Source organism: Malaclemys terrapin, chromosome 2, assembly GCF_027887155.1.
Source record: "Malaclemys terrapin pileata isolate rMalTer1 chromosome 2, rMalTer1.hap1, whole genome shotgun sequence".
NCBI classification, from domain to species: domain Eukaryota; kingdom Metazoa; phylum Chordata; order Testudines; family Emydidae; genus Malaclemys; species Malaclemys terrapin.
This window is the reverse complement of record NC_071506.1, coordinates 140260084-140318738: the sequence shown is the minus strand read 5'-3', so window position 1 is coordinate 140318738 and position 58655 is coordinate 140260084. Positions and strand designations below refer to the sequence as shown.

The 58655-nt window shown below is 48.0% G+C and overlaps 2 protein-coding genes across 2 annotated transcripts; both read left to right on the top strand.

Moving 5' to 3' along the window:
* The first annotated feature begins 21953 nt into the window (after nt 1–21953).
* DUSP11 (dual specificity phosphatase 11) lies at nt 21954–31561 on the top strand. The gene is made up of 10 exons (XM_054020073.1): nt 21954–22084; nt 23266–23341; nt 24243–24374; nt 25408–25531; nt 27454–27514; nt 27933–27979; nt 29164–29239; nt 29608–29733; nt 30150–30194; nt 30961–31561. Exons 1-10 carry the CDS (start codon nt 22050–22052, stop codon nt 31226–31228), a joined length of 990 nt encoding a protein of 329 aa, XP_053876048.1. The 5' UTR covers nt 21954–22049; the 3' UTR covers nt 31229–31561.
* Nucleotides 31562–35163: 3602 nt separating this feature from the next.
* Nucleotides 35164–58359, top strand: STAMBP (STAM binding protein). The gene is made up of 11 exons (XM_054020199.1): nt 35164–35252; nt 36581–36648; nt 37606–37821; nt 46140–46215; nt 47600–47695; nt 48499–48874; nt 50217–50341; nt 51816–51953; nt 53732–53844; nt 55087–55186; nt 56194–58359. Exons 3-11 carry the CDS (start codon nt 37619–37621, stop codon nt 56248–56250), a joined length of 1284 nt encoding a protein of 427 aa, XP_053876174.1. The 5' UTR covers nt 35164–35252; nt 36581–36648; nt 37606–37618; the 3' UTR covers nt 56251–58359.
* The last annotated feature ends 296 nt before the right edge of the window (nt 58360–58655 follow it).

Sequence of the window (58655 nt, the reverse complement as noted above, 5' to 3'; positions counted from 1 at the left end):
TTGGACAATCACAATTCCTCATGAGAGATGGGGACTGTGTCATGACTGGCTGGGTCAGATTTGCAAAAAATTAAAAATTGCCATCAGACAACCCACCAAAGTTCTTATTAGAGAAGAATCCATCAGCCATCAAAACACTGTTCTTTCACGTCCAGGACACAGGGACACCAGAATGCCAAGAAAAGCAGGACTTTGTTGACTGGCTTCTGGGTAGCACCTCCTGCTGGTAACTATCAATTACTTGCTACAAGCAAACTGTGAGATGACTCTTTATTAACTCTTTCTACTTGACATCCTCGGGAAGGAAACCCACAGCGATACTGGGAAAGAACCGGATCGGAGCTGTTCATATCATCTCAAGTGAACAACTCCCAAACTGACTTGCATCTTCTACGCATCTACCTCTAGAGACACCATCATCGTGAATTGGTAAATTGATCTGGAAACTCCCATTGTACCAGCTGCCACCGATAAGTAACAAAGAGACTTCTCTCCTATGCATACTATGTTCTGTGTCAGTGACATGGATCTGCATTAATCTAAATACTCATATGGTGTGTACTTGATTTATAAGGTCTGGGAATGTTATCGGAGTGAAATATATTTGTAGTTTGCCAGCAAGAATGCTTGTCAGTAAATATCTAGAAATAATATTCTCACTAAGTGACCGCAATGGGCTGAGACTGAATAACTTGCTACACTAGTTAACTATAGGATGATTCTAACGAGAGGTGTGTTTATCTACAGTACCTGAAGTAATACCTTAATACCTAAAGTAAATGGAGCCTGGACACATGATTTGTGATCATCAGCAAGTGAGACAGTTCCTTAAAGAGATACAGAAACTTGAAGTGATGTTTAGAGTACCAGATTTCCCAGTGTTGGGCCTTTGCCATAGAAATTCAAGTTTTTATAGTATATTAAGAATAGGATTGCAGGTTATCAATATGCTGATACTCGAAGGGTAAGAGAAATTAAAATAACTTTAATTTAGCAGCAGTCTAGGGTGGGTTCAGTGGGTTCTCTCAGAGTGTGATATTAGTACATTTAAGGTGAAGGTTCTGTCCATGACATAATTTCGTTACCTGGCAAGGCCATCTTGAATTAAATTGACACCCTTTCTGTCATTCAGCAATTACACAATTGTCTAATTCTCCACATTGTAATGGGAGCATTATTATGGGGTATACAGTCTCACAAATTGCTGATTGGAACATATTTTGATGGTACTTAATCTAAGTAGTGTTAAAGTTGTGTGGCATATAACTGGGCTGGCAAGTGAAGGATCTATATTGAGGATGAGAACATAAGAACCTAAGAATGGCCATACTAGGTAAGACCAATGGTCCATCTAGTCCTGTATCCTGTCTTTGACAGTGGCCTGTGCCAGATGCTTCAGAGGGAATGAACAGAACAGGGCAATTTCAAGTGATCCATCCTATGTTGTCTAGTCCCACTTTTGGGCAATTGGAGATTTAGGGACATCAAAAGCATGGGATACATCCCTGCCCGTCTTGACTAATAGCCATTGATGGACCTATCCTCCATGAATTTATCTAATTATTTTTGAACCCAATTATACATTTACACTTCACAACATCCTCTGGCAACAAATTCCACAGGCTGACTGTGTGTTGTGTGAAGAAGTACTTCCTTTTGCTTGTTTTAAACCTGCTGCCTATTCATTATATCAGGTGATCTCTAATTCCTATGTTATCTGAAGGGGTAAATAACACTTCCCTATTTACTTTCTTCCTTGGATACATAAGTCTCTGTTGGCACCAAAAATGCCTACTCAGAGAGTAGAGAATTAGTGTAATGCCACTATTGTGTAATTAACTGAGGATGTAATATTAGCATTAAGTTTACCCCGGGGATGACATTTGGTGATAATTTCACCACCATGTGATTAGATTAGAGGAATGAGAGCTTGGTTTGCAGTGACTGGCTCTTTCTTTCCTGAGAAATGTTAACATTCTGTGTTAAACTCAGTCTTTTCAACTTTACTACAGTGTCGTGGAACTGTCTCCATTCAAGTCTCCATAACGTCCTGTTTTCATTTTGAGAAATAAAATGGATCAAATTCCTAAGGAATCTTAAATCTCTAGTTTAGCGCCACAACAGGACATCAAAAGAGCTGGTGAGAGACATCACAAGGGCAATTCATTCATATACTTGCTTGACTGAAATTTAAAAAGGAATGAAGGGGAAGGATGGAAGGTCAGTGGTTGGCAGGGGGCATGGGAATATGGGGGGGAAGAGAACAATGGGAATTGAGTTCGGAGAAGGGGGATCGATGGAAGAGGACTCATGGGGAGGAGGAACCTCGAAAATTTCAATCAGAGTGGGATGCAAGGGAGGTAGCGGGTGGAGAGATGGATGCAAAGGAAGTGGGTGGAGGGAACGGGGAACAGTATAAGGGGGAATTGGTGAGGTGGTAATCCCAACTCTCCTTTATGGCTGTGAGACTTGGGTGACCTACAGAAAACATCTGAAAAATCATCACTTTCTCCGGAAGAGCCTCAACATAGAGCAGGAGGATTGATGCTCTAACGTCAGTGTCCTCCTGGATGACAGTGTTGAGGCCCTGATTACCCAGCACCAGCTGAGGTGGAGCAGGCACTGTGGGCGCATGCCTGATGCATGCCTACCAAAACAACTGCTGTATGCCCAGCTCACCGAAGGAGAAAGGAACGGGGAGGCCAAAGAAATGCTTTAAAGACACTCTCAAGATAAACATCAAGAGATGTGGCATCGATACCACGCACTGGGAGACAGCAGCCCAGTACAGGACTAACTGGCGAAGACTTGTCAGAGAAAGAACGCTCACTTTTGAGGCAAATCGCCTTGCCCTGGTCACAGAAAAATGCCAGAAAAGAAAGGACAGACGACTGTCATGCAGCAATCATGACCCAACCCTGCCTTCCAACATCACCTGCAATGTCTGTCAATGAGTTTGCAGCTCAAGGATCGGACTCCTCAGTCACCAAAGGACCCATAGTTGGCCACCAGCTCCTTGATTCTTATGATGGCTGCATCATGTCGAGGTACCCGTGTCCATACTGCATCTTTGTCCCTCACATCAGGGGTTCTCACACATCTGAGAGGCTTGGAAGAAATTGTCAGGTAGTTTAATCCTAATAGTTTGATAGACTGATCAAGAGATTTAATATATTTAGATGTGACTCATAGACTCATAGACTCATAGACTTTAAGGTCAGAAGGGACCATTATGATCATCTGGTCTGACCCCCTGCATGCTGCAGGCCACAAAGCCGTCCCTACCCTTTCCCTTGACTCTGCTGTTGAAGTCCCCAAATCCTGTGGCTTAGAGACTTCAATTGGCAGAGAATCCTCCTGCTAGCGATCCCTGCCCCATGCTGCGGAGGAAGGCGAAAAACCTCCAGGGCCTCTGCCAATCTACCCTGAAGGAAAATTCCTTCCCGACCCCAAATATGGCGATCAGTAAAACCCCGAGCATGTAGGCAAGAGTCTCCAGCCTGACCCTTGTTAGCCATTATACTATTTACCTGCCATGGCACGGTATTCCTTTGGCTAAAATCATGTTTTTCCATTAAACCATTCCCTCCATAAACTTATCTAGCTTAATCTTAAAACCAGACAGGTCCTTCGCCCCCACCGTTTCCCTCGGAAGGCTGTTCCAATATTTCACCCCTCTGACGGTCAGAAACCTTCGTCTAATTTCAAGCCTAAACTTCCCCACGGCCAGTTTATATCCATTCGTTCTCGTGTCCACATTAGTACTGAGCTGGAATAATTCCTCTCCCTCCCTGGTATTTATCCCTCTGATATATTTAAAGAGAGCAATCATATCCCCCCTCAGCCTTCGTTTGGTGACCATCTTTTGCCTTTTCAGGGTGAGGTCACAGACAATGAGAGGTCATCAAGTTTCCTGTGTATGGTACTGTAGTGCATCACAATTTCATCCTCTTTGTAATTAATTCTAGATTTACTTTCCTGGCCCCTTTCTGGCAGGCAGAGGAGGTTATAGTCATAATCTGCCACAGCTTCCATCATGCTGTCTCCATGTCTGTACACCAGAATGTCTTCAGGGATGATATTGATCCCTGCAAGTCCTGTTAGCACGTCTTGTTGATATTCTTCCACTGCAGGTTTGATCCCAAATGGCATTCTCAGCCATCTGTATCTACCGGCTGGTGCCCAGAATGTGGTGAGGTAAGTGCTTTCCTTATCCAATAACACTTGCCAATAGCCATCTTGGGCATCAAGTACTGAGAATACTTTTGCTTTTGCCAAGTCAGGTAATATTTCTTCAGTTGTAGGCATCGGATACTGAGCTCTTTATACTGCTATGTTTAAGCTGATTGGGTCTACGCAAATGCACAGCTTGCTTGTCTTCTCAATGGCTGTCATGCAGCTTATCCAACTTGTGGACTCTGTCACTTTAACAGCAATTCCGCTCTCTTTCCATTTGCTTTATTGCTCCCATTATTTGTTCTCTTAATGCAGTGGGTACTCTGGGAGCCAGCTGATGTACTGGCTGAATTGTTTTCTCTATTTCTAGGTATAACATGCCTAGAAGACAGCCCGGTCCTTCAAAAATCTCATGGTAATCTTTTAACAGCTTTACTGCAGGAATGCCATAGTGTATTTTGTCTGCTCTGGATATGATTTTTGCATTGCTTGTGTGTCTATTTTATGAATTGTTTGTCTCGGATTTAGTGTCATGCATGCATTTGAGGTTTTTAAGGTTTTAGAGGTTTTTAAGGCCCAGCTTGACAAAGCCCTGGATGGGATGATTTAGTTGGGGATTAGGTCCTGCTTTGAGCAGGGGGTGGGACTAGATACCTCTTGAGGTCCCTTCCAACCCTGATATTCTATGATTCTATGATTTGTTTTAGTAGAAAACAGTAGCTTCTGTTTCGCCTGTACTACCTGAAATTTCAGTTTCAGTACTCTTCCTTGGTATTCTGCTTGTAACTGACATGGTCCGAGTGGTATTCCGAATGTGCCCACTATACAATTTCAGTTTAGCTTTGCTCGGTGACGGTTTCACTTTCTTCTCTCGCATAATGCCGAGGAAGCCGGTATAGCCTGGCACATTCCCTGATAACCCACCGCCTATTTGGCATTCAATTTCCTGTTTGTTTGTGTGCCGCCGCCCTTTCTTTGCTTGTTGGAGTGTTTAAGCCTTCAGTTTTTGCTGTTTTGCTCCTGCGTCTTTCATCCCGACTCCTAATCTGTCATGAGTTAGGTTCATCTTTTAATAATCACTTGCGTCAGCCATTTTGCATATTGATGAATTGTTTTTCCAGATTCTGGATGACGCTTCTTGAAAAGATCCCGTTCATATCGGACATGTTTTGTGGGCTGAAAACGCGTTGGGCGCACATCTAGGATTTTACATGGGTCCTCCAGCTCTGCTGCTGCCATACCCAGATGCTGTTGGTGCAGGTCGCTGCCTTTGTCCATTACAGCTAATAGCCTGGCTGCTCTTATGTTGTTTTCTTTTTTAGCGAGCCCTGTTGCAATTTCACAGCTTTCCCACTGTGATCTAAGGAATGCCCAATTGCTAAACACATCCCGTTTCATGTCCATCTGCTCAGGAACAGGAATCTGGTATAGCGCTAGGATGATGCTTTTCTCTTTGGTTTCACGATATTCTTGGTATCTGATTGTGACGAAGTCGGAATGTTCTTAATGTTTTCTCTGAATACTGTGGGTGCTTCAGTTTCCCCAGGCATTTCTTAAGTATCTAGGTGGGGGGATCAGGGTGTGTGATTGTTGCAGAGCCCAAGAGGGCCAGTGTGATGCTGTCTGAACAGAGAATGGCCGACACCCTGTCTCCTGGCAACTGATGGCCTGGGCCCCTCCTCTGCAAAGGTGCCAACTGAAGATGTTGGAGAACAAAGAGATCAGGTGGCCTCCTGGCTCAGGAAAGAGACAAAGGCAGAGGAGGGGCTGGAGAGTTTCAGTTTGGAGCTGGCTGGAGAAATGGAGGGAGCCCCAGGGATAGGGTCTAAGATCCCTGCCCACCCCCAAGATGGACCTGACTGAGGGGGTCCTGTTGTCTGTACCTACAAGCTCTATTTTGTACTGTGTTCCTGTCATCTAATAAACCTTCTGTTTTACTGGCTGGCTGAGAGTCACGGTGAATCGCAGGAAGTGGGGGTAGGGTGACCAGACGTCCCGATTTTATCAGGACTGTCCCGATATTTGCTTGTTTGTCCCGCGTCCCGACCGATGTTCGGTCGGGACACTGGACAAACAAGCAATTTTGCCCTCGCTCTGGCTCACAGGCTGAGCCCGGAGGGGCTCTGGCCCCCACGCCCGACTCCGCCCCCTCCTCCCCAAATCCCTGCCCTAGCCCTGCCCCCAGCCCTGCCCCCTCACTGCCCCATTGGATCCCTCCCCAAATCCCTGCCCTGGCCCCGCCTCTTCCCCAACCATGCGGCATTCCTCCTCCCTCCCAGGTTTGCACACAAGCCATGGCTGGGGCCAGGAGCACAGCGCGGAGGCTGCTCCAGCCCTGCAGCCCCCAGGGCAGTGCGGTGGGTCCGGGGGCAGCACGGCGCAGGCGGCGGGTGGAGACACGCGTGGGAAGGACACGCTCCTGCTGGGAGGGGCCGGCCCGGCTGCCTGGTTCGCCCCCTGCCCGGGTGGGTCCCCAAGCTCCCCGCAGCCGGAGAGGGGCTGCCCGGAGCTGCGGGGGCGAGGGTCCCAGGTGGGGCGGAGCGGAGCAGCCTCTGCTGCGGGGCCGGAGCAATGGAGCCCGGGAGCAGCTGGGCCGGGAGCTGCAGGAGGGGCCCAGAGCGCGGCTCGGCTGCACAGCTCGGAGCCCAGCGTGGGCTCGGGAGCGAGGGGATGGGGCAGCTGGGGGTGTATTATTGGGGGTTGGAGCCGAGAGTTGGGTGGAGACGGGGCTGTGCCACTGCCGTGTGGCGGCGACAGGGGGGGCCCCCTCCAGCTTTTTTTTTTTTTTTTTGCTCCGCCCTCCCCCCGCTCTGCCCCTGCATCCTGATATTTAATCGTTGTCATCTGGTCACCCTAAATGGGGGGTGCAGGGCCCTGACTTCCCCACACTCCGTGACATTGATTTCACGTCCCCGCAGAGCAGACTCACTTCTGACACCATGTCCTGTGTGCCACCCTCCAAAGCCAGAGTCAAGAGAGTGCAACATTCAGGCTGTATTCCTCCCTCCACGTGTACTGTCCTCTCTCAACTAACACGTCATGAAAGTACAGTTCTCTGCACTCTTAGACACGCTCAGGCTGCAAACTTGTGCTTTGGGCTCTGGAGCCCCCAGGTCCCTCCCCGGTGGGGGTGTCACACACAGGCACGGGGTTCTGAGCAGGACCTGGGGGCAGAGCCTGGTGCAGGGGGCGTGTCCAGAGCAGCCTCACTGTGGGATTTGGATCTCAGGGGCTGGTGGGAGCTGGGAAGGGGGTTCCCCTGGGGATGCCCCTGGAATATCGGGGCCATTGGGAAGCATTTCCAGCCCAGCCAGCTCAAGTTCCCTCTCCCTCCGGGGGGAGACTTGGGATTTCACCGGCCACTCATTGGGAACCTCCATCTCCCAGGGAAACTGAGTCAAACAGGAAGTGGGGTTTAGACACTCTGTCCACAATCACGCCTCATCTCTATGGTCATAGCAGGGCAAAGTTCAGTATATGGCCAAGCTTGTCCACTTGAGAAATTTCATTGATAATCTACAGAATAATTCCACGAGATGTTGCCTCCAGAAGATGCTTTCAAATCTGTCCACCCCTCTCTTAAGGGTTTCATTTTAACAGCTACAAGCGAAGACAGGAGCTTTTTAGCAGTACTGTCACGTCCATGGGGACACTGTACAAATTATCCTTTTTAAAAATCATTTGCTCTGCAGGTCAGATCCTCAGCTAGTATAAATCCTGTTAGCGCTGTTGACTTCAGGGGAGCGGTGCTGATTTACACCTGCTGAGGATTTGGCCCGATGGAGTCAAAATGGTGTTAAACTGGAGTAAAGCAATGGTGAATCAAGCCAAATAACTCTGATTTTGGAGTAACTCCACTGAATGACCAATCTTGTTTGGGGCCTCTAGGAGCTACAGTAATACAGTTAGGAAATGATCATCATAATTAATCGTCCAAGCAAAGCGAGGTCTTAAACTCAACACATTGGCATTTTAGTTGTCCGTCTGTCTGCGACCTGAAAACTTGAAAACTGCATCTGATCAATTCCAAAATGTTAAGGACTTTGCTTGGTCTCAATGGGCCAAACCCTGTTGAATTTGGTGAAAATCAGAGAAGCAGGAAGGCCTGATTTCCACTAATCTAAGCATTATGATTATATAGGCTCTGGATACAGGGGTCAGGCAATGATCTCAGGCTTAGGTCTAGGTTAGGGTTAGGGGTTGGGGATTTGAGTTTGGATGGCAAGAGCTTCCTCTGCCCGCAGCACCCAATGGGCATGGTATGGGCCTGATTTTAATGGAAATGAGGCTGCTGGAAGCATCTCACGCCCTCTCTGGCCAGCCCCCAGACAGGACTCATGCTCTCACTCTGGCCTACCCTCCCAACCTCATCCCTGGGGGAGGGTACTGGCCATAGTGGGTGTGAGGGGTCTGGCTGGTGTACAGCTCGGTCTACATAAGCAACAAAGTATGCAACCCCCTATTGATATTAAAAATAATTAATGATAGGAAAGTCTTTTATTCTGTCAGTGTCCAATGAGTCACTACTATGACAAATGTGGAGCTACCTATAATAATTTATGAATACTAATGTTCTCTATATTTATCTGACTGTCGTAAGGGGAGGTTTACTGTATCTTGCCCGGGATGTCTAGTATATTCATATATAGAGGGAATTCAATAGCAGGATGGTCAGGCAATGCACCCAGGAAGGGTGGAAGGTGGAACGAGACAGACGCTTCCCAGCAAACCCTCAAGAGACAATGCAAGAGCCATTCACTTTGGATGCTTGGGAGCTCACCAGACCGGCTTGGGGCAGCAGGTCCAAGGGTGTGAGCTGAGGAAGCAAAGAACTCGGGCTGGAGCTAAAGACCAGCCCTCGAGGACAGGGGCAGAGAGAGCTAAGGGGAACAGACTGAGACCCTGGGTTTAAGTTAGGCCTGTCTGGAACTCTAGATAGACATAAATGTAAACTTGGTGTTGTTTTAAAAATCCTTTTCTCTTATGCTATGCTTACTTCCTGCTGTTAAGATTAAACAATCCTTTATTTTAAGAAGGCTGCCTGGCCACTGTATTCACTGCTGGCCAGAAGCTCGTGAAGGGAAGAACTGCAGTTATCCAAATCCTGCAGGGTAAGCCTGGTTGATAAACAGGGTCCTGTAGCCTAGGACCTGAGAGAGGGGAAATCGTGGGATTCCACCTGTAGAGGGGTGAAGGCCCAGGGAGCGACACCTGAGGAGGGCACGCTCTGGGTACATCTTCACTGCAGTTGGGGTGCTATTGCAGTTCATGTAGATGTACCTGCACTTGCTTTAATCTCGCGAGCTCGCTAAAAATAACAGTGAGGACGCAGCAGAGCAGGCTGCAGACCGCCTGATCCCCCTGGGCGGGCAATCGCTTGCACAGCCCTGACCGCTGCTGTCTGTTTTTAGGGTACAGCTGATGCGTGTACATCTACACGAGCTGCCATTTGCACTGCCCCACTGCAGTGGAGGTGGATGGACCCGCAGAGAGACCAAGAAAGGGGACAATGGCGCAGCTGGCCCTATAACCATGACAGCGACATTTTAAATGTCCGGCAGTTAAATCGAGTGGCTGTATAACAACTGTTAGAAGCCAAATGATCATGCAACTTTGTAGTTGGAGAAGCAGAAAAAAAGAACGCACAGCAGCATTATGGGATCAATCCCGCGTTCTTTTCAGCAGAAATCCCACTGGACGGGATTCTGATCTCGCTCGGCTTTTATATCAGTGCAGCCGCATTGAGTTCTTCCAGTGGGCTTATTTCTCTCTCATTTACACTGGTGCAAATCACGAGTAACTGCAAAATAAAGGCAACATCAGGGAGATCAGAATCAGGCCCTTGGTCAGTTTTTAATTCGGTGCAAGGCAAGATGGTGTCTGGAAACTGACTCACAAATGAGCTTTGCATCTCTGCGTCAGGGTGAATTACTGCACCACCTGAGTCAATCGGGGTCTTGGTACACCTCTACCCCGCTATAACGCGACGTGATATAACATGAATTCGGATATAACGTGGTAAAGCAGCGCTCCGGAGGGACGGGGCTGCGCACTCCGGCGGATCAAAGCAAGTTCGATATAACGTGGTTTCACCTATAATGTGGTAAGATTTTTTGGCTCCCGAGGACAGCGTTATATCGAGGTAGAGGTGTATCGATTTCAGTGGGGGTGGGGTCACTCTCTTAACCCTTTATGGTCTGATTCTTCTCGCCCCTACATTGGTGTAAATCAGAAGTATCCCCACTCAAGTCAATAGTTGCATTGGTGTAAAACTAGTGGAAATGAGAAGAGAATCCGGTGCTTGAATGTTTAAACAGTGGCCCAGGCACCACTTTACTTCTATCTGGAGAGCTTCCGTAGAACGAAGTGGAGCCTGGGCCTTGAGCTGACTCTTTGCACGGGGGTGGATTTCACCCATAAGGTGCCCATGAATTATGTGGAGCAGACCTGGGTTTAAAATGTGTCTGAAAATGTGAACTCTCTGTCTGACTGAACTGTAGACAGAGAAACAAGAATGACCTAGAATTTTAATACAGGACTATGAATAAATAGAAATATACACCGCAGAGAAATGGCTTCCAGCTCACGGAATAGATTGGGACGCTACAGACACCGAACTCCATGGCTATGGCCATATCTTCCGCTCTCCCTATAGAGAATTTAAGGCCAAGATGAGAGTGGGCAACAACTGAAGAGGGGTCTGGTCGGTATGACTAGCAGGAGGGGAAATCGCAGCGCTATATACAGAGGTCAGATGTAGCCAAACTCCTCCGCTATCGTCAGGTCTCTCTCTCTTTCCACAAAAAATTGTCTCTTCCCCAGGGCCGTGTACTGGGCAGCAAGCTCCCTCTCCTTCTGTGCTCTCCTCTTCATAGCATCCCGCTCCCCTCTCTGCTCCGGGGGGATGGGCAGAGACACTTCCAGCTCCTGGAGGGGCCGGCTCTTCAGAATGGCAGGAGGGGGCTGGGTTCCCCCTCCAGGACGCCAGGCAGGCGTGGAGCTGAGAGAAGGGAGCGGAGTGCGCTCGTGGGGCGGAGGCAGGTCCTTCCCAAAGGAGGGCTTGGTGGGAGGCGCTCGGCTGCTGCCCTGCTTCAGAGCGACACGTCTAGGTGATGCTAAAGCAACTGGCCTTGTGTTTCCTGGGGCACAACAGAGTTTGCCAGTGACTTCCCATGGTCCATCCCTCCTACCACCACAGGTTGACTTTGGGTCCTCAGGAGGCCCCGGGGCTCTCTTGAGACCCAGCAGTGGCTTTGGCCAGGCACTGGAAGAGCTTCCTTCAGCCTTGTTGGACTGCAGAGCTGGAGCGCCACGAGCAGGGCCCAGTGGAATCAGTTTCTTTCCCAATGGGTGGAAAACCTGGATAGACTCCAGCATGTGTAGCCCCAGGTGGCTCCGGGGCATTTTAAAAGGCTCTCGTTCTGTCTGGAAGATTTTCCCACCCTCTTGACTTCCAGGTTGTTTATCGTCCGGTTTTAATTTTCCCCTGCCTTGATTTGTACTTTTCCCCTTATCATTCTCTGAGCTGCTTAGTCTTTTGTGCGGCCGCTCTTCAGGCTTAGAAACATCTGCCTGGTCTACCGGTTTCCATGGAGGCTGCCTATTGAGGTCAGTTGTCCTCTGTTTCGAGTCAGCGCATGGACTCTCTTTCCCGTCCCCTAAGGCGGTTACACTTCTGGTGTCAGTGGTGTTCTCAGCAGGGTGATGGTTCTCCAGATTCCCTTCCCACAGATCTTCAGGGAGATGATCCTCTGATGCTGTCTCCTTCTCATCTCCGAGCCTCTTAGCGCCCATTGTTTGGTCCTCTTCAGAGGGCTGGGCTAGATCAGTAGCTGTTGGCATCTCGGAACGATTTGCTCTTAATTTCTGGGGATCAGCGAGTCCGGGTCCACGCTCAGCAGAAGGCTTGTCAGACCTCACTGGGGGCGCAGTGGCAGGAAGTGCCGAGGGTTCTGCCTGCTTTGAAGCTTTCCTGGGCGATTTGCCCTTCCCAGGTGCGGGACGTGAAGCTCCATCCTGGGATTCAGTGGCGAGTGGAGGTTTGATGATATTCTTTCCCCCAACACTCTCCTGAGAAATGTGTTTCCCTAGAGGCATCTGTTGGAGGGAATCGCCTCCTGGGACCTGCCTGGGACCAACGAGCCTGTCGCTGTGTGACAGAGAGCTAGTTGCCTGAACAGACTCAATGCAAGCCATTAGCTTGTTAATATCAGGGATTTCTAAGGGGAACAGTGGTGGCCCTTGTGATCCCTGAGGCATCTGAGACCCATCCAAGGCCTCAGGAAGCATCTCTGGGCTGATCGCTTTCACTCCGCCTCCTTGCGGAGCTGAGCCTGGTTGTAGGCAGAAGGTCCTGGGCTCATGCAGTGTTCCAGGCAAGGGATCCGCCCCTGAAAGGAAAGAATCAGGAAAAGTCAGCGACACATGAAGCAGAAGCTGTTGTGTCTGGGCACGGCAGGGCAACCACAGCATCCAACACACTGTACTAAGGGTGAAATTCCCCCCTGTGCAGAGGGGCAGCATAAGGTTTGTGGGCCACTGAAGTCTCACTATGGGGCTTCAGTTAGACTCAAGCGCTGGATCAACCTATAGGTTCATTGTTGTGTCAGTGTATTTGGTTTCAGAGTCGTACTTCGTTATAATATCAATAGTCTGGGGGAGACCAGGGAGTCAAGCTCAGTGAGGAGTGCCTCTACAGAAGTGAACGCTGTGGCAGAATTAGCATATCCATAATAACAGGATCCAGCTATCTGCTGCCCAACACTGAATACGTATGAGCAAACTGGAATGTTGCTACACCTCCGTTACCACAGTTTAGTGCTTGATGATGAAAGCTGTCCGAATTCACGATTTTTTTTTTTTTCAGTTCATTGGCTGAATCAAAAACAATGGAAAAAACATTCTTTTCATTTCTGGTTTTTTTGTTTAACCCATTTTTTTCATCCAAAAATGAAGGCGATTTTGAGATGAAATGTCATTTGGAAGAGAAAAACTGAAATGTTTCCAAAACTTCAAAATGAAACATTTCATTCACTCTGAATTTTTTTTCCCAACTGAAAGAATTTGGCAAATTGGACATGAATTCATTAGTTATTTTGGTTGCCCTAAATTTGCATTTTTGGCCAAAAATTTTCAACCAAAAAATTTCACCTGGCTCAATTTATGACAGTATTGCAATGAGCTGGCTAGTGCCCTCTGGTGGATATACTCAGAACGGCTGAAATGTGTGTCATAGGCCCCCATACCACTAACGGCTAGTAGAAATTTGCTCTAGCAGTGGAGCTCTGTAGGAGCAGGAGGATCTGAGTTCTGTCTCCACTGTTGCCAGCAACTATCTACTTGGTCAGGAAATAGAAGGGTTTCTCTTCCTGCCATTATAAACTCCCTTTATGCACTGTCAGCTCAGGGCATTTGAGGCTGATTCATTTCAAACATAGCGTGAGCGAAGCCAAACTATATGTAGAAACCATGTTCAAGTCCAATTGACTGAGACATCCTCAGCTTCAGAAGAGTCTGGCCCCATATCCATTGTCCAGCCAAGCTATCTTTCCAGCCTGAATTATCCTTAATCATTTTAAAACCAGGCTTAAAAATGATTCAGGGAACACAGTTCCCAGCCCTGTGTGAATGGATCCTTCGTCTTCACCTCTAATCGCTCAGGACCTGATCCAAAGCCCAAGGAAGTCAATGGAAAATCTCCCAGTAAATTCAAGTATCAGAGCCGTGTTAGTCTGAATCTGTAAAAAGCAACAGAGGGTCCTGTGGCACTTTTAAGACTAACAGAAGTATTGGGAGCATAAGCTTTCGTGGGCATCTGAAGAAGTGAGGTTCTTACCCACGAAAGCTTATGCTCCCAATACTTCTGTTAGTCTTAAAGGTGCCACAGGACCCAGTAAATTCAGTAAGTTCAGGTCTCAAGACAATGGAGCAATTGAAGTATGAAAGATTCACCACCCAGCAACAGGGGCTTCCCAGAATGAGGAAGTATGTTATATTAGCAGACAGGGACCCCCGTTATAAGTACTCCTGAAGAACCTCTTAGCTTGACTATTAATACTCTCCCCATGGATTCATTAATGGCCTAATCCAAAGCCTTTTTGAGCCCACAAAAAGACTCCCCTTGACTTCAGTATACTTTAGATTAGACCCTCCCTTAATTACTTCATCATGCGTCCCACCAGCAAATGGTCCATTCTCCCTACACCTTAGATGAAGGTTTTAACCCCACTCACCTGCTGTGCTTAGATACTTTGATAAGTAATGTGCATTGTGCATATACCAAAGACAGGGACATAGACAGAATGGGCAACTGAATGTTCCTTTCCTCAGCTCACTGCTCACCTTTGAACCCTGGATCGATGGCGTGGGAATCCTTGGGCTGGGCTGAAACTGGATAGTACAAACTGGCCGAAGAGGAAGGGCGGGTGCCCATTGGCTGGATGGCTTTCAGGAGCAGAACCATTTCACTCTGGGCGTTGGCTGGCACTTTAATGACCCTGCCTCTTTTCACGATGGAGCCCATCTCTCCTGACTCCTGACCCCTCATGTCACGGTTGTAAAGGTAGGCTCCTCTCCAGTCCTGCAAAGGAACTTGCTGGCCACGGCCTTGGCTTTGATGAGCCTGCACTGATGTAATCGGGGGCTGAATCTGCATGAGGCGAGCGTTTGCGGAAGGCTGAATACGCCCATACAGGTGGCCCATGGGGCTGACTCTGCTGGCGTTGTTAAACGGAGATGGTGCAGAAGGAGCAGGGCTGGGCACTTCCTGGGCTACGAGCGTTACAGGGAAGTGTGCAGAGATCGCTGCAGCCCCATAGGAATGACCCTTCACTCCCCATTCATAGACGGTGGGGTACGGAGCAGCTGAACTGGAGATCTGTATCTGTGCCCCAGTGCCACGTACCTCTGGCCATAGGCCTGTTTCTGAAGGGTGATATGTAAAAGCATTGGTGTTTCCTGGGTTAGCTTGAATGGGCTGGTTTGAGCCAGAAGGTATGAGCCAAGCTGAGCCTGTAGCTAGTACAGGTGGCCTGGAGAAGTTCTGAAGTCCTCCTCCCATTGAAAGACTGTCAGTCACTTCGGGGAAGCTCAGATGATCAGGGTCTGGGTCTTCTGAGGATAGGGAGTTGTAGTTCTCTGCACAGAAAAACAAACAGATGAGCCTAACATCTCCCAGGCTCCCATAGCAACCACCAGCCTTAGATAAAGGACTGGAAAACGACCCCAAACTCTGCCTTGAGAACTGGAGACCCAGCAGTAGCTACCGCAAACCTAAACCCAACCTGCTATTAAATCCAGGGGATGGGCAGCTCATTCAGCCCATCCATTTGCTCACCAGACAAGCCTGGGGCTTCTCTCTCTCACCAAAGTCAGTGAAGTCACTGCAGATTTACACAGGTGTAACTGAGAGCTGAATTGGGCTTCCACTGCTGTCATAAAATAGTTTGTCAAAATTTTGATAACTCAGGAGAGAATTTTGTGTCCATGTTGCAATTTCCCTGCACAGTCAGTTAAGGGTCCCCTAGTGTTGTCTGTGTGGGTCTCTCTTTCTGCAATAGGGGAGATAAAAACAATTATAAACAGGAAATTGAGATTGCCTCTGCTTTCACAATGCCAGGGTGACTCAGAAGCAGGGACATAAGAACCTAAGAACATAAGAACGGCCATACTGGTTCAGACCAAAGGTCCATCTAGCCCAGTATCCTGTCTTCTGACAGTGGCCGATGCCAGGTGCCCCAGAAGGAATGCACAGAACAGGTAATCATCAAGTGATCCATCCCCTGTCGCCCATTCCCAGCTTCTGGCAAACAGAGGCTAGGGACACCATTCCTGCCCATCCTGGCTAATAGCCATTGATGGACCTATCCTCCATGAATTTATCTAGTTCTTTTTTGAACCCTGTTATAGTCTTGGCCTTCACAACATCCTCTGGCAGGGAGTTCCACAGGTTGACTGTGCATTGTGTGAAGAAATACTTCCTTTTGTTTGCTGGAACTACTGTTAGCACCTTCATTTTTAAACAAAGACCTTTCAAGTTTTCTGTCTCTCTTACGCTTGAGACTGACAACCCATTCCTGGCATTGGCTGCCTTCCACCAACCCCACGCCCCACACCCATCCCTTTTGTAAGCTGATGACATGAAAACTCTAATTAACCACATCCCTGTATCTTTGGTACCCCTGGTGCTCCCTTCTCCTCAACCCCACCATCTATTGCTTTCACTTGTCCAGAACCCTCGTGTGTCACAAGTTCCCCAACATGGTCTTCCTAGCTCCATGCCTAGCTTGCCCTGTCCAGCTTGGAGAAGGGAGAGTGGTACTGTGGAAGCAGCTTGGCCCTTACACATGGGCATGAGGGAACTGTGCTTACAAATACTCCCCTCTACCTATGAATCATGGGGACCCAATCTGTCCCTCTGGACAATACCTATCCCCTACCTGCCATGACTGAGGGGAAATGACTAGCTCTGTATCTATTTCAATGTTCCTTGGAGGGACCAACTCTCCTCCGCAGTCAACCAGAGCACCCTTCCGGTAGAGAATGCTCTGTTACATTGTGAGGATACAAATTTGTTTAGTGGTAAGCCCCACGGTAACCCTGAAGATTCTAACATGTCATTGAAGATTGTGAGGGGATGGAGGGGAAGGGCAGAGAATCTTACCATGAAAGATGAGGTCATAACGTGGGGGCAGTTTTATTGGGGAAAGGGGTGTTGGGGTTGCCACCAGGAAGGCAAGAGTGAATTAGTGAAGATGGAAAATGATCCGTCCGTGTGGTAAAGCCTCAGCAAGACCACAGGTGGGATAACTCAACCTCATTGCACTATACAAACATCAATGAATGACTCCTCACAGCTGTCCTTGGCATTGGGTGACACCATCCTCCATGTTCATTTGGGAAAACTGAGGTTGAGATGATAAGGCCCAAATTTTCAAAAGTCAGCCCTGATTTTAAAGGTACCTCTACACTGCAATCAGGAGGTGTGGTTGCAGCATGTGTAGCTAGATTTGATCAAGATCTGCCAACCCAGGACTCTGAGTCCATATTTGAGCGGCCACGCTCCATGCTGCCATGGCTTCACTGCTATTGTTATCCAAGCTAGCTTCGATCTAGCTCAATCAAAACTGGCTCGGGTATGTCTACACGGGCGGCAATCACACCTCCCAACTGCAGTGTAGACATACCCATAGTATCAATTTCAAGCAGTATTGCCAATCTGAAGCATCCAAAACTCATGAATCAGCCAACCCTTCACACCCCCACACCCAAAAAATCACTGGACTGGCTTAAAAATCAGGAGATTTAACAAATAATACAGTTGGAATTAAATCCTGGTCCCATTCCCATTGACTTCAATTGAGAGTCTTTTTCATTTGCCATCTGGCTTTTGAACCATTTGGTTTCATGGTTTTAAGCTTTTCCCTGTGACCACTAGAATCTTACTTTTCTTATCAAACAAAAGCTGAGATTCTGTTGTAGTCACACCAGATTCTATTGCTTTAAAAAATACAACACAATATTGCAAGACTCATGATCAAACTGAGAGGCCACCCTGACTGAACGCCCAGTGATTTCAATGATTGCTGTGAATTCTCAGCTAATCAGAACATTGGACAGGTTCTAGTCAGGTGCCTAACTTGAGGCTTCTGAATTTGAATGTGTTGGCCCATACCTCATCTCCCTTCTCCCATTCAACTTTTTCATCAATGATCTGGAAGTAAATGTAAAATCCCTGCTGAAAAAATGGGCGGATGATTGGCTGAGTGATGAACAATGATGAGAACAAGGCAGGGCAGTCAGACAGACTGATTATACCGCTTGGTAATCTGACCCCATTCACCAAAATGCATTTTAATGCATACAGCCAAATGCAAAGTTATCATCTAAGCACAAGGAAGGCAGGCTGTACCTACAGAATTGGAGGGGTGGGGGGACACTGTCCTGGAAAGCAGTGACTCTGACAAGGATTTAAGAGTCACAGTGGACCAGCAACTTAACATGAGCTTTCAGTGCGATGCTTTGGCAAAAAGGGCTAATGCGATCCTTGGATGTATAAACAGGGGACTAGGCAGAAGGAGGTGGTTTTACCTCTGTATATGGCATTGGGGAGACTGATATTGGAACCCTGCTACAGTTCTGGTGTCCACATATGTTAAAAGGACGTGGAAAAGCTAGAGAGGGTGAGAGAGATGGACATGGAGAAGCTAGAGAGGGTGCAGAAATGATCTGAAGGCTGGAGAAAATGCCTGAGAGTGAGAGACTTAAAGAGTTTATCAAGATGAAGAGTGAGAGGTGACTTGCTTACAGTGTATAAACACCTTCATGGGAAGAAAATAGCAGGTAATAAAGGGCTCTTTAATTTAGCAGAGAAAGGCAGAACAAGACCCAATGGCTGGAAGTTGAAGCCAGACAAATTCAAAGGTGAAATAAAGCACCATTTTTTAACAGTGAGGATGGCTAATCACTGGAATAAACTACATAGGGAAGTGGTGAATTCTCCATCTCCTGATGTCTTCAGATCCAGACTGGATGCCTTTCTGGAAGAGACGTATTAGCCAAACAGAAGTTATTAGGCTCAATACAGGGGTAACTGGGTGCAATTGAATGGGCTGTGTGGTACAGAAGGTCAGACTCAATGATCTACAGACCCTTCTGGTAACTCCATGAATCTATGAATATACCAGGGACATTTTCTGAACCAAGCCTAACGTCTACATGGAGGTACTGTCGTCCTGTGTAATTTGACTGACAAAGTGCTGCAATGTTATCTAGCTCATTTGACCTCTGGAAGGGTTTGGCTAGAAACCATAGGTGAATTTGCAATGAGGCTCTTAAGCTTTTCTCTGTTTCCCTTTAACACTGAGGCAGAGGACCTTATTCTGATACCCCGGGGCAAATCTAGAGCAGCAACAGTTGCGTTAGTCGTGCCTACAGGACCCAACCGAGAGCAGAGTCCCATTGTGCTAGGTGCTGTACATATATTACTCATGATGTACACCAGGGTGAGAGCAGAATCGGGCCTGTACAGCTCACCTCCATACCCCAATCTTTCCAAAATTCAGGGCTGCTCCAATCCAGGATTTTGGTTTGGCTCAGATGAGCCAGATGTGAGGGTTGGACCTAGAATTGAATTCCCCTGTAGATCAGAAGTGTTTGGACCAGCCCCCATCTTTTATGGGCACCCTTGTTTCTTACCGTGGCTGGGGAGAGCTGAGCTTCCCCATACCTCCTGCCATCCCTTGATGCCTTTCCTGGAAGGTAAATCCCTTCTCTCTGTCTGCCAAGAGGTGTGGTGCCTCCTTCTCTGCCTCCCCTGCACTCTGTCCTTCCTCTTGTCTTCTCCTCTCTCCTGGTGATCTCCAAACCCATATGGTCTCTTCCCTCCTCTCCTCATCCTAGCTGTCTCCCCTCTCTCCACCTCATTGTCCCATCAGTTCTCTCCCTTCCATTTCTCTGGTACCCAGTACATCCACTACTTTTACCTCCTTATCCCCTCCCTGTTAATGCTCTGTCTAATCCACCCATTTCCCCTGGACAGTCCCTTGCTACAGGGCAGGAATCAGTGGCCCAGATTAAATGCACTAGCAGCACCAAGTTGGGACCTAGGTCATAGAGGCGTTCTTGAATTTTCATCCGCTGCCAAGCTCTTGCCCTCTCTGAATGTAGAAGAGCAAGAAGCAGCTCCTTCCTTTGTATTACACACCCCGGTATGGAATGTAGCTTTAAAGCTGCGATCCACTAGCTCTGTCTATACCTGACTGTCACAACATGCCCAGACACCAGGTTTATTAGGTTTCTTTTCCAAAACCAATCCTGCTTTCCCTCTGCACTAATCCCTCAGTTCCTATTCTGTCCAGTAAGCCATCACTGCTGGGTATATCCCTTCTCTCTAGCTGTCTCTATGGGGAAGCGGGTGAAATCCCCCTATCTCTTTCACCCACTCGTCCCCATTTCCCTTAGGCCAGGGCAGGGCACTCACCAGGGCACTTAGGGCCCCGCAATCACTGCTATGACATCAGCTCTCATTTCTTTCTCACACTTGGCAAACAATATGGGAATCTTTCTCCTGCCCCCCAGATTCTGCCTGAGGCTAGGGCTGTGGGCTAGGCTAGGGCTGATGCAATGGCACCTCCCACCACCCCACCCCCAATCCGCTGTTAATCCCTATCCCTTTGAATGCAACTGCTGTTTCTCAACTGCCATGGAACCGTCCACTGTCCCTTCAACAGGACATTATTTGGCTGCTGTTGTCACCCGGTCTGGCTCCAGCACAGGACATTGCTCCCTGCAGAGGGACACACTATTCCTCTTTGTTGCGCTGGAATGTGTGTGCACATTTGGGAGTAGGAGTGGTTTATGCTGCTTGATACTTGGGATGAGTGGGAACACTGTGCAGGAATCATCCTTCTGGATCAGGCGGACATAGCTCATTAGATGATCCATTTCCTGCGAGAGATAAGGTGGGGGAGATAATATATTTTATTATACCAACTTCTGTTGGTGAGAGAGACAAGCTCAGAAGTGTGTCTCTCTCAACAATAGAAGTCGGTCCAATAAAAGATATTACTTCCCCCACCTTGTCTCCCTAATATCCTGGGACCAACATGGCTACAACACACCTCAGAAAGACAGACAAAACTGGCCTTCAGAGACTCTCAAAGGACTTAACAGATACCCTACTGAATCATGATCCTGAGACGTGCTGAGCGCCCTCCACTCCGATTGACTTGACAAGACCCCTAGTGCCTTTTCTAAAGATGGGTACATTTGGTACCCCCAGCCATCCAGTATAGCAGCTTTTTAAAAAATGCTGCAGCCCAACCTCTGCGACCCTCCCACTTTGCAAGGTCCTACAGCCAGGGATCCAGCCCAAGCCCTAAAGTCTACACCGCAATTAAACAGCCTCTTAAACCCAGCCTGAATCAGCCGCAGGTATCTAACTGCAGTGTAGAGGAGACATACCCTTAGAACATACTGCTAGAGTTAGGTAGGAATCTGGGACTTCAGCATAAGAGAGATTGGGGTGCTGGCATTGGGCTGGGACCCAGGGGATTGTGGGTAACAGAGAACAGGACATTGGGGCTTGGCCTGGATGATTCTGGGTAACAGAAAAGAGGGTGCTGAGGCCGGGTCAGGGCGATTGTGGGTAACAGAGAAGGGGGTGCCAGGGCTGGGCCCCAAGGGGATTGTGGGTAACAGAGAAGGGGACATTGGGGCTTGGCCTGGAGGATTCTGGGTAACAGAAGAGGGTGCTGAAGCTGGTCCCTGGAGGATTGTGGGTAACGGTGAAGGGGGTGCCACGGCTGGGCCCCGGGGGATTGTGAGTAACAGTAAAGGGGAGATTGGGGCTGGTCCCTGGAGGATTGTGGGTAACAGTGAAGGGGGTGTCAAGGCTGGGCCCCGGGGGATTGTGGGTAACAGTATAGGGGAGATTGGGGCTGGTCCCTGGAGGATTGTGAGTAAGGCGAAGGGGACAATGGGGCTGGGATCCAGGAGGATTGTGGGTAAAGGCTGGGCCGGCCCTTGCTGGGCGGGGTCGAGGCTCTGCGTGCCACAATCCGCGGCTTTCCAAAGGGGCGGGGCTAGCTGAATGGGCGGGGCAAAGGGGCCAAAAGGCGGGAGGGGAGCGGCGGGCCGGCTCTGATGTCAGAATGGGCGGGGCACGCTGGCAGGGGCGGCCTTGCGCGTGGCGGCGTCACGTCCCCTGCGTGAGGTCGTGGGAACCGGAAGCGCCGAGTGCCGGCTGGGTTCCGCGGGGCCGGGAGCTGGGAGCGTCTCTGGCGGCGCGCCCCGGCCTGGGTATCGGGTGGGCGGCGCTGGGCGGCGGGGCGGGCTCGGGGCCTCGCTGGGGGAGCCGGGGCGGAGCCGGAGCTATGCCGGGGAACGGCAACACCCGCCTGCCGGACAGGTGAGACCAGCTCTCCCAGCTGGGGCCCTTCCCCTCTGCCCCGGCGTGAGACTCCTGCGGGCCCCCGGGCCTGGGGGTGTTACCTGGAGCCCCTCCCCCCGCCTCTTTCGAAGTGGTGCCGCGTTGAAAGTAACCCTCCCCACTCCCCACTAGGGAGTTCTTGGTGTCCCCTCTCTTGTCCCCTCCCCCTTCAGCTACTGGCCACTTGGCGCCTCGCTTTCCAGGGGAGATGAGGGACTTGAAATCCCCGGTTCCCCGAATCCACTGAGCTTCTGGGATCCTGCCCTAGTCGGTTGGGGGGGGGGGGGCGGCGACTGAGACCCTTCAGGTGCATCCCCCATGCTAGTGCCTGGGGCTACGTGTAGCGAGCTGGACCCAATAGTAACGGAACCTTTATCCATATGTTTCCTTTAAGAGGGTCTCTATGAATTGTATGAACTCATTGGCAGACTGCTATGAAATCAGGACACCAATAAGTTTTACTCTCATCTCTATCACCTGTAACACTGTGTTGAGTGCAAAACGCTGCCGGAGTTGTGGCTAGCATAGCCGCAGTGATTTGCATTTCTGATGACTATTTTACTACTTCTACATGTGCCCAATAGACTGTGGGGAAGGGGGTTTGAAATAAGTGTGACTTGGCCTGTTCTAGCTTTTTCCCTTGGCAATAAACTGATTTTGCAATATACAGCACTAATTTCAATAGCTGGGTCTAAATAATTTTTGAAAGGGCTCTATCAGTGACGCTAACTGATCTGGATTAGTTGACACACAGAAATTGGGATTTGGTAATACATCTGTATTCATCTATGCTAAGCTTTGCCAGCAGGAAGGAAATAAAGCCTAGTAAGAGGGAGGCATGGAATGAAGACAGAATGTAAAAGGCAAGGCCTTGTCTACACCACACAGCTTTTAGAAAAGTCAGCGTGTGTAAACGCTCTTTGTCAGTACTGCTGACAAAATACTTCCAGCCCTGCGAGCAGTGTTAGCTTTGTCGGCAGGAGAGTGCTCCTGCTGACAAAACCGCATTGATACTGCCACTTGTGTCAGCAAAACTTTTGTCTTTCGCGGGGGGGGCTTTTTTAAGTACCTGTGAAAGACAAAAGTTTTGTTGACAATTTCGCAGTGTAGACATTCCCCAATGGGAAGTTGTGGCATTACTCATCACATCTCTCTTCTAGATGGACAGACTATCTGCCACTTGGACAAAGAATGCCGGGTACTAGGTTCATCGCTTTCAAAGTTCCTTTAAAAAAGGTAAGTGAAAGATGATTGAGTTTGGCCTCTTATGGGGTCGTTTCGGATCTGCAGTTTTTAACTGTAACAGAAAACATAGACTTAGTGATCTCAGAGCAGGGATTTTTCAAATCCACTCTATATGCATCCGAAAAAGTGGGCTGTAGCCCACGAAAGCTTATGCTCTAATAAATTTGTTAGTCTCTAAGGTGCCACAAGTTCTCCTGTTCTTTTTGCGGATACAGACTAACACGGCTGCTACTCTGAAATAAGTAGTAGCTGTTATTCCTTTATCAGAAATATCTAGATGATTCTGCTTTTATGCCCCCTGTTGCCTCCCTTGTGTTAATATCTCAGTTGCTATGCTGAGATTTTCATTTGTTTATTTCTTTAACATGCTTGCATATTTAAAAATGCATAGGATGGTAAGCTTGTGAATACTGACAGATGGCCATACGATTGGCACCAGCAGCAACGTTCAAAGGTGAACCTCCACCTCTTTAGATGCATTTCTCTGCCATTTGTGTATCCTCTTAGGATTACTGCCAGATGTGTCTGCATGTAGAGAGCTCCAATCACTATAGTGTTTGGGATTCTTGGAACACAGCTGAGCAATCTGATGCACTAATGTCAGGGAGAAGATGCTCTCAATAGATCAGTATCAATGCGCTTCAATATTTAATGTATCTGCTTATACCCAAGGCCTCTTCCTGTTTGGTACCTAGATTCTGACACCATTTACCTGTTTAGGGGGTACACCAATGGGCTGTGGGTTGGTGGGCGATTTAAGTCTTTACTATGGTGGTCCCTAGAGTGCATGGGAACTCTCCCTCTCCAAGCTGTTGTAAAGTGCCTTGAGATTCTTGTTTAGGGTGCTGCAATTGTGCACAATAAACTATTAAATATTAATATTTCTCACCAGAGTTTTGAATGGAGACTTGCCCCAAAAGACAGATTTTCTCCTTTTGACCTCCTTAAGAAAGTTAGAGAACAGAAAGAAGAACTTGGCATGATCATTGATCTAACATACACAACGCGCTATTATGGACCAGAGGTAAGTTAGGATGCAACAACTATCGTAGGCCCCAATACTTCTGCTCTCTCACAGATTTTTCTGTGGGACGTTGAGCATGTCGGTTAGCCTCTCTGTGCCTCAGTTTCCCATCTCACAGAGGCATTGGGAGGATTAATCCATTGAAAATTGTGAGACTCAGATACTGTAGTAATGGGGGTGGGGGGAAGATTGTGCCTGTGTGGATCTGAAAGTAGGATCAGGGCCTAAAAATCCCCTCAGTATGCCCAAGTGAATGAAGTGGACTTCAAATTTCTCTGGATATGGTGGACTCTGTAAGTGACTACGTGTTACCATGTTCTGTCATTTCACTCTCACAGCACCGCTAAACAAAGGCTTCTGAATTCCGGTTCAAACTATTGATGGCATTAATTTAATTGAATTAATTTATTGATGGCATTAATTACCTGGAAACAGTTGTTTAAAATTCTCCTCTAGCCTTTCTGCTACATGCACTTTGTGTTTTTAAAAAACAGATGGGAAGGAAACCTGGGACAAATAAGAAACAATAGCAAAGGAATGTGTTGGTCAAAAATATTTTTGTTGGTATCTCACAGTTGTCTAAGTGTGCTATCAGATCTTGCATCTTGGTAGTCACTTGTGAATCACTGTTACTAAATATGGGCTGTAAAGTCTCCATAATAGTCTAGTGTAAAACTACTCTAGTTCAGAACTCTTTATGGTGTGTGCTTTATTAGAGCCCTCGCATCAGTTCTGGTTCACTGTAAGAATTGTTTCAGGCAAATTTCACTCCATGTATTTATACATAATTGTATTTCAGCACTTCTGGGAGATGCCTGGTATATCTGATAATATGGTGCTGTTGTAACTTACCTGAGTTATTGCGGAGGATTTCACTTACCAGACTAAAATCTCACCGGCACCCTTTCAGGTTTAGTTTTTAAACTGTAGAAGCATTTGCTTTCTATAAAGCACGTAGACCCTTTTAATGATAGAAATGTTTGGTTTTATGGTCCATACAAAAATGTTTTGGATTCCCCTTTGTTTTTTGTAGGAGCTACCAAAGACACTGTGCTACTCCAAGATCTTGACAGTTGGGCATGAAGTACCAGATAATGAAACAATTTTTAAATTTAAATGTGCCGTGAAAGAGTTTTTATGGGAGAACAGAGATAACGGTGAGCATAGATTACCTCTAATTCTTATTTTATCTTAAAAACTCCATTGTAATTAAAATGTCTTGAGCTATAATGAACATAATCTCTTGTAGATTTCAGTGTGCTAGGGAAATTCTCTTATAATCTTGTGTACAATTAGTTCCCTGCCTTTGGTAACCCATATGGGTTTCGTCTCATCTTGGCATGTGAAGATCCAAGAGGATGTCAAGGCAACAATGCCAGTTGCCTTTGGCAGTAGCAGTAACATTGGATTCATGGTTAAGTGAACACTGAGTTCAAAAAAGAACTAGATAAGTTCATGGAAGACAGGTCCATCAATGGCTATTAGTCAGGATGGGCCGGATGGTGTCCCTAGCCTCTGTTTGCCAGAAGCTGGGAATGGGTGACGGGATGGATCACTTAGTGATTACCTGTTCTGTTCATTCCCTCTGGGGCACCTGGCATTGGCCACTGTCGGAAGACAGGATGCTGGGCTAGATGGACCTTTGGTCTAACCCAGTATGGCCATTCTTACGTTCTTATTAGTATAGTCAAGCACAGTGAGGTTTCATCTAGCACTAATAAAATTTTTGGACAAATTTATTTGACAAAAAGTGCAGTTTCGGTCCGCTTATAACTTCATGAATAAGGCTAAGATTTAGTCACGGGTATTTTTGGTAAAAGTCATGGACAGGTCATGGGCAATACATAAAAATTCATGGTCTGTGACCTGTCCATGACTTTAACCAAAAATATCCATGGCTAAATCTTTTCTTCTGGGGCCCTACTGCTCCAAGGGGGCCTGCTCCAGGGCTGGGGGCTGACTGTCCCCAAGCCACTGCTCCCAGGGACCACTCTCCGAACAGACTCTGCCCCTGGGACTGCTGCTCCAGCACCCCTTCTCCTCCCTCTGCCCCCCAGACTGCTGGTGCTCAGGCGGTCCCCAGGGTACTCCCAGGACCGCTGCTCGGATGCTCCCTGGAGCAAGCTGCCCAGGGCTGTCCAAGCAGCGGCTGGTGCACCTGGCTCCGGGGCGCTCCCCAGGGGCACTGCTTGGGCGGTTTGTGAGACCAGCCGCTGCTCAGGTGGTCCCCAGAGCCAGCTGCCTCTCAAGCAGCGGCTGGTGCAGCTGGTCTTGTGGACCCTTGGGCCAGCTGCTCAAGCGACCCTGAAGTCTGCCGCACCAGCCTCTGCAGAGGTTGTGGAAAGTCCTGGAATCTGTGACCTCCGTTAAAGAATCGCAGACTTATTTGTGAATTTCACACCAGTAGTGTCCATTTGTAAAATGGTTGGAGGAAGGAGGTGGTGGAGCTGCAGCTTCTACCCCTTAAACCTTTAACCACTGTGCTAGGGCACTCATCTGGGGTGTGAGACCCCATTTTGAATCCTGGCTGTTAAACAGTCTGTTGCAGGTCTGAGGTTCACCAAAAAAATCTTTAAAATATCAAATTCAATTCAATGTAAACCAAAATTTGTTCATTTTTTTTGTACTGCCACCAAACTGAAAAATCAGTTAGTTACCCAGCTCTAATTTAATTTCTAATGTGTCAATATCACTTCCTTACAGATACTGTTATATGCCTTATGTTAAGCATTAACCCAGGTTTACACTCATCAGAACTCTGCCATAAGGCTGCTCTTCATACTGTCTTTATGTTCCTTGTGCGACGTGCCCATGTTTTCTCCTAAACAAGATTTGAGACTAAATTGTGTGACCTGACTGGTTTTTATAAGCAAGAGTTGAATAATCAGTGATAATTAGCCATAAATGTGAGCTTGTCTTTAAGCACTGTTGTAGAGATGTTAATTTGTTTACGTTGGCGTAATCGGTGAATGACTAACAAATGTAATCAGATTTGCTTCCTTCTCCTTTCTGATGCCCACTGCCTGCCTGAAAATGAGCACTATATTAAAAAGCATAACTTGAATTTCCTGTCTCATAGATAAACTCATTGGAGTTCACTGCACGCATGGCTTAAACAGAACTGGTTACCTTGTTTGTAGGTGAGATATCTTAAACTCTTGTAGTTGAGCTGTGCTAGATGGGTATTTCTGTAGTAGCACAAGGGATGGGAAAATTACTTATCCAATGTTTGCCTCACTATAGCTAATCCTGGACTCTAATGTTAAGTGCACTGGTCAAGGGCCCAGTGACCATATAAAATCTTGGATTTCATGAAGGATTAGAAGTTCTCTGGGCAGATAAGTACAGATGCTCTCAGGGCATGTATGTTTTTTGTGAACGAGCCTTGATATGGCAATCAGAAATTTACCTCTGCTGTAAAAGCTGTAAGTACTTTGATAGCCCATCATGGGCTGTAAATACATAATCTAAAAAAAGCATCCAGAGAGAGAGAGGTTTCTCTCATTCTTAAGCATTATTCCCATAATTAGAGCTCATGTATTATGTTTCTCTATTCAGGTACCTAATTGATGTTGAAGGCATGGAACCAAACGTCGCTATAGAGCGTAAGTATAAGGAGAGCACTGTTTTTCCTGTTTCTTTTATGGTGCGAAACACTGGCTAATAGCTTGCATTCAAAAGGTTCTAGGCACTAGGAGAGCTAGGAGGTTGGATCTAGGAGAAGAGCGCAGAGGGAGAACTTGCAAGATCAGTTTTGCACTATAGGAAAATGTAAGATTGGAAGAGTGGATGGATAATAGAAAATGGGAGGGCAAAGAGGAAGAGGTTTATTGTGACGATGGATTGATTTTTGCTACAGTGCCTTTGGAATCCATCTTAAGCCAGACTGATGTCAGTGAATCCCTGGATTTGAAACCCAGGTGACTTATGGGTGGGAGTGCAAAGTAAATTGAGCAATGTTCCACTCCATTGCCAGACCATCTCATTGCATCTCTTACAGTAGAACCTCAGAGTTATGAATCCCTCGGAAATGGAGGTTGTTCATAACTCTCAACAAAACGTTACAGTGGTTCTTTCAAAAGTTTACAGCTGAACATTGACTTAATACAGCTTTGAAATTTTACTATGCAGAAGAAAAATGCTGCTTTTGACCATGTTAATTTAAATGAAACAAGCAGTTTCCTTACCTTGTCAAATCTTTCTTAAACTTTCCCTTTATTTTAGTAGTTTATGGTTAACACTGTACTGTATTTGCTATTTTGGGGGGTGGGAGGGTGTTTGCTGCTGCCTGATTGTGTACTTCTGGCTCCAAATGAGGTGTGTGGTTGACTGATCAGTTCATAACTCTGGTGTTCGTAGCTCTGTGGCTCTTCTTTATAAACAAGAGAAGACCTGCTCCGCCCAGTGGGTCATTCATGCAACCATGAGCTGTCATCAAAGGGACATTATGTAGAAATGGAGTTGCACCTTGATGTTTTAAATGGCATCCCTTCGTTCCAGTCTGCATCTCTCTTCTGTACCTTAAAGGACATCTTCCTAATATCCAACCTTCCGATACCTATATGCTTAATCTGTGCTCATGTGAGCCTAACTGAATTACTGGTAATAAGTTGGGGTGTGCTCAGTGTCAAAACCAAAGGGTTAAAATCATTCTGAGTTCTTTATTATTGCTACTATGGAGTGTCTTCAGTGCTTTGCCAGCATATGATCTACCCCCTGTCCTGAGTAGCCTAGTGTAAAATATCTATGTATAATGGTGTTTTGTAACTTAACTCTTCCCTCCTCGTAGTGTTCAACAGGTCGCGAGGGCATTCTATAGAGAGGCAGAACTATATTGAGGACCTTCAGAAGGGTCCCATCAGAATGTAAGTCACTGTTTCGATATCTGTTTGTGTCTGGGTGCTAGAATGAAGAATAGTTAGCTCATGTCAGCTATTTAATGGACCGAGTTTAGATTTTTCGCTCCTGTTAGCTGATGAAGAAGCAGGGATCAGTGGATAGGGAAGCCAGGAGATCTGGGCTGTTTCTCACATTCTGCTGGTGACCTTGGGCAAGTCACTCTGCCTCCCAGTACCTCATTTTCCCCATCTTTAAAATGGGAATCACACCCACCTCTTAAAGTGGTTTGAGGTGCAATTATCACTGAGACTGCAAAGAGAATAAAAACTTCCCTGCAACTTCATTGAGTGATTCTGTAGATTCGGGCTGAGCTAATGGAACATTTTTGTTTAAGGAACCATGCTGCAGATGGACTAGCATTTGATTTAATCAAAGGACAAAGCAGCACGGCACCAAATTTGGATTTCCAAGTAGTTGGACATCATCCGTATTCACGACAGCTCCCACTGGCAGATGGCAGGTTGGTATTTAGTTTTCATCTCTAATGTCAGGTCTGATAAAGTGGATTGGATCAAGGGAAAAGGTATATTTTTGAAAGTGACAAAGGTAAACAGGCGCACAAGATTGCAAGCCAGGCACTCAAGTTCGAATCTTGGTCCCAAAACTCACTTTGTCTAGGAAGTGAGTTTAAACTCAGTTGCTAAGACTGTTTCAACCATAGTATGGACAAGACCTATCGAGCTGGTTGCTTCTGTGGCAATTATTTAAATTTTGCACTAGATACCTTGTGGGAGGTGCATAATAAATGAAATAGCTTTAGTACTCTAGGGTACTTTAGCACAAAGAAGGGCCCTACTCTGATTCGGACTTCAGTGACTCTTGTGCAGAATTGCCTTTGTCATAATAAAGCTGTAACTCTTCTTCTCCTGCTCTTAGGCTCTTCCCTTCTTGGCAAGGAGAGGGAAGAAAAAGAGAACAAAGGTAAATGGCTTCTTCTTTACTCCTGGGATGTAGGCATTTGCACTTCCTCCCATCAAGTGTCATATGATACTACATCTGCAGCTCCCACCTCTTAAGTAACCCTCTCTAGTCCTTGCTTCATGGATCTGTGGGTGAACTTTCGCTTCCTAAATCTTAATAGATTATTGGGCTGAATTTAATTCTTCCATAGTTCACGATTTGGGAGTTACAAAAGCCAACCAGATATGTTTGTAAGTTGAAAGAGATAAAAGTACAAGAATGCTCTTTAAGAGTTAATCTGTTACATAATACAGAACTGAACCTTCCAGTGTGTGGTTGACAATCAAACGAAAGTGACCAGGGGAATGTTTCATAACCTTTAATTACTCCTTCTGGGCCAAAATATGGGGGGGGAGGGCGGAGGTGGTATTTCTCCTGTTAGGACAAACTGGATGGGGTGGGAGGCAGGGGAATACTTCTGTGAAGACTTCTTGCGTGACATTTGACTAGCGTAAAAGAGGTAGGCAGTAGTAATACTTGACCACCACTTTAGGGTACTGTAAAGCTTCATGTTTGTAAAAGATCTTAGCATTTTTCCTCTGAGGATCTATGTAAATGCAAAGTATTAAGAGACTGAGAGTCTTAACATGATTAATAGAGCCTGTCAAAGTAGAATTGATGCCTCGCTAGTGCAGTTTATCTCTGATGTGGCTTAGGAGCTTCAAGAGTTGAGATCTCATGAACAGTTCGGCCATCCAGGTAAATGACCTTGACCTTTCTCTTTCAGAGCCTTGTACCCTGTCAGGAATTTCCATGGGGTTTACGACAATGGGAGATCTGCTTATTTCAAGGAATGTGTCCCTACAGCCAACCTGGCCCAGCAAACACCGCCTTACCACTTGGGACCTGTCAACTACCCTGTTCCCCTACCTTATAACAAACAGTATAATTACAATGGACCATACTTTCCAGTGCAAAATCCTCATTATATACAACGGGAAATGTATAAAATGAAAACATCCAGCAGACCCAAAAGGAATCACTATACAAATTAACGTGAGGGGCTCATCTGGTGGAAGAACTTGATAATGCGCTATATGGAGTCCACTCTGTGGCTTTTTTAATCTAGAAGCTTTATTCAAGAATGAGTCTTTCATTCATTCTAATTCCTTTGCTGTGGTGCCCATCGCTGGCCAATTGCCAGTCAGGAAACACAAAGGAAGGAATCATTAATTTTAATATTGAGACTGTTTTTAAGTTTTATTTTTCTTAACCACCTTCATAACAAACCCTCATCTTTTTACTGTATTGAAATATTGTGACATCCATGTTAAAATGACGTATCGAGTTATAAATGGACACCCAATATAAATATGGACTCAAACTGACTAGGTGGTTTCCATGAGAAAACGTCGTGTGCATTGTTTAAACTCTAAGGGAATTGTGTTTTAAACAAATGCCTTCCCCTGCAGTTGTTTATAACCAAAGCATAGCATGGCAATACCTGGAAAGATAACCAAAGTGAAATTGAATAGTAGAGTGGGCCAGAGATCAGCCTTTCCATCCCATGAAAAAAATCTCAAATTTTTGAGAACTTTCATCCCAAAGATCAAATTAAAAAAGCTTCATGGGAAGGATAGACTCAAAAAATCCCACTTGATTGATTTCCCATAGAATTCTTTGGCTTGCTGCCCAGCTCCCTATGAAGTCCGATTTCTGGTTGCCTGTTTTCCGTCACAAGAGCTGTCTAAATTGATAGGTTTCTACAGAATGTTTCAATGTTGATGAATTGGCATTTTGCCGAAGAAAAACCTTCAGCTGGAAAACTTAGGACCAGTTCTACTTAATAGTCTAATGTTTCCATTCTTCAAGAGGAACAAAATCTAGTATAATCATTTTCATTTTACATTGTTTTAAACGTATGTTTTTAACCTTAGTAGTCGCCTAAATGTAACAGGTGAGGGACTGGGTGGCTCTAGGAAACCTGAAGGTTGGTTGTTCATATCCAGTTCAGATTGAAATTGAATGTCAGCAAGGTCATTGCTCCTTATCTGCTACCTATGAGACAGGTGACTGTTGCAAACCACCATGGTTATCACTCTATGTGGCAGTCTCACAGAGGCCGAGGATGGAAGCAGAGACACTCTCCTCACCTCAGAGCTGATCAGTGTGGAGACACGTTGTCATTTATGTCCATGAGACTTGTATTAACTGTTCCTGCTCTGTGGAGAAACGGAGGAGACTGATCTCCAGGGCTTTCAGCCTGGCACCTCATTTTACCAGCACTACATTGACAAGGATGTTCAAAGCAAGTTGCTCGTGCCCATTTAGTGAGGCTAACATCATGGTCCTAGTCTGTGAGAATGTGGAAAGGATAGTGTCACTTAAGCTTTGTCTTCACTGCTTAAAAAGGGGATTTCTTTGCAGCAAGATGATAAATGCAGGGCAGTTCTTACTGCAACTTCCTAAGTAGAGACCAAGGCACTTGTGTTTTCTTTGAGGTGGCCAGGCGAGGTCTGCACTGTACTTCTACCTGGGGTTAATGGCGCCGAGTTTACCTTGCAGTAAAACTGATGTGCCTTGTTTTTTTTTTTTTTCCTGCAGCAGAGTAGGTAATGCATGTTTATCCTATGAGAAAAGCAACTTTCTGTCAGTGAAGACAAACCCTGAGGGTGGGTTTGCTCTGTGAATTAATAGCCAATGTGTCCTACCAGCAACAGGATTCTGAATCTGGCGTGATTAATTCTTGATTAGGATAACTTTGCTGATGCACACTGAAAGCTGCTCTAAATTAGTGTGTTCATTCCAGGGCCATAGTCCTTGAATAAGAGAAAGCAAGTCTTCTCCCTAACCTAAGAGCTTCAGGTGGACAGGATTGCATGTGCCTTGGCATCATGATTTCATTCCTTGTTCAGTTGCTGTCTGGCTTATGCAGTAAAGCTCCTCACACTTAAACTATCTGAGAGCAAGAATTGACCAGTGGTGTGGAAGGTAAGTCAACACAGTCTGCAGCTTCCTTAGGAATACCAATTCTTGTATTTGTTATTCACATCTCTGTGGAGGTATTTGCTGTAGTCAGCAAAAGTGTGTTTTAAATTGGAAGTAAAGTTTAAGCTTAGTAAACTGTATTAATGAGCTCCTGAAGTGCTTCATAAACTTCTTGTGCATTTTATAAATGACTCTAGCTAGCTATCCCTTGCTTGCCTTTGAGGTGCAGCAGCTTGTAATAAAATGTGGTTTGATTAGGCGGTCGGTACCCTTCCTCGCTGGTGTGGTTTCTATTCCTGGCTCTTTCTGATTTGCTGTTTGACTTTATACTTAACTTGCATGTGCCTCATTTTCCTCATCTGTAAAATTGGGGTATTTCCCCCCACACATCTTCTTTAAAATAATGTTACAATCATTGGATGGAAGGAGTTAAGCAGCTAACTCAGGCCTCATGATTTTTGTGCAGGATGTTGGTGTTTGGAGTTTACTGTGCAGGACAGCTGGGATTGTTGAGAGCATGATACAACATACAACATTTTTTGCAAGGAACACACTTGGCTCATGAGCTTTAACCTCCTGTGACATATAGTGCCCCCTCAAGCAAAGAATGGCATTTATGGTACAAATCAAGTATGCATTTGCAGGTCTCTGGGGTAGGATGTTTTGCTGACCAATGGGAAAAAGTCCTTTTATGTATTAGGGTTACCATATTTTGTGCCTCCACATGGAGGACACTCCCCGGGGCCCCGCCCATGCCCCCGCCCCAACTCCACCCCCTCCAAAGTCTCCGCCCCCCTGCTTCCAGTGAACATTTGAGTTGCGGGAAGCCTGTAGCAGGTAAGGGGGAGTGTGGGGGGAGGAGGCGCGGCCCAGGCTGGCCCCTGGCGGCTCCAGCCTGGGTCGGCTCGGGCCCTGGGGTGCCGGCCCCGGCCGGCGACCCCGGCCCGGTCCGGCTCCCGGCTCCCCGACCCCGAACCGGCCCCGCGGGCCCGGCTCCCCGATCCTGGCGCGGGCCCGGACTGGCGCCCGGCACCGCGACCCTGGCCCGGCCTGGCCCCCAGCCCAACACCGCGCGCCCCGCCTGGCACCATGCCCCTGGCCCCGCACCGCCGACCCCAGACAAAGAGGCCCCGGCCGAGCCCTCCCCATTTTCCCGGACATGCCCGGCTTTTGGGGATTTCCCCCCGGATGGGGATTTGAGCCCCCAAAAGCCGGACATGTCCGGGAAAATCCGGACGTATGGTAACCCTATATGCATTAAATATGGTGCTAAGAGTCCATTCTATATGCATCCGAAGAAGTGGGCTATAGCCCTCGAAAGCTTATCCTCTAATAAATTTGTTAGTCGGTAAGGTGCCACAAGTACTCCTGTTTTTGGTGCTAAGAGGTACTCTTTAAAGATGTCCTGTAGTACGGAGAGCCTGGCTTGGGCACATACTTTAGACCTTGCCCTTGTACATGGCCCTGGGTGGCTGGAATTAAAGGCCAGGTCTTTGGCAGCAAGGGCACCAGCCCCTGCTGATGCCTGAGCCATCAGGGGAACCCTAGGGCTGTGAAGTTGTTGCAGTCAGAGGGGCACAAGGAGGGCAGCCCCCTGTGCAGGCAGGGCTAAGCCCCCATACCCTTCCCCCCCCCTTATTCCCCTGACAGGTCGCGGCCCCTTTAAGCGGCTACTCCCCTCTCTAACCCCACCCCCGGTCTCATAACAGGCATGATTTCACTTCCTGTCCCCATGCCTATACCAAGATGGCCGCCTCCCAGGACTTCCGGCCGCTGCCACGCCCCCATTGTTCCCGGACCGGCCAATAAAGTTTGTCGAGAGGCTAAAAGGCAGAGACGCCAAACCGGATATCGGCGGCTCAGTGAGAAGACCCGGATGCGGAGAAGCCGTCTGGTTGGCTGTTGAGAGCAAGGGTGGCCCGCCCACGCTAGGCCAGAATAGAGCTTATTCATAAGGGGCGTGGCCCGTAGCTCAGACCGAGGCTGAGGGAAGCCCAGCCACCCGGAAGTGGAGCTGGTGCTGGGCAGCTGGTGCCACACACCCCCCACCCCCCTTTGGGCTGAGAGGACCCACGGGCCATCGAGCTACAGGTCAGGCCCTGTCCGCGGCGGGGGGCTCCGGGGTGAGGCTGTCCCTGGGGGAGGGGCGCTGAGCAGACCCCGGCCCCGCCCCATCTCTGAGGTTGTGGGAGGTGTGAGACCCCTCGCCTGTTCCCACCGCCCAGGAGATGGGACCGGCCACCTTGCGACGCGCGGGGCCTTTGCTGAGCCCTCAGGGGCCCTTGCCCTTCCCCCCCTGCCCCCTAATCGTGCTGACAGCTGACTGGGGGGGGCGAATCTGAGAGCGGCTGGGCCCCCAAACAGGGCTGCCATCAAAAGACAACACTGGGGTAGCCTGAGTGATCCATACCCCCCACGCTGGCCGGCGGGCAGTGTGTGCTGAGCACCTTTCAGGTTTCCGAGGGCGGCTGCCTCAAAAAAGGGGATGATCCTAGGAAAACCAGGACAGGTGGCGACTCTGCCCCCAAAACGTGAGTGCTTGTCCCGAAGGCTGTCCCTGCGCTGCCTCTTATGCCTGTGGTGCGCAAGCTGTGTCTCATTGGGCTACCTAAATACCACGCTCTCTGTTAGTGGTGGCTTGCTGAATGGCTCCAGAGTTGTAGTTAAGTGGAGGGGAAGGTAATGTAATATGTTATGTACTGGCAAGCATACAGGCGCTTGCTGCTGTAAAGGCATATTCGTCTATACAGGGGAGTGGGCTTCTAGTGAGCTGAAACGCCCTTTATAGTAAAGCCTGAATAATCAGTGGATTGTGAGGTGCAGATTGGAATTTGACCCCCAGGGCAGATATGTGGGAGAAATGATTTCACTATAAGCCTGGTTCTGCAGGCACTGAGCAGGGGCGGGACGGAGTTCAACTCTGCTCCTGAACAGTGGTTTCCCTTGTTCTTGTGTGATGGAGCTCAGCACTGTGCAGCCTTAGGTCATGAAAGTGGATTCCACTGTCTTATGTTTATAAGATGAACAGAGTATATGATGTTTATTACGGGCCAAATCCTACAGCTCTTGTTTAGGAAAAATTCCCATTAAGTTCACTAGGCATATTGGCAGAGTGAGGATGAAGAACTGCAGGATTTGAGACCTTCAAAAGGGGCTCTTGCATGAAAGTAAAGCTGGAAATGATACTACTTTTGCCTGTAGCCCTTCACATCCCCAGGTCCTTGTTGTATCTGATCAAGACCTTTCCCCTTGTTTAGTGGGAGGATGCAAGAAATCATAATGCAGTGATGATTGGTGGCAGTCACGTTGCTGAGGGATTTACAGGATGTTACAGATCCAGCACTCTGATTTCACTGAAGGTTTAATCCATAAACTGTCTAGTTCCCAGTGGGTGATACTTGGAAACTATCTGCTTTTAGGAGTTCAAGTGGCTAGCATCCGTCGGGGAGCAGAGAGGCCGGTCTCCATCAACAGGACACTGACACAGGTAAGGATTCTTGTGTGAAAGCGTTCCATTCTGCGGTGCTTCCTGAACCCTTTGCAGTGCTTTCTGCCTGCAGCCTGCCTCAGGCTCCTGAAATTATCATTGGGAACCAGAAAGGAGGTCGATGGTCACTCGGGAACGTGTTTGACGGGGCCCTGATGGGAGGAGAGGGTAGAATCTGGCATTGCTAGGGTGAAGAAGGTGTTTGCAGGAGCCAAGTGGGATCAGGAGCAGGGGGGGTTGGATGGGGTACTGTGCTTTCTGGTTGTTAGAGGGAGATTCTGCGGATTCTTGCTTTTATTTAGTTATCCTATATTCTGTGTCAGCCATTGCCATGGAATCAGAACACTGTATGAGATTGTATCACTTACGTGTAGCTAGGGTGACCAGACAGCAAATATGAAAAATGGGGACAGGGGTGAGGGGTAATAGGAGCCTATATAAGAAAAAGACCCAAAAATCGGGACTGTCCCTATAAAATCGGGACATCTGGTCACCCTACCTGTAGCAGACATGCCATAACCTAGTTTCTTACAGCGAGTGGGGATAGGTGACTGATTCTTCTTCAAGTGTCTTGAGACACCATTGTTTACGGGGAAATGCTTGTTTAAAGAGGCGTCTTGCAAAACACCCAGTGGTGGACAGTGGTGAAATTCAGACTCAGTCTGATCTCCCCTGAAAACTTGAATCTGGGTAATTGGGGCTCAGGTAATCACGAATGAATTTCTGCCCCCAAATCAAAAATGCATGTATCTGAAAAGTGAAGCTCTGATGAGAGCTTGGCTTCTCCTAGGGTTCCTCCCACAGGACTGCTCAGCCCAAACACTATATCCCCTTTCCTAGGAAAACCACTTCCACCTCCCTTATGTCCCGGTGAGGATATGTGCCTGATAAATTTGGATGTAGAGAATATACCGGGATAATGTCTATTTCCATGCATTGTGTTCATTCTCTCTCTAGCCCGTTGGCCCTCATGCCTGACCACACGGATGTCAGCCTCCTTCCGGAGGAGCGAGTCAGGAGGCTGATCCAGATGGGGAGCTCTGTGGAGGTGAATGAGGATGTCCCGCCACGGCGATATTACCGCTCTGGGCTCGAAATCATCCGCATGGCGACAATTTATTCTGAGGAAGGCAACATTGAGCGCGCCTTCATACTGTACAACAAGTATATCACGTAAGGGCTCCTTTGCTTTGCATGAGGATAACTTACCGTAAGCTCTTTGGGGCTGTTGTCTTATTTTGGATGTCATGCACCATATATTACAATCCAGGAGTGACTAGGAGTCAGGAGAGCTGGGGTCTGTTCTGTTGGGCAAGTCGCATCCTTGCTCTGTGCTTCAGTTTCCCCATCTGCAAAATGGGGATGATGATCTTTACCCGCCTCTTCACAATGAATGAAAAGCTCTACATAGGTGCCAAGTATTGCTACCATTGAATGGCTAGACCAAGGGGTCAGCTTTAAAGTCCAACATCCCCCAAACCATCCACGCTAGAAACGTTCTCTCGTGTTGGGAAGCGTGAGTTAACCCTTAAAGAACTGAACAGGGATATGGTCGCTTTATCTCTCTTCCTCTTTGCCACTCCCAGCTGCTTCCTCGTCCTCACGCAATGCCAGGCCCCTATCTCTGACAAGACCCCCTTACCATAGAGCAGTTCTCTCCGGCTGCCCTGCCAATCTTAATGCTCTTTTCATTCTCATCCTCCTTGGGTGTGCATTCTCATCTGACCTGGTATTTACTGGCCAATGAGTAGAAGCCAGCAACAGATCTTGTGGTCTGGGCTTTGGGACAGGGTTGGATGTTGGGGCTTCCTTCGTTGGACTGCAGGGTGAATAGCACTTAAGATCTTAACTTACCTCTTTTCTCTGACTGCTGTCATAGCTCTCCCTGGTGCACCAGCACAACCTTAGCTGTGGTGGGGGCCAAGGTTTATTGCTGTCCCAGGCAAACTGGGAAATGCCCTCTCCTCATCACTCAATCACTAAATGTTCTGCTGTTGAGGCCCCTGACCAGCTGGTACTGTCAGCCTTTGCTCCTCCTGCTGCCAGGTGACTGCAGCATTTTGTAAGAGGCTGGGAGCAGGGGCCTTTCCCAATCTGTTCTAAAACAGTCCACACATGGCATACAGTCGGTTTACCACTTCCTGGGGTTTGCTTTTGTTGGCAAAAAAATTAACAATCAGAAAGTTTGGCTCAAACAACTTCCCTGGCTTGCCTGCTGCTCCAGTTCCTCCTTCAGGACTGCTCAGCCCACATGCAAGATCCCTTCTCCATTATATTGAGGTGGGGATCATGAGTCCTCTGCCTCAGTGAACCCATTTCTCCCTTTCAACGCCTGCTAATAAGGCAGAGCATGTCTGGCAAAGGCTGTCAGCCTGTTACAGGGTTAAAATGTAAAATGCTCCCTTTAAAGTCACAGGTTAGACCTGATTATGCCTCTGACCTATAAAGACTGTCCTCTGCAACTTTTGTTGGCACTGGTGGGTGCTCGCGCCCGCCCCCAACTGCAGCCCTGCCCTGACTCCGCCCCCTCCCTGCTCCATTGGATCCCTCCCCAAATCCTCGCCCTGTCCCCACCTCTTCCCCAAGCGCGCCGCATTCCTCCTTCTCCCCCCTCCGTCCCAGGCTTGCGCGAATCAGCTGTTTCACGGCGCAAATGCTGGGAGGAAGGGGGGAGAAGCAGGACGTGGCAGCCTGCTCAGGGGAGGAGGTGGAGCGGAGGTGAGCTGGGGCAGGGCGGGGAGCTGTCGGTGGGTGCGCTGCACCCACCAATTTTTCCCCGTGGGTGCTCCAGCCCCGGAGCACCCACGGAGTCAGCGCCTATGCTCTGCACTGCAGCCGTATGGTGTGAAGCACAACGGTGTCTCCTCAGGGTGGTCTTTGCAACCCTGTTTTGAATCTGGTACACTGTGATCCTTATTCTCTGCTCTGGATTGGCAGGGAGAGACTCTTCCTTGTCCCCACGTTGAGACGTCACCAGCTCCTCTCTTGCTGCCCGGCTGTACATAGGGGCAATGGTCATATCTCTACAGAGTGTCATGCCGTGGAGGTTTCCAAATGTAACTATGTTGGGTGATTGCTTTGTCCAGCACTGAAATGCACCCACCCCTGGGGTGAAACCTGACAGCTGCTTAGCCCCAGGCTGTGAATAATACCTTCTTAGAGTGCCTGGGATTTTTACCAAGGGTCAGAGGCTCATTTGAAAGGCTGCACTGAGGACACTGGTTCAGTATGGGCGCGTGTTAAGTGCTTGATCCTGAGAGGCCATTATCGACTCCCACCCATCTTCATGGGCACTCAGCACCGTCTGGGACCTAGCTGTGGATTGCCCTCACCTACTCCCGCAGACCTGTGGCTTTTTCTTAGCGATCTCCCATCTAATTGCTAACCCTGCCAGGCCCTGCTTGGCTTTTGCGTTCTGTCAGTCTGGGATCTCAAATTGTAGAAGGTTGAACTGTGTAGGCTGCTCTCTTTTTAATGCATTAACGTTGGGATTCTCACAGGTGCCTAAGGGAGTTAGATGCCCGAGTCCCAATGAACATCACACTCCCTTAGGCTCGTTTGCAAACTCCAGCTTCAATTTATTTTATGCACTTTCCCTGAATCTAATCAGGAACTTAAAAAAAGAGGGCCCACTCCCCAAAGTATGATGGTGGCCCACAATGCCATTCAGTGTCCTGCTGGCACTTGCTTTTCCAGGGCGTCTGTACAGTTTTTTCCTCACCCGACCTTGTTAAATTCAATACATTTTTCTCTGATTAGCTTGGACTCCAGCCTCTCTTCCCCCCTGCCACTTCCTGGGCTTTTATGGACATTGCTCTGGGCTCTGTGGGAGGCTGGTAAGTGTAAAATCAAGTGGAATCTTTCCAGCTCCGTTCCTCGCACACTGCTACGTAAAGCTCCTTTAGCTAAACAAATGTTCTAATCGCTTCTCCATGATAATGGCAACAGACGGTGGTGAGTTCCCTCTCCAGGAGCCGTGGCATGTACATTTCCCTGGAAGCTATGTGGTCTGGACAGGTCCCGGCACTTTGTTGTCCCTAATGCTGGTGAATTGAAATTAGCCTTTCGTTCTACCTAGATTTGATTTACTCGGCAGGATATTTTATTTAGTTCCTCTGGGCCAGAATTGGTGTCACCTACTTTGGCGCTAATCTGAAATGGCTCCATTGAGTTCAGTGGAGTTACTCTGGACTTGCGTCACTGTGAAGGAGGCCCGAATCTAGCCCTCTGCATTTGCTTCTCTGTCATCTAATCCAGCAGACAAAGGCAGAACGAGATCCAGGTTGGAGGCTGAAGGTAGATGCATTCAGACTAACAATAAGGTGCACGTTTGTAACCGTAAGAGTAATTAACCATTGGAACAATGTACCTAGTTGTGGTGGATTTGCCATCGCTCAAAGGTTTAGAACAAGACTGTGAAAAGATCTGTTCTAGCCCAAGCAGGCATTGTGGGCTTCATGGAACAGTCACGAGGTGACGTTCTCTGGCCTGTGTAATGCACAGAGTAAAGGATCATAATGGTCCCTTCTGGCCTGGTACCCTATGAATCTTCCCTGCTTGCCCCTTTCCAGCTATAGAGCCAGACTCCCCTGTTCTATCAGTGTAATGCCAAAGGCACGTCAGTGGTTGGTTGTTACCCTGAATTGGCTTGGTTGGGCGAGCAGAGTTTGTCCCATAACAAACAGGGTGTGGGTGGGTGTGGCTATGTGCTGTAGCCAGGTACCGCACAGCAGTGTGTTATGCATTGGCCGGACTTGATTTCTCTAATTACACAAGTACATCTCTGGCCCTAAACTGCCCTCAGTCCTCGTTAGGCAGCTGGCCGAAGCTTGCTCCAGCGTATGTGATGCCTCCAGTGGGGCATACAGCCATGACGCTTCCTGCAGCTGGGGACATGTTAGTGGGAAAGCAGTGTGGGCTGACATCCTGGGTCCCAGCAAGTCCCTGGCTGCCTTTGGCAACTGGCATAAGCTAGAGCAGAGTTTTTTTACCTCGTTAGGGGACTGCCCCAGCACCGAGCAGTCTCAGGATCAGGCACTTCCCCTCTCCACAGCCAAGGATTAGGGCTGTATGCCCTGACCATGAAATATCCGATATTTTCAGGGCTACTTTGTTCCCTTAGCGGGCACGGCACAGTGGGGTGCTCAGACTTGCTGTCTTGCATGCTGTCCCCAAGACCTTGGGCTATAAAGAACTCTCCTGCAGCATTGGGTCTGTTACGTCCTCCAACAGATCTGCAGCATCCAGCCTTCTCCCAGGTCTGGTTTTGCATGGTGGGGAGGAGTCCCTCATCATACTGAGCTTAAATAGAGTTGAGGGGGCGGGGCTTGTGATTGGCTTTGGGTTTCAGCTGTAGGAGCTTTAACTCTTGATTGTCCTAACTTTGATTTTTAACCATGTGTAACTCATGCTAACACAGTGGGGCTGTTTATCCACCCCCAGTGGCTGGATGACAGGCTCCTGCTGTTGTCGCTATGCTAATAGGCCGGGTTCAGTAGCTCAGGCAGTACTGGCTTGTACTTTTATTTCCAGAGTTCATCTAGCAGCGCCCCTAGAGGGAGACAGCCAATGCTAACAGGTGCAGCTCTGTGTCTGATACTGAGATGCAGTTAGAATCCACAAGTTCTACGGAACCTTAAGGTCCTGATCCTACAATGGGATCCATGCATTAGCTTCAGTGGAGCTTTGCCTGGGCATAGATCTGCTCAGTTGGATCCAGATAGGGGCGTGCTCCCACCTTGCCACTGCGTCTGGTGCTCCCAGCCCAGCTGACTGGAGGGGCATGGGGCTGACTGGGCCCCCTGATCTCAAGCAGAGTTGTCTCTTCCTTGGTACATTCAGTTCTTGGCCTCTCAGCTGAGCCTGCCAATGCAAGAAGCCAATCGGAGGGTGACTTATGTTCTAGGGGCACCTGCCAGCTGGCAGATGGACTGAGGTCACCAGCTCCACACAAGCCAGTGAAAAGCTATGAGATGATCAGGGATTTTGAGTCCCGGTTGGCCTGGCTCAGATTCTCGCTGGCGAGGGAGAGGGAGGGAAACCCTCTGTGTCCCATTGCCAGGCCTCTGGATCTATTGCTCCCGATTTGTGCGTCTGCAAAGGTCTCCCCGGAGCCAAGTGGTGGCTTCACCCTTTCGGGGCAAAGCGTTTGTTGAAAGCTGATCCCGCAGCACTTGCCCACCCGTGCCCGTAGCCCCATCAGGTGCCTACACAGCAAAAAAACAAACCCCCGCAGCAGCGAGTCTCTGAGCCCGTCTCTCCAGATTCAGGCTTACGTTGTGGCACTGAAAGTAGCTGTGTAGATGTTCCTGCGTGGCTGGACCTTGGGGTCTGGTTTTCAGAGTCTGTGCCAGAACATCTACATGGCTCGTTTTAGCACCGAAGCACAAGCCTCAGCCTGCAGACCAAGGCTGTGAGACTTGCTGGCCACAGGTATTTCTGCGGGGTAGATGTGCCCTATATGCCCACAAGTAAGGAGTTACTCCTGTGAGTAAGGGGTGCGTAAACAGAGACTTTTGTAACACACGGATGGGTTTATTTCGTGTCGCTGTTCTCTGACCTGATTGATTTCATGGTACCTGGGTTTTCTGTCTTTCCTTAATGATCATGTTGGGTCTGCCATGTGGCTTTTCCTCATCTGCGGAATCCCGCTTTGGAGCATGTGCTGAAACCCAGCCTTCTCCCCACACCCCAGATGTGCAGCTCCTGTTCCTGCCCCATCCGAATGACTCTCCCTCCTCTCCAGCTTTGAAAGTGGTTTGCAATGATCCAAGGGTCGCGTCGCCTGCTTCGCAGCTGTGTGCAGGGAGCAGCAGGCCAGCCGGGAACACGAATCGGCGTGAGGAATGTTTTTCATGCTAGTTAATGCGCTCTCCAATATAAACTCCGTGGTCATAAACTCTGAGGGCGAGAAGGAACCGTAAGGGTCAGGTAGTCTAACCCCCTGCCAAGATGCAGGATTTGTTGTGTCTAAACTATCCAGCCTCCTTTGGAATCCTCCAGTGAAGAAGTTACCGCAACCTCCCTAGGCATCTGTTCCATTGTCCTACTATTCTTACAGTTAGGAAGTTTTTTCCTGAGATTTAATCTAAATCTGCTCTGCTGTAGTTTGACCCCGTCGCCTCTTGTCCTGCCTTGTGTGGCAAGAGAACAACTTTTCTCCGTCTTTTCTACGGCAGCCTTTCAAGTGTCTGAAGACCTCTCTCATATTCCCCCCGCCTTAATCTCCTCTTTTCCAAACTAAACATAGTTCCCTCAGCCTTTGCTTGCACTCCATCCCTTTGCTCATCTTTGTGATCACTGTGCGAGCTCTAACTCTAACTGGGTCAGGTATGGTCTGATTGTTTCCTTGTACCACTCTTCCTTGGGCTACTGCTTAGTCCTTTCTGTCCCTCTTCCCTCCACTGGGTATCTGCCAGTCACCATTGCTGCTCCTAGCTGGTTAGCTGGGAGGGTGGCTGAAAGTCCAGTTCAGACACTGGAGCAGATGCCACGCTGGGAGATGGTTACACAGCCAAAAGTGCCTTGTAGCAGATCATCGTAGTTGGCATTTATAGCTGCTTAGCCTGAAGTGTAGGCATGTGAGTAAATACCTTGCTGGAGCAGGACTGTCATAGATAGTCCTCTGGATCCTTTGACTATTTTTGGCTCCAGTTTTAACTTCTATATAGCGCTTCTCCTCTATGGGCCGTATAAGCATTAATATGCCCTGGGAGTAGGTGCTCTTATCCCACTGGGATAAGAGAGAAGGTCCCTCTCGTGAGCCAGTAACTAGTTAAAAGATAGGCAACAAAGAGTAGGAATAAATGGTCAGGTTCCACAATGGAGAGAGGTAAATAGCAGGTCCCCCTGTTCGACATATTCATAAATGATCTGGAAAGGGGGTGAGGTGGCAAAGTTTGCAAATGACGCAAAATTACTCAAGATGGTTTCAGACCAAATCTGACTGCGAGGAGCTGCAAAGAGATCGCACAAAACTGGGTAACGAAATGGCAGATGAAATTCAATATTGATAAATGCAAAGCAATGCACATTGGAAAACATAATCCCAACTACACATACACAATGATGGGGTCTAAATTGGCCGTTACAACTCAAGAAAGAGATATTGGAGAACTATCCATGATGACTCCGAAAACATCTGCTCCGTGTGCAGTGCCAGTCAAAAATGCTAACAGTGTTAGGAACCATTAGGAAAAGGATAGATAATAAGGCAGAAAATATGTAATGCTGCTATATAAATCCATGGTACGCCCACCTCTGGAATTCTACATCCAGTTCTGGTTGCCCCATCTCAAAAAATGGGAAAGGTACAGAAAAGAGCAACAGAAATGATTAGGGGAATGGAAAAGCTTCCATATGAGGAGAAATTAAAAAGACTGGGATTGTTCAGCTTGGAAAAGAGATGACACGGGGGGTGGGGGGAGATATGATTGAGGTCTACAAAAGCATGACTGATGTGGAGAAAGTAAATAGGGAGGTGTTATTTACTCCTTCACATAACACAAGAACCAGGTGTCACTGAATGAAATCAATAGGCAGCAGGTTTAAAACTAGTACTTCATACAACACACAGTCAACCTGTGGAACTCATTGCCAGGGGATGTTGTGAAGGCCAAAAGTATAACTGGGTTCAAAAAAGAATTAGATAAGTTCATGGAGGCTAGGTCCATCCATGGCTATTAGCCAAGATAGTCAGGGATACAATCCCATGCTATGGGTGTCCCTAAGCCACTGATTGCTAGAAGCTTGGACTGGACAGCAGGGGATGGATCAGTCAATAATTATCCTGTTCTGTTCATTCCCTCTGTCTCTTCCTGGTTCTCAACTCAGATGCTCACTTTTATGTAAGTCATATGAATGGGGGAAATTAGCTGATTCCCCAGCTACTGCGCAAATGGTTTCATTTCCCTTCTGCAGGCCCTGAGTTAACGAGATTCTGAGGCATGTGAGTAACCTCGCTGACTTTAATGGAACAACTGTCATGCTTCAGTTGTGCTTCAGTATCGCTCTGAATTGGGGCCATCATGAATAGTCTGCTGTATTCTGGGTCTATTCAATTTTACTCCAGTTCGAATTTGTTTTAATGGAAGTTGTTGTTGTTATCCATTATCATCATTTAATGGAAATTGTTATTGTGGAATGACTAGGAGTGTTTGTACATCACCAGGAGCAGTGGGGTCCTAGTCCATGACTGGAACTCCTGGACACTTTAATATTACAAATGATTAAGTGTTCCAGGTGCTGTACAAAGACAGTCTCTATCCCAAAGAACCTGGGAGGAGGTTAATCTTTGGAAGTTGCTATTGATGAGGAACGCACAAGCACAAGCAGAGTAGTGGATGTAAGCATTGAGCACTGCAAGTGGGAACGCAGAGCACATCTGTGCTGGGCTGCAAGAAACCCAGCTTAGAACTACTGTTGTCTTCCATCTCTTCCTGCGTCTTGCAGCCACCGTTTGGAAACGCAATCTTTCTGCTCTGCGTTTGCAGGCTGTTTATAGAGAAGCTGCCGAAGCATCGCGATTACAAAACCGCTGTCCTCCCTGAGAAGAAAGACACAGTGAAGGTAAGTTGTCGCAGCTCGCAATGGTGTTACAAAGAGTCTCTTTCTCGCTCAATAATTTCTATTAGACAACATTAAAATAATAGATGTTGGCAGTAGAAAAGGACCTGGTGTGTCGTGTGGTCTGTCATCCTGCCATTGCTGGGTTGTTTTTTATTGGAGCTGGTCAGGAAAATGGAGAGAGGGTTCCTGTGGAAAATTGTTGTTATTTTTTTGGTCAAAAACTTGAATATAGAAAAGCCAAAAACTGACATTCCAATTTGGAAATGCTGCCGCGATGCCTCATGGTAGTTCAGGTACCTCTTCCTCCCGTTCTCTATTGGCCAGGCTTCCAGCCCTGTTCCCTATTGCTACACTGTCTGTGGTATTGTCCTATCTACTACTCGCTCTCTGAAGTAATGGGGCTTCCACCCTGTCCGTGGGAGACCATTCCCAGTAGGGCAGGTCTTGTTAGAAAGTATCTTTCCCTAATATTCAGCCTAGGTCTTCCAGTGTTTTGGTCCTTGGATTGCTATCATCTCTTCTCCTTGGTATTCATTGGGCCATATTCTTACAGCAGTACGTGAAATGCACCGTTCGCACAGGCCAACTTGCATGTTCACCTCCCTATCCTGCATGTGGGCATTGGGGGTGTTTTGGACACAGGCTTCAGAACCGACAAGCTTGGCTCGCTGAGTCTTGAGCACAGATGCTCCAAAGGTTTGGCTCTGGGGTGGAGGGGAAGGGGCGGCTGAGTCGGTTATCATTACCTGCAGCCCTTGTTGAATTCAGAGCATTTAGCACCTCTCAAAATAGGGCCCCAAATGACAAGTCTCCGTGAGGGCCAGGGATTAGGACACGGGACTTTCTGAGTGCCAGTCTTGTGCTCAGATTGTGGCGCATCTGGGTAGAGACCCTCTAATTGTGAGCCTGTTTTCCCCCAAAACCTCGTGCAGTTCTTCGGGGCTGCAGATGTGCACGTCTGGGTAGATGACTGAGCGCATCGCTGGCTCTCGCAGCGCCCATGGGTGCCAGGCAGCATGGAACACCATCTCCCCACCCAGCAGCCAGGGAGGGGGTGGGAAATGCGGACCTTACGCCCTTGATACATCAGTATGTGATCAATGTGTCCCACTGGTGCTGCGTGCGGATGCACCAGCAGGATGCTGCAGCACCACTTCTTTGTTTCTCTCTGGGTTGAGTGGTCCTTTCTCTGACTCCTGCTTCTCTGCTGTAGCCGTCCGTATCCCAGCCCCCTGCCGGTTTGTGGCTTAACCTCTCCTAATACCTCTTACTGCAGTAAGTATGGGAGCTGAGTTTACTTTGTCTTGGTGCTGTGGGCTTGCCGACCCTACATTCCCATCTGGTCTTGCTGTCCTGACATCGTACTTATTCCCTCTCCCTCCAGAAACTCAAAGAAGTTGCGTTCCCCAGAGCCGAGGAGCTGAAGAAGGAGCTGCTAAAGCGATACACCAAAGAGTATGTGGAATACAGTGAGCGAAAGGTGAGTAATGGTGTGAGGTGAAACATCAGCATCACAAATAAAACCGGCAGCTGCAAAGGAAACTGATATCCAGGGTCTTTGAACCTGCAAACTGGGTAGCTGGATTCTGCAATGTAGCATTGCAGCCTCGTATTGCACAGTGCTGGGAGCTAACTTCCTGAGCGTGTCGCTGCTGCCTTGTCCTAGACGGGTCTCCTGCTTCTTCCCAAATCACCTTTGTGCTTTCCTCCCTGCGTAAGGGCCAGGCAGGGAGGAAAGACTCCCAGTCTGAGTCCATAAAGCCAGTCACCTTCTCCTCCTGCAGGTCGTTCCTCAGACCTCCCCTCTGCTGTGATGCAGACAGAAAACTGCCAGCTGAGGACAGGTGGCACGATGTGACTGCTATTAAGAATTGCACGCATCCTATTTTTGTTACCCTGTCTGTTCCAACCCGGCCTCCTTGTTTGTCTGATCCGCAGGCTCGGACCTAAACCACTCGGTTCAGACACGCTCCAGACAATGGGGTCCGAACGAGCTTGGTGCTGTATGTGGGAGCCCGTTGGGGTCCATGGGCCAAAGCGGCAGTGGTCTTCCACTTGTTTAACATGTGATCTGGTTGGTTGCCCTTTGCAGCCCCTTCCTGTGTGAGGATGTGTTTCAGCAGGTCATGTTGAAGGGAAGCTAATCCGTAAAGGATTTGTCCTGAGGAAGGGATAGTCTAAGGGGTTGACAATGCCTAGGCTTGTTCCCTGCTCAGTTTACCCGTTTGTACCACAAGCCCCAGTGACCTCCTGTCTGTTGTCCCTACACATTTCCTATTGCAGAAGAAGGAGGAGGAGGAGTTTGCACGTAATCTGGCTCTGCAGCAGCAGCTGGAGGAGGAGAGGCAAAGGGTTGCCCAGATGAAGCAGCAACAGGCAGAACAGGAGCAATTTAATGCCTTCGAGGAGCTGATCCGGCGCAAGGAGCTGGAGAAAGAGCGTCTGAGAATCCTGCAGGAATTCGGGAAGCCAGAGCTAGGTCCTGAGTCTCAGGGGGGACCCCTGATACCAGGCGTGGAAAAGCCCCCCACTGACTTAACCCCAAAGCTTCCTGCATCTCCTGTTCCACCTGCAAGCCCAGTGGTAGGGACAGTGCTACCAAAACTGCCTGTCGTGGACAGATCTCTGAAACCTGGAGCTTTGGGGAGTCCGGAAAACAGTTAGTACCTTTTGGAATTAACCCCTGTTAGTGACACTGGTGCCTCAACCTAGGCTGGATGCTAATAGAGATGTCGTCATAAATAGTGTCAGTCTCAAGTGTCCTATGCGAAAACGCACACACATAACGTATTAGACACTCTTCCGCTTTATCTCTAGCCCTCCTCATCCCTGCAGGGAGAACGGCTTCCACCCTAACTCTATGGGTGGTGAGTGCTTGCGCTGACCGAGAGAGTATCTCTGGAGTATCTGTAAATAGCTCCTCCCCCTTTAAGAGGAGTAGGCATTTGAACCTGAAGATTGCTGAGCACTCTGGTCCCGATTCAACACAGCTCTTCAGTTGGACTGTTCTCCTGCTTAAAGCTAAGCACGTGCTTACGTGCCTTGCAGGACGGGGATCAGTTTTCAGCTCTTTGCAGGATTCGGTCCCTTGTCAGATTCAGGTCAAGGGCTGGATTCTCCTCTTACATACGCACCGGAGTGACTAATCGGAGATCAAAATTCGGAGCTAAGTCCGTGCTGATTTGCCATTTGATTGTCTCCCTCTGGCCTTTCCCTCCACACATGCCCTAAAAATACCAATACCCATCTGAAAGCATTTCTGGTCTCTAAAGGGATGCTGTCAAGATGGGGGAGAGGGGGAATATTAACGAGCCTGATTTTGACCACTCACATGGGTGCAGGACCTTTGCTGAAATCGATAGTCCCACTAGTGTGAGATCATAGTTGGGCCCAATATGCTATTGTCTTGTGTTACTCAGCCTTTTGGTCGCGACAATGGATCATGGTTTCTTTTAAATCAAACTTCCTTTCTCCACTTAATGCTCTTTGTATTTTACCAGGCTAGAGAGAGGGAAAATGGGCTGGTCCATTTCACTTTCTGATTCAGTTCAGTTTTGCATCCTCGCTTTTGCACTTGCACAATTACTTGATTTACACACACAATTTGGGAAGCATGGTCCAATGGATAGAGCACTGGCCTGGGAGTCCAAACTCCTGCAGATTCTACTCCTGGCTCCATCTAACCTTTGTGTCTTTAGGAAGGCCCCTTCCCCTCTCTGTGCCTCTGGTTCCCCATCTCCATCTTTGTAAAGCCTTTTGAGATCTAGGGATGAGAAGTGCTATATAAGAGCTAAGTAACACCAGTGATTTCATGTACTCGTTAGGAATATGATGAGCAGGTATTTGTGTACCTAGCTTATTGATTTTTAAACCTCAGCCCTGAGTTGTTTGGGCTGAAATGATTTCCCCTACCCCTTTAGGTATTGACCTTTCCTGATTTCCTGGTGCACATTGCAGCAAATCTTGCCTTGTATTCACATCTACCTTTCCTGTCCCCACAGACGTAATGACAGAGGGCCTTCGCCATGTCGTCATCCCCAAGGTGCTCTGCCATAAGTTCCTCCAGGTAGCAGATGCTAACACTGCCCGGGGTGTGGAGACCTGTGGAATCCTGTGTGGGAAACTGGTAAGGTGACATTCTGGATAAAGCCATGTCAATATCTTTGCCTTAGGTTCCCCTTTGGCCCCTTGATCGCCTTAAAAAAAAACCCTTTGTTGCGATGTCCTGCATTGACTCCGACTCTAAAGTCGGCTCCTACATTGCCTTTAAATCATCATTGCATGTGACCTTAAGTTGGCCCTGTTGACTCTTTAAAGACCCGAACAGTGCAGGCTGTGGCTTTATGCTCGTTCCACCTTCACGAGCCTTGTCTTGATGGGTATTTGTGCTCCGCTGCTCGCCTTCTGCAATTGCATCGTGGGCCCCAATCCTGCGATCAGATCCATGCAGAATGGGATTGCATGCGGACAGGTGTCCTTGAAATCAACGGGGATCCATCTGCTGGGATCTGATTGCACGATTGGGCACCTTGTTTGGTTGGCAATCGGGTCCTTCTTTTCCCCCCAAAGGCTTCCTAATTATAGTAGCTTCTCCCCAGTACTCCCAGCTCCCCTTCCTCCCCCCGCGGTGATAAATTCTTCCTCTCAAAGTGCTGTGTAACAGCAAAGTATTTTATCATTATTAATCATTGGCAGCTGGGGATGGTTTTTTTAATTATTTATGCTATGAGAGCACCCAGGAGCCCCAGACATGGCTCAGGACCCGATTGTGCTAGGTGCTGTACAAACACTGACCAAAACAATGGTCCCTGCCCCAAGGGGCTTACAATTGAAGTAGTGAAATGGGCAGTTTTCCACTGGGGACTCAGACCCACCCAATACGTCACTGAGCTGCCGTCAGGGGGTAGTAACGTCCAGTCATGACTCATGTGGGTTAGGGTCAAATTGCTAACCTCATCGTTACAAGATTTCCTGGGGGCCGAGTGGCAGGGACTTCTTGGGTCATCGGGCCCTTTGTTGACCCCATTTCATCATCCCATTCATAACTTCGGCCGGCGTAATGTAGAAGTGTTCTGTTGGTATATGACCCTAAGCTTTTTTTAAATGTACATCCCAAAGCTTTCTGGTTGTCTATCATCCTGTGGTAAGACAGACACCTTGGCCTCAGTTCTGGGCTCAGGACTGGGGCCTTGTGTAGTCAATGCAGCGTATAACAGCCGCACTAAAACTTGCTAATGCTCTGATGCGTTGCTCTGTCCACCATAGACTGCCTTGTGGGATCAGACCATGTCGGGCTGGAAGGGATCTTGAGAGGCTGTCTAGACCAGCCCCTTGCACTGAGGCAGGACCAAGACAACCTAGACCATCCCTGACAGTGATTTGTCCAATCTGTTTTCCAAAAACTCCAATGATGGGGATTCCACAGCCTCCCTTGGAAGCCTGTTCCAGAGCTCTTGGAGTTGGACAGTTTTTCCTGATATCTAACCTAAATCTCCCTTACTGCAGATTAAGCTCATTACTTCTTGTCCTGCCTTCTGTGGACATGGAGAGCAATTGATCACTGTCCTCTTTGTAACCACCCTCTCCCTGCTATCTTCCAGCTGAGGAACGAATTCACGATAACGCACGTCATTGTCCCCAAACAACATGGAGGCCCTGATTATTGCAACACGGAGAACGAGGAGGAGCTCTTCCTGATTCAGGATCAGGACAGCCTCATCACTCTGGGCTGGATCCACGTAAGTGCTTCCCTGAGCCTGCAGGCCCGACCTTAAAACTCCTAGCAAATACCCTGGAAAGCCGGTTTAAGGGGATAGGTAAAGTATCCTCTATGGGATTTCTTCTTCTGATGCAGCTGGTGCTGGCCACTGCTGGAGGTGAGATTCTGGGCTAGCTAGTCTGATCCAGTATGGCACTGGAATGGGTTCCCTAGGGAGGTGGTGGAATCTCCTTCCTTAGAGGTTTTTAAGGTCAGGCTTGACAAAGCCCTGGTTGGGATGATTTAGTTGGAGATTGGTCCTGCTTTGAGCAGGGGGTTGGACTAGATACCTCCTGAAATCCCTTCCAACCCTAATATTCTATGATTCTAAACCCTCTTTGTTAAGTCATTATATTGTAATGATCATTGCGTGCAGAGCTTCCCAAACTGGCTGTGCATAGAAACAAAATCTTGGGCAAGTTCTTTTCCTTCTCTATCTCCTCCCCCCACCCCACCCCCAATCGGGAACATCAGTACTGCCCCCTTGAACATAAGGATCTTGAGTGGAAGCTTTTTCCCCTGAAAGCCTAAGCAGCAGGTTCTATAACTTCTGTTTGGTATTAAATTCCACCTCCATCAGAGCAGAGAGCAGCGCTGGCGTTTGCTGCAGGGAGCTCCAGTCATCCTCAACCTAGGAAAGCTGGCCTGTTCAGTACGGGGCTTTGGGAGATGAGGAAGGGTCTTGTGACCCCATTCTCCCAGCCCCCTGCCCTGGGAGCGCTCAAGAGGAAAAGTTGCTTATGCAACTTGAGAGCTACGCAGACGTCTCAGGTATTTTGCCTTAACAACGGAGCCATTGTCCAGCTTCCCTTCTGAAGCTCCAGCTCTGAGCCAGATGCCTCTGCTTAACCCCGCAGCGGTTCCCCGGGATGGTGCTTTCCTCAGCTCCTCTTCCAGACCGCCCCACCACATGGCGAGTCAGCTCCAGATTCCTCTACTGCCTCCAGAGCTGGTCTGGTTCCCAGCCAGACTCAGTCTTCGGAGTGGTGCCAAACGCCAAGCAAAACATTTCATGCTGCGGAACGCGGTTTCCAATGTGGCAGCTGCCTAGCAAACACTGGCAACTGCAAGATACTGGCCAGGTTGTCTCCCTAGGCACTACCTTCCCCTCTCAAAGAGCCAAGGGACCTGCAGAAAGAGACCTTTCTTCTTCAGTAGGGGAGGGTGAAGGGTTGTGGGAGATTTGTTCTCATCTGAAGGGATCTAACCCCATTAAATCCATCCAATGCCAATTGATCTTCATTATTTTAGATGTTACAGCTAAGGAGGCTGGGATGTGACAGTGTTGACTGGATTCTAGAATCTTCTTACCTCCTGCCCTGTTTGGTGTGGCTATACTGTGTTAAACAGTTAACGTGTTCCACCCCAGAAGGGGCTGCATTTCGTTAGTTTGTGAAGGGACTCCTATGTGGGGGTGCATATAATATAGCTTATAACTGTACTTAAGTGTGCTTTGAGATGCAAGATTACACGGGGCTTCTTCAGCCACCTACATCCTTTTCTGTGTCTTTCTCAGTTTAGTATCAAACAAAGAGGGGAATCTTAGTTTGAAATGGCTGTTTTGGGAGTGGGAGGCGTGTTTGGACTGTCAAATACGGTAAAGATTTAGCATGCTACTGCTCTGTTAATCTGTGTCATAGAATAAAAAATGCTCTACTCTTTGTGACCACTTTCAGTCGTTGCTGCTGTTTCAGATGCCTTGATCTCTGAGCCAGGCTTCTTAACTCTTTCCTTTCCTTTGTATGTATCCATGTTTAGACTCACCCTACGCAAACAGCTTTTCTTTCCAGCGTGGATCTGCACACACACTGCTCCTATCAGATGATGCTGGCTGAGTCCATTGCCATTGTGTGTGCACCCAAATACAACGAGTAAGTAGGGGAGTGTGTTTGCTTCCCAAGCATGTCGTTCCTGGGCAGATGGGATTTTCAAAAGTGTTGTTTGTTAGGTGTATTACGGTAGTGCCTAAACGCTGCAGGCATGGAGCAGGATCCCGTTGCGCTAGGTGCTGAACAAAGATGGTCCCCGCCTTCTAGAACTGACAGTCTTGTCAGCTTAGGCCTTGTCTAAACATCCAAGCTCTGCTGCTTTAGCTATCCTGGTGTAGTTAAAATAACACAGCCCTCTGTGTGGATGCAGTTATAGGAACCTTCATATTAGTCTGACTGCGTCTACACTAGGTACTGCTATAACTGTATCAGTCAAATCTCGTGGGGCCCCCCACCCGACAGTTCTACCAGTGCAAACCCTGTGTGGCGTTTGTACAGCAGGCCTTAGGTGCACGTGTCCCCTGGACTTTGCTCTAAAGTCGCTTCGACACTTCTGAACAGCCCATCCCAAGCTCTCCCTAGAACTAGTTGGAAACTATTGTAGAATCATCATGGGGACTTGAGGGGTTGGCCTGGGATTAGGCCGCATTATGAGATTCCATAGATGTAGGTTCCGTTCCCAGCTCTGCTACGCATGCCGTTTGACCTGCCCCCGTATGGCTGGCCCTTTGTTCCCCATCTGTAAAATGCAGAGAATTCCTCCTTTGTCTGTGTAGACCGTAAGCTCTTTGGGGCAGGGATGGTTCTGTCTCCAGGCAGCACTGCTGGGCCCCCTAGGAGTAGGTCTGCACTGCATTTGTAAACCTGGGTCTGTGGGACCCAAACTTGTGGACTCGGTGTTTCCAAGCCTACCCTTGAGCATCTACACTGCGTTGTAAACCTGGGCATACAGTTGCTGGAGCTGTGTCCTACAGCCGTACTCAACGCGTGCATACTGCACTAGACCAACCTTCCGACTTGGGTCTGCGGCTTGAGTTGTGTCCACACTGCAAGAGGAGGGGTTGGACCTGAATCTCAGCAGCACTCAGGTCCCCAGTGCTTGCTGACCAGAGTCAGGGAGGTTGGTGTGGGCATTGGAGGGGAGGTTAAGTTCCGAGCTGAGTCTGGGTTTACAATGCAATGTAGACGTACCCTTGGTGACTAGGAGGAGGTGTCAGTGAGGGTTGCATTGTTAAGATGACATTAGAAGGAAAATGAAAAACCAAAACAGGTCTGACCTAAAGGGATTTGCTCTGCTGATCTTTTTAAGAGGCCCGGGTTGTTCAAAGCATCTTATCTCTGTAGGACGGGATTCTTCAAGCTGACAGATCATGGCCTGGAGGAGATCTCTTCCTGTCGGCAGAAGGGCTTTCATCCACACAGCAAAGATCCACCTCTCTTCACCGTAAGTACCTGAAGAGAAGGGACACTGAGAACTGCAGCTCATTCGGCTTGTTCAATCGATCACTGAAGTCGTAGCTATACTGCAAGGCTGGGCTATAACCCAGGGAAAGAAGGGGGTGTATGACCACCCCCCTAGAACGTATGAGAGAGTCTGGTCTGGGTTAATCATTGCAGTGCTGTTGGGCTGGACTCCTGGGTTCTGTTTGTCTCACACTGTCTAGCGCTGTGACCTCTGGCAAGTAGCTTCCCCACCCTGTGCCTCAGCATCCTCATCTGCAGAATGGGGCTAAATTCCTACTGAAGACATGGTGAGAGGGAACTTGGAATGTCTTGCTAACAGGGGGCGGAGTCGTCATGTTTGTTCATGGAGCAAATTTATCCATAGGGCTTGTTCCTGTTCCTAAAATTGTCTTGCCCCTCCTCTAATGGAGGTGTCATGATCCAATGGACAGAGAATAGGACTGGGGGCATCTGGGCTCTACTCCCAGCTCTGCCAACGACTTGCGGTTTGACATTGGACAAGTCACTTTGCCCTCTCTGTATCTCAGTTCTCCAGCTAGGAAATGAAGGGGCTAATGCTGCCTCAGATTTTATAAATACTTCAGTGTCTACTGATGACTAATGCTTTAAGTTATTCCTGGCAGAAGGGATGGTTTAATGGGTAGGACGCTCGATTTGGACTAGAGAGTCCTGGGGTCAGGTCCTGGTTCAGCCACAGACTCCCTGTGGGACCTTGGGCAAGTCACTTAATGCTGCATCTGACGAAGTGGGTATTCACCCATGAAAGCTTATGCTCCAATACATCTGTTAGTCTATAAGGTGCCACAGGACTCTCTGCTGCTTAATGTACCCTGTGTCTTAATTCCCAATTTGTACAATGGGGGTGTAAGAATAAAATCCACTGATTGAGATGCTCGAGGCCACAGTGAGGGCCATGTAAGTAGGGTCAATAGAATGTAAGGGATGAAGATATTTAAATAACCTTCCCATTTTTCCTCTTTCTTTCAGAGCTGCACTCACGTGACAATAACTGAGGGAGACGTGGTGCTGATGGATCTTCGATAAGCCCATTGCCTTAACCTACTTCTTTACCATAAAAGATCTAACTTGTAGGCCTAGGGAAGCTTTTCCTCCCATAGCAAATGATTCCCACCGTACAGGGTGATTTTCAGTAATGACGGTGAGGTTGGTAATCTCCACTCGGCGTGCACAAGATCTTGGAGGCCTCTCTCTGGTCTCGGGAGATGTTGAGATTCCGAGGGGTGAAAGGAAATATTAATTTGGATTTTAAAAAAAGAAAAAAACTAACACTCTGAGGATTATTTAACTCCCTAATAATCAGTCACTCTGCAATCCTTCCAGAAGGACTCATGGCAATAACTGTGATCCTAAGGCTTGACATTTGGATTGGGCTGACTGGAGAACCTTTGAAAGGAAGCTCTTTCCAAACTCGGATCCTCTGAAGTTAGCCCATCTTCTTTTTTTGCCCCTCATGTCTGATCCTGTTGAACGGTCATAAGTCTTTCCATTGACTTCAGTGGGCTGTCGATCAGGACTTTTGTAAAGCTCCAATGGATCTGAGACTCACTTAAGACCCCTGTAAAGGGGTCTTCGTGTAAGTGACATCTTCACCTGCATTTGGGCCTCCTGTGTGCTGAGAGCAATGTGAAATGAGCCCTCGGGGCCTGATTCTCATTTACACAACGTCTTTTTCCCCCTAAAACCAGTGGTTCAATTACTTTACTTTAGAGCAGTGGGGGGGGGGGGAAACCGGTGCGAAGAGCTCCTACAATAAATGAGTAGCATGAGCACAATGGAAGGAATAGATACTAGACAGGAAACTGGTTTCAATTCACAGTTGCCATAAATAGTTGGTTAAATCGGTTTAAAATGACAAAAATGTAATGGGGGCGGGAGGAGAAATAGGATCCTTTATTTTATTATTGTTCCTAAATGGGAAATAACTCTGGTCTTTGTTCTGCTTCTTTAATAGTGCAATATGGATGGAAGAGGGTCATTTCTTATGGATTACTCTAACAGTGTAGCAGTAGGAAAGTCCCACAGCTCAGCTGTGCCGTCCATGTGATAGAACATGGAAGGTGTGTTAACAACCGGCTGGCGAGAGAGGTGAAACAGTGTTGTCGTGGTTCTAACACTGCGTTCCCTTGGTAGGTTAATTCCTGCGGGGGAATGGGAAGTGTTATCTAGTCTAGCTAGAGGCACTTCGTGTGGGGCTTTTTAGCAAGGTCCAGCGGATTGGGCATTGGCCTGTGAGTCAGGAGACCAGGGTTCTGTTCCTGGGTTAGCTGCTTCCCTTTTCTAGATCTGTTTCCCAGTCTATAGAATGGGGATGATGAAACTGACCTTTTTTCTGTCATGTACATTGAGATCTACAGATGAAAAGCATCCTGGAAGAACTACACTTTAATAGCAGCAGGGCAGTTCTCAGGCATTTGGGGCAGGGTACCCCGGAGACCCTTTATCCACACTGGTCAGGGAAACTATTAGAACCATGCCAGAATTAACTGTATTCAGATAGTCCTGGATCTGAACTTCTCACCAGGCCTGAGGTCCAGAATGGGTCGTTCCTCATTCTCTGGGTCAACCATCCCTGACGATTGGCAAAGTTGGGATCCAAATGCCTCCCTGTTAGTATTCACGTCATGTCGCGAAGAATCCTCTATTAACCTCCGTAACCCCTTGCTACTGCTTGACTTCTCCCCTAGGAAGCCAAAGTCATAGAAAGTTTAACTCTCCTTGCCAAAGTTCACACTCCCATGAAGTCCTGAGATGATCTGTTTTTGAAAGCCTATTGTGTAGAATCACTGAATGTTGTAGACAAGTGTAATACGTTGTTCACGTCAGATGCCAAACACTGATTCTTCTCTCCCCTCTCTCCCCCATTGCATCTGTCTGTCTCAGTGTCTGTTAGTCTTGGGAGAAGAAATGGAGATAACCACGTGTTAGAAACTGTCCCACTTTATAATACTCTTCATACATTCTAACTCTGTGATGCGTTAGATTATCGATAAGCGTTAAATGTTAACAAGCCGAACTTTTGGCTCAGCGTAGAGTGAAAGATTTTAGGCTTTCATTCTGGAGCAGCTGATGGTAGTATATGAGATCCTACATTTGGCGCCTCCTTCTTTTATCAACACATGCACAGTTGGCTTTTCATCTGGAATATAATATGTGCCCTTACTGACCTGTTTTGCTGTATAAAATTCTTTGGTGTACAGTTTAATACAGATTGATGATATTATCTCGGATGGGTTTGTTTGATCATTATTTGTACAGCAGTAATAGTTTGCACTGATTTAACCCTTTTCATCTCAGGATACAAAAGGAGAGAGAGATCTCTGTTTTATGGAGGGGGAGTGAGTTGCCCAGCATCCCACCACAGGAGAGACCCTGGTTTACTGCCTCCCGAGTTCTTGATCTGACCTTGAGGTCATAATTGGAAATAGATT

What these genes read in the sequence shown, in the direction of transcription:
- DUSP11 (XM_054020073.1), top strand. Translation starts at nt 22,050, where the DNA reads ATGCCGGGGAACGGCAACACCCGCCTGCCGGACAG. An exon ending in TCAAAGTTCCTTTAAAAAAG is followed by an intron (nt 23,342 to 24,242) that starts GTAAGTGAAAGA and finishes ATTTCTCACCAG; the next exon opens with AGTTTTGAATGGAGACTTGC. An exon ending in CAGAAGGGTCCCATCAGAAT is followed by an intron (nt 29,240 to 29,607) that starts GTAAGTCACTGT and finishes TTTTTGTTTAAG; the next exon opens with GAACCATGCTGCAGATGGAC.
- STAMBP (XM_054020199.1), top strand. Translation starts at nt 37,619, where the DNA reads ATGCCTGACCACACGGATGTCAGCCTCCTTCCGGAGGAGCGAGTCAGG. An exon ending in AGAAGAAAGACACAGTGAAG is followed by an intron (nt 46,216 to 47,599) that starts GTAAGTTGTCGC and finishes CTCTCCCTCCAG; the next exon opens with AAACTCAAAGAAGTTGCGTT. An exon ending in TGGAATACAGTGAGCGAAAG is followed by an intron (nt 47,696 to 48,498) that starts GTGAGTAATGGT and finishes TTCCTATTGCAG; the next exon opens with AAGAAGGAGGAGGAGGAGTT.